Genomic DNA, 72,089 nt, shown 5'->3' with positions numbered 1-72,089 from the left:
CCAATCCCTCCTATATTCACTAGCTTAATACAACAACAAATCATTTCATTCTTTTAGGTGCCAGGAATTTGAGAAGTGCTTAGGTGACTGTTTCTGGCTCTAGATTTCTCTGTATTTGTAGTCACATGAACTGGGGTATCTTGGGGGTCCCAGAAGTCTCTGTCTCCATGCAGTCTCAGTTTCCTCTAGGTGGTTTCTATTAAACGGTGAATCTAGGCTTCCTTACAGCACGGCAGCCTCTTGGAGATTACATTCTTCAAGAAAGAATATTCCTGTTAATAAGAGAAAAGATTCATTACCTGCTGTGACTCATACTCAGTGTTACTTCCACCCCTTCTATTATTTATAAGCAAGACACAAGTGAACTCAGATTTAGAAAAACAAGAGCAATACCCATTTCTCAATAGGAACAGTATAGATCATATTGTAAAAAAGTACACATAATGAAAGATGTTGTTGTGGCCATCTTTGGAATGTATAAACTGCTATACATTCTATATGAGCTCAAATACTAATGAGCTCAAAGCACAAAACTCAGCACGCTGAATTTAAAACTTCTTGTGGGTGTCCTTTAAAGTTAAATCAGTCTCTCATCTGCTTTCATAAAGGATATGTAACTTTTTCTATATAGTTCTTAAAAATCTGCTAATAGCTAGGCTCAAAATTTTCCCTTGGCAGTGCCTAGCAAAGGAATGTTATAGTAAAGAAAGAACTCTTTAATGCCATTTCTAAGGTCTGGGGTCCTCTTGTGACATTGCAACTATCGTTGGCTACTGGATCTCTGTTTAACTTTCTATAAAATGGAAGTACTCTTTCTCCTGAGTACCCCACAGCTTTATTTTGAAAAGCAAATGAGGTCATTAAGATGAAAATAATAGAAATGAGAAAATGCCACATAAAAATAAGGCATTGATATTGTTCTTTTAATGAATTTTAATGTTTCACAGCCCATAGGTCATAAAGCTCTTCCTAACATCTTACCTAAATGTATTCATCTGTCATAGCTCTATGTAACCAACCAACTTGAAATTGGTTGTGTTTATTTCCCTTTGGTGAAATGGTGACAGAAGCACATATAGAGGTTTAGGTATGTAACCACTATAATTTCCTCAGTATTGCTGCCATATATTTTGATTTGTATTCTGTGCATCACCTAAGCCTTTTGCTTAGCTAGCAAACAGTTCTGAACTTCTAGCATTACCACTCGAGAATTCCTAAATCATTTTCTTGGTCATTGCATCGTGTTGCTACCACTTATTATAGACTCTCTGTTTTGGTTCATTGTCTCTCAACTTATTATTTTACATTTGTCTATATTAAACTGCTTTCTCCATTTATTGGCCAAGTCACCATGAGGTACCAATCCATCTGAATCATGACATTGTGTTTTTCTGTATATATGTATATACTACATAAAACTAATAAAAATCAATGTACCTTAGAGAAGGTTATTAATATTTTATTGGTCAAACTTCAGGGTCAGACAAACAACTCAAAACAGGTCAAGTCAATGTTCAACATACAGACCAATGAGCAGAACTTCCAGGAGGAAAGGAAGCCAATATTTTTCAGTGGAAAACTTTAATGAAAACCAGTTCACTCTATAAACTTCTACCATATTCTTTAGTGGCCTAAGCCTCCTCCTAATTTTACAACTATCCTTTTATCTTTGTTTAAATATCCATGTTATTGTAACCTTTAAAATATTTTCCTGTGAATTCTGAGACTTCCGGGAAGATGGCGACCGAGAAAAGCAGGTCTTAAGAGCCCCGCTAACAACCAATCTCCATTACCACAAAATCAGCACCTTTCATAGCCAGAAAATACCATCAGCAGAGAAACAAAAAAATCACCAGGCTCCAGAGAGAAAGTGGACTGAGAACAGAGCTCAGAGCCACAGAGGAGATAACCGGCCCCATGCCCGAGGACGCGGCAGCAGTGCCATACTGCCGCAGCAGCGGCAAATTCACCTTGACGGCTATTGCAAGCCGAGGTGAGCCGCTGCGGAACAGCCAGGCGGAATTTCTTGCCGCAGGTAAAATCTAAAGCTCCCAGTGGCTGAGCTCAGCACACGCCGCAGGGATTCAGAGTGGAAATCAAAACCAAGAAGAAATACGCCAGCCTCACGGCTGAGGGTGTGGCAGCAGCGCCATATTGCCACCAGCGGCAGCAGCAGAGAATTCAACGAATCCAGTACAGCTACAGCTGCGTACTCAAGAACAGTGAGTCAAATTGCGGGCCACAGAGGAGAAATCCCAGTACTGTACTCCCTGGGACTTGACCCAGGGGGGGAGGGGCGGTGGCAGAGATATCACACCATAGGAGAACGTGCAACCTGGCACTCCCCACAGTCTAAAGCAGCCTCTATCAACTCTCTGGGTCGGAGACTCTGTGATAAAACCCAGTAAAGGAGTAGTGGGGTCTGAGATACTACAGACTCGAGATCCAGAACACCTTAAGTGAAGTCATAGTGACCCAAGGGAAGAACCCAGAGAAGGCACAAACATCCGAAATCATGGGAAAGAGAAATAATACTGGAGCAATGAATGCCCACAACCCCACAACATCAGAACCCGATAAAACAGAAAATCAGAGATTTCTAGAAGATCAAATCAGGAAAATAACTGTAGAAATAATAGAGGTGCTTTGAAAAGAACTCAGAGAGAGCCAAAAAGAGATAAAGGATGCAATTAATGAAGTAAAGGCCTCAATTCAAAGCACAAACAACCGATTAGACCACATGGAGAATAGAATCTCGCTCTTAGAAGATGATCATTCCAAAAATGAACGCATAGTTTCTAATCTAGGAAAAAATATCTGACAGCAGGAATCTGATATTGAAGAAATATGGGCCCATTTTAAGAGAGCTAACCTAAGAATAATTGGAATAGAGGAGGGAATAGAAAGTGAAACCAAAGGGATCAACAATCTCTTCAAGGAAGTAATAGAAGAAAATTTTCCAAACATAGAGCAAGAGGTCGATACACAGGTCCAGAAAACTTATAGAACTCCCGTTAGACAGGATCGGAGAAGAGGATCCCCATGCCACATAATTGTCAAAATGACCAATGTGGAAGCCAAGCAGAGAATCTTAAAGGCAACAAAAACAAAGGGCCAAGTGACATTCAGAGGCAAGCCAATTAGAATCACTCCAGACTTCCCAAACCAAGTCATGAGAGCCAGAAGGGCTTGGAGTAACATATTCCAAACTCTGAAAGAAAACAAGTTCCAGCCAAAAATTTCCTACTCAGCAAAACTTTCTATCAAATTAGATGGAGAAATAAGAAGCTTCCATGACAAACAGAAACTTAAAGAATTTATGTCTTCAAAACCAGCACTAGAGAAAATACTCAAAGAGATGAACTACAAAGAAGAAATAGGCAACACACACCAGAACCAGAGAAACAAGAATTTCCATCCAACAGACAACTAAGATTGGTTATCTGTGGAGATTCATTACTTATGTTAGTCTTTTACCTATCTCTAAATGGTATTGTTTGCCTTTATTGTTGTTAATTTTTAGGATTTCTAGTTGGAATATTAATATACCTTCAGATATAGCATTTGGAAATATTTTATCCCATTCTATTAGTAAATGTTAACTCTGTTTACATTGTCTTTGGATATACAATATTTTTTTTTATTTTTAGGGAGTTTGTATACTCTTCTGTTGCCTGTGCCATTGAAATCATATCCAAGAAATCACTGCCAATTTCAGTGTTGTGAGGTTTTATGACCCAGATTTTCTCCTAAAAGTTTATAGTCTTAAGATTTATATTTAGGTCTTTTATCTATTTTGAGTTAATATTTGTATATGGGATTAGGTAAGGGTCCAACTTTATTCTTTTCCATGTAATTATTATGTTTCAACAATATTTAGTTAAAATATTATTATTTCTACCACCAAATGTTCGTGGAAACCTTGTCAAAAATAACTTGACAATATAGGGAAGAATTTAGCTCTAGGCTTTTATTTAACTCCAATGGTTTATATATCTGCCTTTAGAATAGTACTACACTGTTTCAATTATTGTAGCTTTATATGGTTTGAAATCAGAAAATATATATCTTCTAGCTTTGTTCTTTTTCAAGATAGTTTTGGGTATCTAGAGTCCATATTCCATATTAGGATAGAGTTTTTTTCTGAAAAATAAATATATAAATATATGATAGTTTCACCTAAAAAATAGAAAAAAATAGTCTCTGGTAAGAAAGTAAAAAGAAATATTGAAATGTTATCTTTAAGTCATCAAAAGCTTGGTATCAGACAAATGAAACTGTTATGTGAGATTATCATTTTTACTTTTGGATAAATTGCTATAATACTAGATGTCAACCACTAAGCCAAGCATGGGAGGGAGGGATGGGGAGAGAATGGGGTGGGGATCGGCGGGGGCTGACTGGGCAATGTGTGCATATATGTCTACAAAAGTTTGTATCCCACTATGATGTATGAATACAGTGCACCAATTAAAAAAAAGAAAAAAAATAAAACATATTATTCTAAAAAAAAAATTTTCCTGTAAAAGAATATGATGATCTCAAAACTAGATTGCTTATGTCAGAAAAATAATCAGTTTGGATTACTGTTAAGAAGGTTGTTTAAACTTAGACAAAATTTTTAATGAAAAATGAGCTTAAATAACTTCCAGCTTAGCTGGGCATGGTGATGCACACTTGTAATCCCAGCACTTGGGAGGCTAAGACAGGAGGATCGCATGGGTTCAAAGCCAGCCTCATCTACTTAGTGAGGCTCTCAGCAACTTAGTGAAATGCTGTTTCCAAATAAAGTATAAAATAGGTCTGGGAGTGTAGCCTGGAGGTAGAAAAGCCCCTGGGTTCCACTCCCAGCACCACACACACACATACAAAAAAAACTTCTAGCTTAATTTATACAAAATATGTTTGGGACTTACTATGTATCAGGCAGCTGGCTGGATTATAAAGTAAACTTCAGGGATGTGCTTTCAAAGAGCATTGATTAGCGAAAGGACAAACTTAGAAACACATCATTTCAGCTCAGTTCTATGTGAAATATCCTTATAGAGAGCTGTATGTGTACAAAGCATGGGGTGATGAATTCTGTCTAGGAAGTTTAGGAAAGGTTGAAAAGAAAAAGAAATTGTGTTTTGGAGACAGGATTGAGTATTTCAAGTACTAAGCTTTTTTTTTTTAAATTTGGCCTTGAAACATTGTGGAATATGGATATATAAGGAAGGTACAGTCTCTGTTCTAGTACTCCTCACTTGCTGCCATGTCTGGAAGTGATAGGAACACCAACGGGTCTCCTGGGGAATTAGACAGATAATCATGGATACTGTCTAAAGCTTTCTGAGGAGAGTGAGACACTAACTGAAGGATTGGGCAGAAGAAATCTGCAGGAGAACGTGAGTCACTGTTCTAAAGAGCAATGTATTAATTAAATAGGAAAAGAGCTGGTCAGTGTTCTTTTGAAAGATGTACAGGCCTGGAAGGTAGAAGTGTGTGTGTGTGTGTGTGTGTGTGTGTGTGTGTGTGTGTTTGTGTGTGTATTGCTGTGTATAGGGAAATAGATAAAAAACCCACCTCTCTGGTGGTACTTGGACAGGATACAGAAAGCATGAGTACATTATTAGTGATATATTTATTTTGATAAAATCTACATATCATTGAATAGACTATTGTGATATCTGATGGGCTCTTTTTGAAAACCCAAGGGGCATGATAAATCTGTTTTCTCCAACTGATAGCTATCCAGAGCAAGGAAATTATTAAAGTGACACAAATGTCCCTTTCCTGAGCAGGCTGGCCATGATATAAGCTGGTCAGTCATAAGCAAAGAAGGATTTCAAGAGGAGTCATGAAGCAGCAAGAGATCAATACAGTCTCATTTGGTAATTTGTTTTTCCCTTCATTTAGAATAGCTGTTCTGTGTGGTTTGTTCACTTAATAACATAGCTTCTTCTTGTTCTCTAATTATTTAATATATGAAAGTCTTATTTACCCAACCGGCCGTACTTGGTCTGAATGCAGGGATTTGACTGTAGTCTTAGCTCTTCTTTCCTCATCTACCAGTGCCCAGTGGAGAGATTAGCAGGAATTTTTTAGGTGTTCAGTGAATACATACTTGTTGATGGTGTGAAGGACCATGGAGTCAGTCTCAGAAATAGTAGTTCTTCAGCTTACGCCATCTTTTCTATAAAATACTAGATTTAAACTTGTTGATTTCTAAGGCCTTTTTTACTCATATGGATCTAACATTTTTTTTCTTTTTTTTTTTTTTAGGTTACTGGGGATGGAACCCAGGGGCATTCTACCTCTGAGCTATACCCCCAGGGTGTAGGGATGGAATCCAGGGACATTAGACCTCCTAGCTACACCCCCTGCCGTATTTTTTATTCTTTATTTTGAAAAAGGGTCTCACTAAGTTGCGGAGGGCCTCACTAAGTACCTGAGGCTGTCCGCAAACCACGATCCTCCTGTCTCAGCCTCCTGGATGCTGGGATTATAAGCGTGCGCCACCATGCCTGGCTGTTCTTTCTTTTTAAACAGGGTCTCACTGAGTTGCAAAGGGCCTCACTATGTAGCTGAGGCTGTCCTAGAATTGCAATCCTCCTGTTTCAGCCTCCCAAATGCTGGGATTACAAGTGTGCGCTATCATGCCTGGCTTAACATTAAGATTTTAATGTTTGTACTTTACTCAATGGATTAAACCTACCTTAATATCTGTAATCAGACCTTAATATTACACAGATATCTGTCAGCTTTCTTCTGAAGTAAGCATATTACTCCTTTCATTCAGGTACCTATGAAGTCATTTAAACAGATTCACAATATGTACATATTCTGTGTCAGGTATTTTAAAAGATGCTGGAGAGTTCTTGGTGAGCAACATATACTTGCTTAAAGTCAACAGGTAATTAACAGAAAAGCAAAGAGGGAAAAAGGAAAGGGGAGAAGGAAGGAAGGAGTGAAGTAAATTTAACAGTTGCCACAGAGTGAGATGAACATTATGCTAGAAAGAAGTAAACAATTATGAAGGCACATATCTGACTACCTAACTGTCTTGTGGGCTTCTCGAAGTCTTACTTGCTAGTGATACTTGGTCTGAGATTACTGAAAGGTTGAGTATGGGTCAGTGAACTTAAGTAGGGAAGCAGAAGGACATTGTGTCAAAAGTTCCTAAAGCAGGAGTGTGTATGACTCACTGAAGGAATTTCAGGTAAGCCTGGAGTCAGCTTTTGTAGGAGAGATGAAGTAAGACATGAGATACCGACATGGGCCCAAAGTCAGACCTTTGAAGAACATTAGAACTTTTGTTAAGAAGTGTGGAAGTCCCTGGCGGGTAGGGGATGACATGGTAGATTAGCATTTCAAAAAAGTCCTGAACACTTCCATAGTACTTTTCATTTTTTATGTTCTAGCCATTGAAATTCAACATGCATTTTCTGACATAATCTAAGATAATATACATATGACATAAGCATAAATCATGCTTTGTACTTTATTATAGGTAACAGATAGTTTTGATTCTTTGACACATCTCAATGGCTTCCAACAGAGACAAACCATAACTGTTTTAAGTAGGATCAATGCAAATTTAAGCAAATTATTACCACTAATTATTTTGTAATTCACTTGTCAAAACCCTCAATAGCATATTTGCTTTTGATAACATTGTGATCAATTAAAATGTTTAGTGCTGAATTAATATGTGGGCATAGTGAAGTTCATATTGTAAAGAACAACACAGACTTTGGATTTGGATGTGCACTAGCTCCCTGTTAATAGTGATGACTTGAGTAATCCTTTAAGCTTTCTAAGATCCAGACTGCCTTATCAAAATAAGGACAATAAATTAGAGTTTTTGTTAAGATTAAAATTACTTCTAGAAATGTACCTAGCAATTGATCTAACCCATGGTGAGGATTTAATAAATATTTGTTCACTTACTCCTCTCCAAGGGCTCTGTTCAAGTAGGAAATAGAAAACATTTTGGGTGGGGGGTTCTTTTTCTTTTTAGATTTAAAAGCTTAGTAAGAACTACCACATATCAAACATGGTGCTCGGTCTTAAGAATATGAACATGAATTAGAATCTGCCATAAAACAGCCTCCTGGGAAAGAAAGATGTATTATAAAAAGTAAGATAAACTTTTCCCCCACCAGACTCCAACCTTCCCTTGTAGGACAAAGAATTGCCTCACTTTTGGGTTTTATGTCTGGGGGGATTTTGATCATGTCTCAGGTTAATCAGATAGGTAGGCAGTTTTAAAGGAGTCATAAAAGTGCCCAATGAGAACGTTTTTGCCGTTTCAGGCCTTTTATTCAGGATCTCCACTTTAATCCAAATAAAGTTACTTCTACTAATTCACATAGGACACTTTAGGGTAGTTTTTAATTCTGTATAAAAAAGAAAGTAAGTAGAAATATCATGTAGAACTTGAAAAGCTTCAGTCAACACATATGTATGTTGAGAAGCTATAATATTAGTAATAACATTATGAAAACTATGCATATATGGAAACAAACACCTAAATAACCTTTTTATGTTTGATGATCCAGGACTAAGAAGTGAAAATGCAAAGCCTAATCTTTCCTGGTGATTACTGAATATTTTATATATTCCAGGCTCAGTGCTAAGCTGCTTATTTGTATTACTTGTTTAATACACACATCTATCCTAGAAGGCAAACTATTAAGATAATTTTAATTTTACAGAAGAAACTGAGCTACAAAGAGATAGTATAACTTTCTCAAAGACATGACAGTAATATATATATATGTATATATATACTCAAATTACATTTATTATATATATACTCAAATTGTACCTCACATTATCCTTGATTTAATCTAATTAGGCAGATGCTATTATGATGTTCATTTTATAGATGAGGAAAAATGAAGGACAAAGCTGGGTGTGGTAGCTCACACTTGTAATCACAGTACTTGGGAGGCTGAGATAGGATTCTGGCAGGTTCAGGGTCAGCCTCAGCTACTTAGTGAAGCCCTCTGCAACTTAGTGGAGGTCCTGTTTCAAACTACAGGACAAAAAATAGGGCTGAGGGTATATCTCAGAGGTAGAATTTTCCTAGGTTCAATCCTCAGTACTGCTAAAAAAAAAAAGAGGGAGGGACAGAGCAAGTAAATAAGAGAGTGTGCATTTGTATGTACACACACACACACACACACACACACACACACACATTGAGTGAAATTCTGACTTAGGCAATTTGCTTCTGGAGTCCACACTCATTACCTCTGTGCTACCTTGACTCTATGTGCAATACTTGATGCCACATGCAGCTCAGTGTATCAGATGCCATCTGCTAGATATTCTGGGTATCAAGAAAACAAAGAGAAATATATGCCAACTGTGACCTCTGAGAATACATGATCTAATTTAGAGTGTGTGTGACAAACCCACCAAAAGGCTATTATGGTACTCTCTGGCAATGGTCATTGTAGTGTTTATTTTCCCAGATCTTGAGGGTGAGGAGTGGAGGATAATCAGATTGGAAGATATAAATAAAGCAGAGCAATCCCATAATTTACTGTTTGTTATCTAATGCCAAGCTTGAGAATTGGCAGTTCCAGTTTTATTTGACCTTTAAGATGATGATAATGATTTGATGTTGGGGTTGAACCTGGGGCCTTGTTCATGCTAAGCATGGGATCTGCAATTGGCTATAACTCCAATTCAGGATTGCTAAAAAATGAATTAGTTGCTAGGATATAAAAATCAGATTTCACTTAAATGTCCAGACTTTTGGTTTCATTTGTAATACCAGAATCTGATAATACTAGACCCATATTACTCCCCTGAGATTAGCAACTTTAAATAGGGCATATTCCCCTTTACTAGCTATAGTATCCAGAAGACCTACTTCAGTCATGTGTGTAACATGCTGGCAACTGTAGGTACATTAGCTTGCATATGACTTTTTCTAAGAGTTCTAAGGTTCCCCGGAGGCTCATAGATTAAATGGTTCCCTAACTGATACCTATAATTCTTTCGAGCATAGGAAAAGGTAGACCTAACAGGCTAAGAGGAAGGTATGGTTGTTCAGGGAAATACTTAGTAAAGGAGGGTAACCCTCTAGAAATATGAATGAGATTAAAAAGTGCCACAATGCAAAGCAGAAACTAATAAATAAGGTTGAAAATGATGGATAACAGCTTATTTTTATTAAGTTTGGAGTTCATCAGCCATTTTGCTAAGAATGTCACACATTTGATCCTTTTTGATCCTCGAGTAAATAAACTCTTAGGATGATATTATTATGTTCATTTTACAAAAGAAACTTGAGGTGTTGAGAAGGTAAGCAATTGGCCAACAACACTAGATAGTAAAATGTTCAAACTAGGGTCAGAGTCCTGGATAGTCCAACTGTAGCAGCCCAGCCAGCTCTTAAGGATGAGGCTGTCTATCTCGTGTGGTAAATATAGGGGCGATAATACAAGAGCATTTCTCAAGTGAGTGTAATATTCTGTAACATAAAATATAAACTCTGGTGCATGAATTAGAAGTTAGGTGGGTTTTAACACTTTGACTTTGTGATCTTGAAAACAATGATTAATCTCTCTTTTCTTCAGTCTTATGATCTTTAAAAATAATACTTTTAATGTTGTTTTGAGGAATAAATTACATAATACATCATCTTACTTTAAAGTTCTTTATATAGGGTTAAATTCACCTTCTATTATAAGAGTATAACAGCATAGCTCACACATATTCAATATTTTCTGAATGTTAATCACTATTCTAATTTTTGAGTACTAGTACTTTGAGCACTCTAATCAATGAGTACTTTCATGTAATCCATTCAGGAAGATATTATTATCATCATTTTATAGAGGAGGAAAATGAGGGGCAGAGCCAGTAAATACAAGTATAACACTAAGGGATAAATATGAGAGTCATTCTCTGGCAGTTTGACTCTTAATCACTATGCTATAATAAGTATTTATTATTTTAGTGTTATTATAAGGAACCCTAAATTTGGAGTAGAAATCTTTTCATCCAACATTTATTAAGCACTTACTAAATAAGTATGATCATGCTTAGGATCATAAAAGTAAAACTGATATGATTACTGCCTTCAGGCTGATAGGCTAGTGGGTAAATGTGACTTGCAAAGAGCCATTATAATACCATGATAGTGTATTACAACAGATGAGAAAACACCAACCATTGTTTGGAGATGTTCAATATGATCTTCACAGGATATAACATGAGCAAATTTCAAGAATATGAGCATTCTGATCTCACAGATAAATGAGGGAAAGAGCATTAAAGAAAAATACAGAAGAGATAATGCATAAAGGTATTCACTTATTCTTTCAACAAGTATTTGTGGAGCTACTTCTATATACCAGGCACATTCTGAGTGCTAGATAAATCATGCTCAACAAGATAGGAGCTTTCTCTAAACCCATCTAGTAGGAAATTGCATATTAAGGAAAGGACATGTAGTGTAAGCTAATCAGACCATGGGGCATTTGAGAGTGAGTAGTGATAGAAACTGAATCTAAAAAAGTAGGCAGGATTCTGGTCATGAAAAGCAGGCAGATAGAATGAGCCCTCAACTCTGGGTACAAACCAAATCTCCCCTTCCACACATCTTCTGCTTGGAAGCTCAAGGATAGTGCTATGGTTTGGAACTGGACTGTTCTCCAAAGTCTCCTGTGTTCAGAGATGGGGCTTTGGGAACTGATTGTATAATATGGGCTTAGACATCAGCAAATGGATCCACTGATGACCGAATAGACTACTAATAGGTAGGTAGGACCTGGGTAGAGAAAGTACATCACTAGGGGCATGCCCTGGAAGGGAAGGGTTTATTTTCTCTCTGGCCCCCCTTTTCTCATTTCCTTCCTCTCCCTTTCCTTCACAGCTGCCATGAGCTGAGAAGCAATTCTCTGCCATGCCCTTCCACCGTGATAGTCTGTCACACTTCAGGGCCAAAGAATGGACCTGATCATTGACAAAAATCCCTGAAACTGTTAACTAAAATAAACCTTTCCTTCTTTAAGTTCCTGGGGTCAGGTATTTTTATTATAGCAGCAAAAAGCTGACTAACTCAGATATTATTAATTAGTAATAAAGGGGCCTTTCTACAGAGTAGCTAGAGTTTGGTTGACTTTTACCATACTTTTTGCTATTCCTCATTCCTATTGCTATGTTTCTTCTTAAATCAGTCTCTCTCTCTCTCTCTCTCTCTCTCTCTCTCTCTCTCTCCCTCCCTCCCTCCCTCCCTCCCTCCCTCCCTCCCTCTCTCTCTCTCTCTCCCTCCCTCCCTCCCTCCCTCCCTGCCTCCTCTCTCCCTCCCTCCTCTCTCTCTTTCTTTTTTGGTGGTACTGGGGTTCCTGGAAAACCCTTCTACCTCCAGGCTACACTCCCAGACCTATTTTATATTTTTATTTGAAAACAGGGTCTCTTAAGCCAGCAAAGCTGGCTTTGAACCTGAGTGATCCTCCTGTCTCCACCTCCCAAGCGTGGGGATTACAAGTGTGTGCCACCACGCCCGGCCTTCTTAAATCTCTTTATAATCCTACAGTTCCAGGAAGTACATGAGCAAAGTGTGATCTGAAATAGGAGCTTCATGTTGATAGCATATATTAAAAACTGCAGTTTATTGTTATTATCAATTTATTATTATTATTCCTTCTTAGAGGTATAAAGTAATAAAGACAATAGGGAAAATAGAGGTTCTGTTTAAGTATAGAAGTATTAAGTATAGAAGAACTGGAAAAAAGGACTGCTAAATGAAGGACTATGGATAACACCAACTTGCCATTTCAGCTACAGATCTAAGATAGAAATTTGACAACTACCTAAGTGGATAGATTGTACAACCAAAGAAAAACTATAGATTTTCTATATGTAAATATTAAAGTATAGAAAATTTTAAATAAAATATTTAGACTTATACCTGGGCGTGGTGGTGCATGCTTGTAATCCCCGCGCTTGGGAGGCAGAGAAAGGAGGATGGCGCAGATTTTAGAGACCTTTCTCTTAAATTTCTGGTTTAAGAGACCCTGTTTCCAAATTTAAAAAAAAATAAAATAGGTCTGGGAGTGTAGCCCGGAGGTAGAAGGGTTCCATCCCCAGTACGACCAAAAATATATATTTAGACTTATAAAAAGTTGCCAAAATAAATGAAAGATCGTATCATCCTGAAGACCCAAAGATGAAACCTTTAATATAAATTTATTATAGAAATTATAAGCCTTTGAAAAAATACCCGAGAACATTTAAGAAAGCCACTTACAAACTCTCTTCTATGCAGCTCTTTTATTTTGCAAACAGACTTTAGTGTTTCAGGAAAGATTTCTTAAGCATGAAGGTGAAAATACACTTACAGTATCAAAAAAGTTATTGCATCAAATAAGAGAGAAATTTATATTATTGGTGTAAAGCTCATTATCCCCTGTGATGTTGATATTGTCCTTGAGGTGAATGTGTATGAGATGAGCAGTCTCATATAAGGGTAGAAATAGAACTAATGCCTGGTAATGAAGCCCAAAAAAGAATACTCAGGAAATATACCTGAATTAGCTTGAATGGTGAGATAATGTGACATTTTTGCAATTTAATGAAAAGTATGATTGCTATTGATCATTCCAGTTTGCTTGTTTTGGGAAGATAATAATCTCCCCAAGAAATGTTAACACTCTTGAAAATATGTGATATATTCTACTCACTATAACAAATTTAAGCTGTTTCAATGTTTTTTTAGCCACCATCAAATAAGGTAAAATATGTTTAGTGATAGTTATACTATGGAGAGAAAAATGAAGGCAAGAAAAATATTAGAAAGAGTGGCTTTTATGAAAGTAATTTCTAAAATATTCAAATATTCAAGGGTTCAACATGTGAAGACAAATACTAGGATGCAAGTATCTCAAAATACTATTGATTAGTGTTGTAAATATAGTCATTTTATTTCAGCATGCATGTTGAATACAATATTCAAACTATTTTACTTAATATCTGAGTTCATGAGTAAAAAGTATAATAAATAAAATACAGAAAGCAACAAGGATAAAAACGAATTGTTTCATAGACAGCATCTTGCCTAATGTTTCAGTGATTCTAATCTTAGGCTTTCACCAAGTTATGTTCACAGACACTGAGAACACTATAATATGCCTTTCATATTATATCGCCAATATACATAATTAAATTATTATTTTCAGTTACTGCATAAGTCCATTGATTAACTATTTCATAATTCAATCAATCTTTGCTTGATTCTTTTTCAGATTTTTATATCAGAAAAATCAATTGCCACAAATATGCTTATGCATATATCATTTAGCAGCTATATTACTATTCTCTAGGACAAATTCTTAAGTGAAATAGTCACTTCAGAGGGTATTTACAGGGTTTTTTGGTGGTACTGGGGTTCCTGGAAACTCTTCAACCTCCAGGCTACACTTCTAGACCTATTTTTATATATTTTTAAAATTTGGAAACAGGGTCTCTTAAGCCAGCGTGGCTGGCTTCGAACCTGCAGGATCCTCCTGTCTCCGCCTCCCAAGCACAGGGGATTACAAGCGTGCACCACCACACCCAGTTTATTTACAGGTTTTGTTATTTAAAAATAATTATTTCATAGCTAGGTGTGGTGGTGCACATTTATAATCCCAGCATTCTGGAGGCTGAGACAGGAGGATTCTGTTTCTCGGACAGCCTCAGCTACTTAGTGAGGCCCTTTGCAACTCAGTGAGACCCTGTTTCAAAATATAGAATCAAAAATAGGGCAGGGGATGTAGCTTGGAGGTAATGCCCCTGGGTTCCATCTCCAGTACTGAAAAAAATTAAAAATATTCTTAAAGATCTCATATAACATAAATATAAATACATATAAAATAATTTTGTTAATAATATATATGTATTTGTTAAACTGATGGTCCTCCTGGCTGACATGATTGTCCTCTTCTGATATCGTACCACCTTTATGAGGCAGAAGCCGTCTTGATAATTGCCTTTTGTGACAGCACATACTGGTTTCATCAACAATCATTTTATAATAGACTTCATCAAGTCTGTTTCTTTGTTTCTCATATAACATCTTCAGTATGACAGTACTATCACTGGAATTGTGCATTATGCCATTATAACACCTTGACTTGCTGAATAGTAAAACATTGCTTTTGGTTCAGACAATTAAAATTTCCTCTGTGTCTAACTAAATCAGGTTCAGTAAGAAAATCACTCTAGAGTATACTTCGTCTGACTACAGGTTTTTAATGGACAGTCTTGTGGAGTCTATGCAGTATGTTTTATGTCAGAACATCAAAAAAGGCTAATTAAAAATTAATACTTTAATTACAACTCCCAATCCCTTTAAAATGATGAGCTTGGATTTGTTTTAGAAAGAGCTAATTCTTGTTAAAATGCTTTGTGAACGGAGGTAGTGGGGCATATAGTGGGACACAGGCTTTGATATCAGAGGATTTGGATTCATATTAAAGGATTGGAAAATGGTTACTTGCAAGCTAATAATGTTGCAGTTTCTTTTGGAAATAGAAAATGTAGTACCTACTTAATAGAAATTTTATGATAATTAGATTAGAATGTATATGATTTACCTAGCATAAAATAGCCTTTCAAAGGCCCCCACTCCCTTTCTTTTTGTGCATTACTGTGGATTGAGCCCAGTGGCACTTTACCACTGAGCTATGCGCCATACTCTTCTTTTTGAGTCAAGGTGTCACTAAGTTGCCCATTCTGGCCTCCAACTTGCAATCTCCCTGCCTCAGCATCCCAGTTATGCTCTACTGTGTCTTTCCAAAGTTTCTTCTTTTAAGTGGACAGACATTCTTTAGCTGCTACTGCACTAGAAAGATTATCAAATAGATGGAGAAGAATGGCATATTTTATGGAAACTTATATTCATCCAGTCATTTCTCTTGGATAAAAGTGATGATTATTAGTGGATGAAACCAATTTGTTCTCTCCTAGAAGATAATGACCAACACACTTGCTCTCTCCAAAGGTTAATGAAATAGCAGAAAAGGCCCATGGTGTTCACCAGAAGCACTGTCAACTTAACTAGGTGCTTCTATTTGAGTAGTGATAATGTGATAATGTTTTGAACTTCAGACCCTTGTTGATGCCCTCAGACTACTCATCAGCCAAATTGGGCTCAAGGCAGCTCTAAAGCCTGGTAGAAAGCTTCCAGAAGATGCCGAGGTGTCAGGTGATAGCCATATAAACTGAAACACCTCTGCCCAGTGGGATGTGTGAGTGAAGAGATTAATGTTTCAGGACAACATCAGAGGCTAAGAGGACTTCTAAATGACTTGCCAAAAGAGACTGACAGATAAATCCATTTATTTTTCCTTGTCCCCTTCCAATGTCTCAGATTGAGAAGGAGAAAACTTGTCTTATCAATTGTTAGATGACTATATAAATTCATTCTCCAGCCCAATCTATCAATTATTTATTGATGTCGTGAGACATCAGTTTCTTAAAGCTTATCAAGTATCTAGATAGGAAAAAGAAAAGTTTATTGGTCCTTAAATATGAAGAGAAAACTTTAGACTTAAAAGTCACATTTCATTCAATGTCTACAAATATACTATAAGGTTAGATTTATTAAGTTAACACTGACAGCCTTTGGAAACTTTATTACACTTGAAAATACTTTGAGTCCTTTCAATTCGCTAAAGTTCTCAAATATGTAGCATGATTGCTGAAATGTGTCAAATAGTAAGCTAAATAAATTTTGGAAAGACAATTTAAAACAAAAATTATGAAAATCCTTGTAATATTATGTATAAAAAATAAGCTGGGCTTGGTGGCACATGGTTGTAATCCCAGAATTCGGGAGACTGAGACAGGAGGATCAAGGTTTGCAGTCAGCCTCAACTACTTAGTGAGACCCTTTGCAACTCAGTGAGACCCTGTTTCAAAATAAAGAATTAAAAATAGGGCTGGGGGTGTTGCTAGGAGGAAGAATGCCCCTGGGTTGCATTTCCAGTACTGCAATATATATATTCATCTATGGGTTATAATATATATACATATATATATTCAAATACCTATTAGTATGATGTGCAATAAAATCTCTGAATTAGAAAGATGGCTTAGACCTGACCTAGTTTTTAAAATTTTCTATTACTAAATGATATACCCTTTGCAATTCTAAAACCTAAAAGCTTAAAATGTTTTACTTTTCTTTGTTCAGAAAAACTCTTAAGAATACTAAATATTATGAAGTGGATTTGTTTCTGTGAATGAGTATGTTAAGGAAATTTTTGTATAGTTCTCAACAGGCTTTCTGGGTCCATGTACAGCAACACTTGCCACATCTAAGAAAGGTTGGCATTTTCTGAAATTTGAAAGGATGTAAATAATTAAATCCTTGAAATGAAACAATAGCAAGGGAGCTATCAGTTAACATAGATATCAGAGTCTTTCATAATAGGAATAAGTCCAACTTTTGGCAGTTATTTAGGCTGTTAAGCACTTTGCCTAATTTATCATCTTGTTTATGATTGCATTAATTTAATGGGGGTCTGACATCTTGTCCAGATTTTTAGAATATTTATGATCCATTTTTATTTTTTATTTTTTTTGACTTTAGAAGAAAGTTTATAGGATCATACAGCACTTGTTATAATGTGTCTTAACTGCTTAGTGTTCATGTAGATTTTCTTTTTTTTAATTTATTTTTTATTGGTGCAATGTATTCATACATCATAGTGGTATAAAGAAAATACTTTTGTAGACATACATGCACATCTCGCCCAGTTAGCCCCTACCATTTTTATAAGTTGAAAATTCCACTAATTATGTAACAGAATCTATTTGTGTCTATTTTGTCTCGGCTAAAAGGAAGATGTTTAGCATAGTTTGCTTAGCTGTTCCATTATTGAACCCATGTTTCTGAATCTCAGTATTTAATCCAATTGTCAAAATTCAGCTTTGACTATAAATCACTGCCATCGGGATTCCCTTTAAAAGTGCCTATGAATATTGTTGTTCATCTTTCCTTCTTGTCTTTGACTATGGCTCTTACATCATTTGCTAAGCCTTAGGAAAATAGCAGCTTCCTCAGGTGTTTCCAGAGGAAAAGGTTTAATATTGGGAATTAGAGGCTTACACTGCTGTTGAAGGCTAGGGTAGATTTCTAAAAAAAAAATTACCATCTGCTGATGCCCATATTCATAGATGCAGTTGCCAGAGAAAATAATGCTCTCCTGCTCTACTGCCATCAAAATCTCTTGCAGGTGCCTGTCACTGGCACGATCTAGCTGAAACACTGCTGGCAATGAAGTCTGGGAAATGTAGTTTCCAGACTTTATATCCCAATAGTAGAGGGAAGACTTTCAGAGGGATGGGAATGATTCTTTGAATCAACAAACAAGATTTGGTTCAAAAGTATATCCATAATACGTTTTTTTTACTCTCAAAGACATCAAGTTTAATAATTCCATTCCCTAAATGCAACCATTTCATAATAATTTTGTTCAGTCATTCAAAATGTATTTTTGGAAAGAACTGAAGAAGTTCATGCTTATCAAACTGTTCTGCATCAGATATGTGGCCTAGAACTATAAAAAAATGATTCCATAGCAAAAATTAGTTTGCAAACATGCTAAATTTGGTGTTCACTTAGGTTTAATGTAGTTTGTGAAATTTGTTAAACAACAAATATTAAGGTAACATGTTCTTTTTTAAACTTTGAGACATTTATTTACTTTTCCATATCACCACTAAAAATTATGTCTTGACTATATGTAGATTGTTTGAATTTCCCTTCCTTCTATTAAATTCCATTTTCAATTATTAATAGTTGCTGGGTGTGGTGGTGCACGCTTGTAATTCCAGCATTTGGGAGGCTAAGACTGGAGGATTGTGGTTCGTGGACAGCCTCAGCTACTTAGTGAGGCCCTCCATAACTTGGTGAGACCCTGTTTCAAAATTTAAAAAAAATTATAAAAAACAGGGCAGGGGGTGTAGCTTGGAGGTCGAATGCCCCTGGGTTTCATCCCCAAACCTGCAAAAAAATTTATTAATAGTTATCCTAATAACCTTGTCAGTGCCACCATAATTATAGATATAGATATAGATATAGCTCGGATTATATAATATATTCATGTGTTTACCTTTTATTTGTTCTCTCTCTCTCTCTCTCTCTCTCTCTCTCTCTCTCTCTCTCTGTGTGTGTGTGTGTGTGTGTGTGTGTGTGTGTGTGTGTGTGATATACTGGTAATTGAAGCCAGGGGAATACTACCTCTGAGCTATACTCTCAGCCCTATTTTATTTTTTATCTTGAAATAAGATCTCGATAAGTTCTTGACGCTGGCCTCAAATATATGATCCTCCTATTTGAGCCTCCCAAGTATTGAGATTACAGGTATACACCACAACACTTAGCTCTTTAATTTATTCTTTAGTCATCTCTATTTTTAGGCAATCATTTTGGTACCATTTTACTTCTACTTGAAGTTTACTGTTTAGAGATAACAGTTCTAAAAGTAATAAACTCTGAGAAAAACTGTCTTTTGATCAATTATAGGAATGTTCTTATCCATTATGTTATCAAGTATTGCCTCACCACAATTTTCATCATTCAAAGTTTTAACAGTTTCTGATTCATACTTGTCTGGTGTTTTTATGCTCTTTTTCTGTTGTTACACTTCAGTCCTATAAATTAGTCTGTCTTCAAATACATCTGCAATAGCAGATAGTAAAAGGCAAAGGAGCAATTTTGAGTACGTTTTATGTCTTATAAATATATCAAGCAAATTTATATTCTTTTTTATGGTACTGGGGTTCCTGGAAGCCCTTCTATCTCCGAACTACACTCCTATTTTGTATTTTTATTTGGAAACAGGGTCTCTTAAGCCAACACAGCTGGCTTCGAACCTGCACTATCCTCCTGTCTCCACCTCCCAAGCGCGGGGATTACAGGTATGTGCCACCACGCCCGGCACCAAATTTATATTCTATATCAGATAATACCCAAATCTCTCAACTTTGTGGTCCTGATTTTGTACTTTGTTATTTGTCTTAGTTCATGATATTTTGGGGGGCTTGTATATTCAGTGATTGTATTTGTTTTGATCTCATGTTTCTTTGAATTTTGCATTTATGTTTTAACGTGCATTATTCTAGTGAGAATTTGAATTTGCTTCTGTCAGGAACCCAGGGACACTATCACCCTAGGATTTCAAAATCTTCTTGTTTTATCTTGGAAATTTTGGGCCATACAGATGGTACAGATTTAGCCCCCAGCCCACTTTCATACAGGCAAGTATCAGGCATTTGGGGGCTTTATTTTTAGCTTTCTGTTGTATGCAAAGTCATGACTAAGTGAGACAGACATCTGTACCAGTTTTTACTACAACTATACCTACATCTAGAAGCTTTGTTCTGAATCTACATTTTTGTGGATCTTGGGCTTTATTTGCCATTTGGACATATGTATCCATTAAACTCAGGCATTAAGTCACTATCCCAGAAAATATGTTATGTTAGACTTAAAGTCTATATTTTATGAAGTTGATATTTTCTTTTATACTTTTAATATAAATTTTATTCTACTACTACATTTGTACTTTATTATACTTTCTTATGTAATCTAATTCTATTTTAATATCATTAAAATGTAAGCTTCATGTATTTGAATCAATATCCCCACCTTTCTTGACTTCATAACTACAGTAAGATGCCCCTAATTTTCTCTTATTTTTTAACATATGAATGCCCTTTATTGAGTTTATGTAAGCCATCTTTATCCTATTTATACTTTTGCTTCTTGATTTATTGTCTTCACTTCTCAGCCTATAATGTAGATTCTCCTTTCTTATTCACATTTGTAGTCATATGTGTGACTACACTTTTGATTTGCTGTGACCAAAATACCTGACAAAATCAACCTAAGAGGAGGAAAAGTTTATTTTGTCTCACAGGTTTCAAAGGTCTCAGTCCATAGTCAGCTGATCCCATTGCTCTGGGCCTGAGGTAAAGTGGGACATCATGACAAAAGAATGTGGCAGAGGAAAGCTGCTCAGCTCATGGAAGCTGGGAAACAAAGAGACAGACTGACAGACAGGAGGGGTCCATAGATAAATATGTTTCCTAATGCCACCCCCTCAGTGACCTATCTCCCCTGGCCATGCATTACCTATCATTTTTACCACCTCCCAGTAAATCCATTCCAATTATTAATATGTCAAAATAGATTAATTCACTGATGAGGTCAGAGCCCTCATAATCTGATCTCTTCACATTCGAACATTGCTGTATTGACTAACACATGAGCTTTTGGTGGGAAATTCCATATCTGAAACATAACATCATAATATCCATCCCAATGGCAATTTCACAATAGGTGCTCAGCGTCCTCTAGGATCCCTTCTGCAATTTCTGTGTGCCTGTTCCAGCTACTCTGTGTGTTGCTTCTAACATCTGCACAATGTCTATGACTCTCTTTGGAGAAATAAGCTTTGGCCACCAGAACTGTTTTACTCACAAACACAGAGAGCTAGAACAATTTAGGGATGTATGTAGCCATCCTTAGTGGGCTTCAGCCAAAGACTAGTCAATGAGACAATATTGGAAGAGCAACTTAATATTCAGGCTGAAGCTGGGAGTCTGCTTCTCCCATACCCTCACTGCTCTTTTCTGAAAGCCTGGGAGTGTTTTCTTGGCAAAAAAAAATCACTTGAGTAGGATTCCTTATTTCAGAGTCTGCCTCAGGTATGCCAACTTAAGACTGCTCAATAAATATTTATTGAATGAATAAATAAATATCTCAATGCCATCAAACTTTCTTGTCAGACTGTTGTGCTAGCATATAGTTGATGTCTTCTTTCAAAGACTTTTCCCCTTGGATTTTTATTAAAGTCTCAAAATAATTCATTTTATAGTATATTTTATGTAGCAAATGCTTTCCTTCTTATCAAGTGTTATACTGGAGTACAGAATATTCTTTTGTGCTATGTTGTGGAGTTTTGTTGGCTGGTTCACCTTTCATTGGGTGAATCACAAGCAGTCCAGGAAATCAGTTGCCACTTTCTAAGGCTGACTGATTACTGTTGGTTGCCCTCCATGTTCACCTGGTTGCCATTTAAATTTACCTTTCTGGTGGTCTAAACTGGCAAGTAATTGTATGTTCACTGCTCCTGCATAAATTTTTTAATGCCAACAATTTTTATTTAATGTTGATACTAAAAATAGAAAGGACCTTTTGCTGCCTGGGTAGTATTATTTGTGGTCTATGTGGGTATGAAGGGCTGATTTATTTCTTGATAATATAATGGAATCGATGATTCATCATCTACTTCAAGTTATATTCTTCTCTCTCCTTAAAAACAGTTTTGGCTCATCAAATTTAGTGTTCAACTTATTGTAAACTTGTTACTCTGTTCTCTGTGTCCCTCTATTTCAATCACACGTCCTCAGAGCTTGTTGGATTCTCTGTTTGGATAAAATATTATTATTTCCTCCATTTAAAGCCTTTGTTAGATCTATATTTCTTTATAGGGGAAAGTCTATTTCTTGTTATGTTTACAGGCTTTTAAAAATTCCTTCCCAACCTGTTTTTTCAGCCTCATTTTCTTCTCCTTAACATTTATTCTAATTTCATCTTGTGTTAAACTTTTACTTTTTTCCAATTATGCTTTGCTCTTTTCACCTCTATTTCTTTATACATGCTGTGCACTGTGCCTAAAAATGACTCCATAGCTGTGTTATATAGAATAACCCTGGCCATAGTCCAAGTTTCTGTTAAAATACCTCTCCAGTAACACTTAACCCAACCTGTTCTTTCTATCCACATCACACAGTGCTCACATCTTTCTGCTAACTCTTATAGTACCCTCTGCTTATACTACTCTCACATACTAGTGAATGCTATGCTTGTTTCTCAGGTTCCACTCTAGGACTAAAAGCTGCTGAGAAGGCTTCCACCGACAATTCTTAGCTCTTAGCCCTAATTGCAGATTTCCTTTGTCTGCAAAGAGATGCCTCACTCAAATGTATGCCCCTTTTCAGGAGCAGACTGTACCTAATGACTTATCACGATGGGGATTATGGAGACCTGGTCTCTTGTCCTAGTTTGGGACTACTCTGAAGGCCCATCATAGCTTCAGACTCCCTATGGGATCAGCTAAGAAAATTATTGAAACTATATGACAAACCATGGCTTCTAAACCCATCTTCTTCCCTTCCTCCATAGGCATTGATTTATAGAGCATCCCATAATATGCATCCTACATAATTAACTTCATAGGATCACATTCCATAAAAATTATCCCATAATAAAATAAATTTTTATTTTTATTTTCCTCCCTCATTTCCCCCACTTAACTGAGAAACTGGGAACTTTAGAATGGTATCATGACCCTCATCTTTATTTCCTAAATATTTGGCATAGACCCTGACACAGTAGTTCAATAAATATTTCTCAAATTAATGGGTTGATGGATATTATTTCATTCTGTCTAGGTGGGTAAGAAAATAAATTTTATCCATTTTTCCAATCACTTCTATGAGCTTATATGCTATTATTAACTTGTAAATTTTTCTTAGCCTCAATATTAGTTTTTGGCAGTGTCCAAATAACATCGCACCATTCTCCTTTCCCATTGAATATAATTAATTCAATGCCAAAATTTATTTATATAAGATTAAAATAGTCTACCTAGGACTAAAATTTCAAAATCTGTACAAACAAAAGAGTCAATCTTCTCTCCAGAATAAAATCTGAAGGTGATTAAGTGATTTTTCTTCTGCAGTTGGTTTTATTAATTTTTAAAGAAAAGCTATTCATATAAAATAATGATACAGATAAATTACTTCGAAAGGCTTGCTCTTTACATAACTTACAAATCTCCATTAGATCTTTCTGAAGAGTTGCACACAGGCTTATTGTATACTTGAAAAGTCCCTTATATTTATAGACTAAGTATATTCTCAATATTGCTAGTTATTATCCTTGTGGTACAAAATTATTGAGGCATTTGATTTCTGAAAAACTTGTTTATGGATCACAAAAGTGTAGGAGCTGGCATTCAATACTGGGTCAAGGCTACACTTAGCATTTAACTTCATTTAGGGATAAAATGTTTGAAGGGTAAAATTTATTTCTTAACCCACTCCTGTTCCCTGTCACCAGTCTGGCTAATAACTGTAAAAATATTAACTGATACGTGCTTACAACATAATCTTAAGCAGAGATATTTTATTTAAAATTTATTAATGGAAAAGACCATCTTTGGAAGGCTTAAACAGGAAGATCACAGTTGGAGGTACGCAGGTGCACGAGTGGTAACTTATTGAGACCCTGTTTCAAAATAAAAAATAAAAAGAACTGTGGGTGTAGCTCACTGATAGGGTACCCCTGGCTGTAATTATAAGTAGCTCAGAAAATAAATAAAAAAGAAAAGTTTATCCTTTAGTTTCAGCTCTTCTAAATTGTCTTCCATGCCACTCAGCTGGACCACAGCAATGAAGTGTTCACGGTATTACTCAGGCTATGTCTTCTCTTTTCATCCTTTACCCCCTTCCTTCTATTACAACACAAAATGACAAACAAAAGGATTCTTAATGCAACATTTTGTTGTTTTGAAACCCTATTTAGGATGTGCTTTCCAATATAATAACTCAGAAAACACTAACACTATGCTAGATATGATTGACTAGAATTCTCCATTTATTCCCCTTTTGCTTAGTGCTAGCCTATGCTGCAAAGGCTGGAAACTAAAATCTACAATTCTCAGACTCCTTTGCAGCAAGAATTCTCAATATGAATTAGCCCCCTTCTATTAGATTCACTCATAAGAAATTTAGAAGGAAGACTCCAGGCAGAAACCAAATTCCAAAAGTTGTTTCTGCTGGCCTGCGGAAGTCCTTAAGCCAAAGGAGATCTAGAAAAGGCTGCAACATAAAAATCAGGGTTTCAGAATACAGTAACCAACTTTGCAATATCCAGAAGTGGCTTGCTAATTTTTGTATCACGTCTTTAGTAGCATGTCTTTAAAACTCAAGGGTTTCAGTAATGGCCTGTGATTTCTCCTCCTCCAGGGCTTCCGATGATTTCTATAAAACCTAAATCCCTGATTTAACTCTCCTTTTTCCCTAAAATTACTAGAATGATTTGTGTTTCCAGCTAGGAATTCTGACTTATACAAAAGCAAATTATAAATACTTCATGACAGCAGTTTTTCCCCCCTGTTGTTTTTGAAGCATAGAGGGCAGGTAAATCTTACACCAGTGAGTTGTTTACACTGAATAACTGCAAGAGCCTAGTTATAAATTACCAATATCACTAGAGATGGTATTAAATAGAGCCTTTCTCTAAATCATGAGCTAAAAAGTGCTTTTATTATCTAGCTTTTAGTGCTAAAGCCTGTTCTAAGAAGAATTTTCTCTGATTTTCATCTTCATTTCCTCCTTTGACATTTTTTTTGTGTGTGTGAGTGGAGAAGCTAGCTTAAGGATCAAAGAGCGGAGGCCAGAAGATTGGCTTTACATCTATAGCTCAGCTCCTAACCATTTGTGTGATTTAAGGCCAGTCTATTCCTCATTTTGAGACTACTTTTGCATCTAAGGAATAAGGACACTGATAATCTTGGAACTTGAGGCACAGAATCCTACATATCATCATTGGTCACTCTTCATGTGCTCATTGGATGAGTTGGCCTATGAATCCTTGTCACCTGGAGTTCTCTGAGCATTTGAGTGATGGATTTTTGCCTCCTTTTTATGTAGTCACACATACTTGGGTAAATCACTGCTTCCATATGACTTTCTGAAGCACTAGATTTTAGTCCTGTTCTTTCATGATTTGGATATAAGAGAGATGAAAGTGTGTCTCACAGCTTCTATGAACAAAACCATAAAGAGGTATTTTAAGAGTCTTTGCCTGTTATTCAAATACCAGTTGTAGTCTCAAACACCAGAACTATTCAGTAGCTCCACTGTGTTTACAAAAAGAAAGCATCAGGTAATTCAAATTAATTATTGACAAAATCATGACTTTTGTCAAAAATTGTCTAAATATATATGTTTTAACTTGTACTAAAGAAAGAATCATCAGTATTCCATGAGGTATTGAGGAAAAATGGCCTTAGAACTAGAATAGCTAATCTAGAGTAAACTCTTGAATAGGCTTAATAATGTAATGGTTAATGATATGATCTTTGAAATCAGTTTGCTTCAGTTGGAATGTCAGTACCACAATTTACTAACAGTGAACTTGGATCAGTTACTTAACATCTCTTTTATACTTTTAGTAGTAAATTACAGTTATACATTATAGTGAAGTTCAATGTGATACAAACATACATGTATATAGCTCTTTTTGTATTTTCTTATACTTAATACCTCATTCCCCTTCTTCCCTCCCCGTACATGTTAAAAAATTAATAGTTACATCTTCATGTATTTGAATTGTTTCCTTCCTTAACCATCTATTCCCATCCTCAACCCTTTCCCATTCCTTTTCCACTATTCTACTATTCTCTCTCTCTCTCTGTATTATCTAAAGTCTCTCTTTAGTTCCTACATATAAGAGGAAAAAGAAAACCCATGACTTTCTGAGACAGGCTGATCTCCCTTAGCATAACATTCTCCAGTTCCATCTACTTATTTTTTAAAAATGATATAATTTTGTTCATTTTGATTAAGTAAAATTCTATCATGTGCATATGCAACATTTTATTTATCTATTTAGCTATTGATGTATATCTGTGTTGGTTCCATAATTTAGCTATTATGAATTATGTTACTATAAACATGAGTATACAAATATTCTGTTTTATTCTGGCTTTAATTCTTTCATAAAGATATGGAAGAGTGGTATGGCTGGGTCATATGGTAGTTCTATTTCATACTGGTCTCTATAGTGGTTGTACTAATTTGCAACCCCTCCAACAGTGTATAAGTGTTCCTATTTCCCCACATCGTGTCCAGAATTTGTTATTATTTGTTTTCTTGATGATTGCCATTCTAACTTGAAAACTGAATGTAGTTTTGATTTGAATTCCTTAATTGCTAATATTGTTGGACATTTTATTAATGTTTTTTAAAGTTAGTTTTATCATGAGGATAAAAATGGTACCCATATCATAAAGTGTTTTTTAGGATTTGGGAAACAGTTATTTGTCAGAAACTTAGAAAGTATGTGGCACACAATAAGTGTAAAGAAGTATTAAATTAAGATACTGTTTTGTTAATAAAATTTGCCTTCCATCTTTCCATGCTACACTCTTCAGTGAGCCTCTTAGTCAACATTCTTACTAATGTAATCCAAAAGACTGACCACACAACTTAAAGGAGGGATGATTTATTTGCTCACAGATTTCTTGAAGATTTTGGGTTCAGTTCATATGAGGCCAGGGTTTAAAGACCTCAGGTCATGGCAGTGGGAAGTGGAGAGCATGCGAAGCTCTGCTCTCATAGCATGGATGGTAGAAGCAAAGAGAAAGGAGGGGGAGAAAGAACCTTATATAATCTCCAAGGCCACACACCCCCATGGACCCCTCTTTGTCAACCATTTCTGCTTCCAACATTACTGTGTAGTTTCTGTGAGAGCTAAAGGGATATTCTAAATCTAAACCACCACAGTGGCTAAGAGCAAGTCCTTTGTAGTTTATTTCATTCAACCGTTTCTTGGTATTGTTAAAGTCTTCTCTGCTAGAAATCTTCTGGTTATTTTTCCACATTTATTCCTGTTGTGTACATATTTTGTTCCTCTTGGCATTTTTTCTAGGTCAATTGTGTCAGTTTTCTATAGTATATCTGCTAAATTTAAGGTAATATTTATTTCTAGTATTACTTAATTTGATGCTAAATGGAATACTTTAATAACTTCATAAAAATATGTTTCATTTATGAAATAATCCTATGTGTCAATTTCTTTTTCAATACAGGTTCTACCTTAGTTGAACAAATTAATCTTCTAGTAATATGCAGCCTATCTGTCCTTGACCTTATAATCAATGTAGCCCAGACTGAGAAAAAATTAGGCAATTTCTCCAAATACCTGGTGGGAGGGCAGTAGTTAAGGCACACAGTGGGCTTCAGCAAGATTGAGGTGGAAGATAGGGGATTGGGGTAGGGATTGAAGAAAGTCACTAACCCTAGGCATTATTAACATCATGGGGTCAGTTTTGGAATCTAATCTATTATATACTTTTATTGGTGCATTTGTTGTCTCACATCATAATGTAGTTCACAATGATCAGGACATACATGCACAAAGCATTTGGTGAGCTCTCCTTAGCATCTTCCTCGCACTCTCTCCTTCCCCATACCTGATATTGAGGTTGAAATAGATAATTTCACATATTACTATAATGTCAGTAGAAATGTTTCTTTTATTAATTCTCCTCTCCCACACCAACCTTACCTAGATCCCCTTTATTGTTCCACTTGGGGTTTTCCTATATCTAAAGTCCTTTATGCATGCCAGTTACTCTCTAGCTTCCACTTATGAGCAAAAACATCTGATCCTTCACTTTTTGTGACTGGCTAATCTCACTTAACATAATGTTCTTTAGGCTCATCTTTTTTTTCCTTGCAAATGACATCAATGTATTATTCTTTATTGCTGAGTAGAATTCTATTTTGTGTATTTCCCATATTTTGTAATCTAGTCATCTATTGGTTCCATGATTTGGCTTGTGAATTGTGCTTGTCTACATATCTGCTTGGGTATCTCAGATTTCTAGAGCATGGATGGGCATATTGCTCAGGGCCTGCCTGGTTTTATGATATGTCTTTACAAAACTTATTTCCCACAATTGGGTTCTTATTCAACATAGTCCTGCCTTTTCTTAGTAAATTTCCATAGGTGCAATTCTGCTTCTCAATATATGCTACTCTCATATTCAAGCTTATGCCATAGCCCATCCTCCCATATTACACTACCCATTTGATTTCAGTATCTCTCCAAAATTGCAGTGGATCCTGATCCAGTGAGTACTGTTGAAGATTGTACTATAATCTTAGTTCAGCTAACACTTACTTATTCTTTGGATCAAACTATAATTACCCATTTCTTTCTATTCCAATATTATTTTCAGGCATTTCCCCAAATGACAACTAATTTTCTTCCTCCAGTTCAATATTTTGTCTCTGCCAGAACATTTTCTGCCTGTATAAGTATCCCAGAGTGTTCATATAAAACTTTCATAGGTACTGTATCCTTTGTATCTTCTGTATAGCCTTTTGATTTATTTAAAGAAATAGGGCTAGATTGGATAAACCTGAACACTCTGGTTCTCTAAAGCTTGTCTCATGGCTTCTAGAGAATTTTATTTGAATATAATATTTGCACAATTCTTATTTATCCACACCTATGTAAGACAGAATTTTCTATTGGAATGAGTAGAATGAAAATGGAAATGAATTCATATAATTTTATGTATAACATCTTGTCCTATTTTCAGAGGATCAATTTAAAATGTAGTTATTATAGTAACCTCAAAATCTCAATCATTTTTGTCTATTAAACTATTATTAGGTAGTATATGATATTTTGAAGTAATTCATAATAATTTCTTTAAATAGTTATCCCTCACAATGCTCCTATAATATAGAGAATTATTATCATAATATCTTCCCTCTGCTTTCTTGTGGGAGAAGTAAAAAATCAGGCAGTTTATAACTTTTCAAATGTTACTAAGTGAGTCAGTGGCAAAAGGGGATTTAAAATCCCAGTGTCTATGTCCCTCACTGACTATTATTTGTATTCCACTCAGATAACTTTACCATTATCCTATTTTATTGTTTTTTATTGGTGCACTGTATTTATACATCATAATGGTATAAAGAAAATACTTTTGTAGACATACATGCACACATCACCCAGTTATCCCCTACCTGATCCCCACCCGGTTCCCTCCCCATCCCTCCTTCCCATGCTTGGCTTAGTGGTTGACATCTAGTTTTATAGCAATTTATCCAATATTAACGATGGTAATCTCACATAATAGCTTCATTTGTCTGATACCAAGCTTTTGATGACTAAAAGATAACAGTTCAATATTTCTTTTTGCTTTCTTTATTACCAAAGAATATTTTTTCTTTTTTTTAGGTGAAGCTATCATACATTTATTTATTTATATTTCAGAAAAAATCTATCCTGATATGGAATATGGACTCTAGATACCCAAAACAATCTCAAAGAAGAACAAAGTTAGAAGATGTATATTTTCTGATTTCAAACCATATAAAGCTACAATAATTGAAAGAGTGTAGTACTGTTATAAAGGCAGATATATAAACCATTGGAGTTAAATAAAAGCCTAGAGATAAATTCTTCCATAGATTGTCAAGTTACTTTTGACAAGGTTTCCACGAACATTTGGTGGAGGAAATAATAATCTTTTAACTAAATATTCTTGAAAAATAATAATTACATGAAAAAGAAAAAAATTGGACCCTTACCTAACACCATATACAAATATTAACTCAAAATAGATAAAAGACCTAAATATAAATCTTAAGACTATAAACTTTTAGAAGAAAATCTGGGTCATACAACCTCACAACATTGAAATTGGCAGTGATTTCTTGGATATAATTTCAATGGCACAGGCAACAAAAGGGTAAACTAACTCCCTAAAAAATAAAAAATATTGTATATCCAAAGACAATGTAAACAGAGTTAAAAGTTACTGATAGAATGGGATAAAATATTTCCAAATGCTATATCTGAAGGTATATTAATATTCCAACTAGAAATCCTAAAAATTAGCAACAATAAAAGCAAACAATTTAGAGATAGGTAAAAGACTGACATAAATAATGAGTCTCCACAGATGACCAATCTTAGTTGTCTGTTGGATAGAAAATCTTGTTTCTCTGGTTCTAGTGTGTGTTACCTATTTCTTCTTTGTAGTTAATCTCTTTGAGTATTCTCTCTAGCACTGGTTTTGAAGACATAAATTCCTTCAGTTTCTTATTTCCCCATCTAATTTGATAGAAAGTTTTGCTGAGTAGGAAATTTTTGGCTGGAAGTTGTTTTCTTTCAGAGTTTGGAATATGTTACTCCAAGCCCTTCTGGCTCTCATGACTTGGTTTGGGAAGTCTGGAGTGATTCTAATTGGCTTGCCTCTGAATGTCACTTGGCCCTTTGTTTTTGTTGCCTTTAAGATTCTCTGCTTGGCTTCCACATTGGTCATTTTGACAATTATGTGGCGTGGGGATCCTCTTCTCCGATCCTGTCTAAAGGGAGTTCTATAAGTTTCCTGGACCTGTGTATTGACCTCTTGCTCTATGTTTGGTTAATTTTCTGCTATTACTTCCTTGAAGAGATTGTTGATCCCTTTGGTTTCACCTTCTTTTCCCTCCTCTATTCCAATTATTCTTAGCTTAGCTCTCTTAAAATGGGCCCATATTTCTTCAATGTCAGATTCTTGCTGTCAGATTTTTTTTCTAAATTAGAAACTATGTGTTCATTTTTTGAATGATCATCTTCTAAGAGCGAGATTCTATTCTCCATGTGATCTAATCGGTTGTTTGTACTTTGAATTGAGGCCTTACTTCATTACGTGCATCCTTTATCTCTTTTTGGCTCTCTCTGAATTCTTTTCGAAACACCTCTATTATTTCTACAGTTATTTTCCTGATTTGATCTTCTAGAAATCTCTGAATTTCTGTTTTATCACGTTCTGATGTTGTGGGCATTCATTGCTTCATTGCTATTCCTCTTTCCCATGATTTCAGAAGTTTGTGCCTTCTCTGGGTTCTTCCCTTGGGTCACTACGACTTCACTTATGGTGCTCTGGATCTCGAGTCTGTGGTACTCGGTCCCCACTACTCCTTTACTTGGTTGTATCACAGAGTCTCAGACCCTGGGAGTCAATCGAGGCTGCTCTAGACCATGGGGGGGTGCCAGGTTGGGCGTTCTCCTATGGTGTGATATCTCTGCCACCACCACTCCCCCACTGGTTCAAGTCCCTGGGAGTAGAGTACTGGGATTTCTCCTCTGGGGCCTGCAATTTGACTCACTGTTGTTGAGTGCGCAGATGGAGCTGTAGTGGACTCAGTGAATTCGCTGCTGCTGCCACCGGTGGCAATATAGTGCCACTGCTATGCCCTTGACTGTGAGACTGGCGTATTTCTTTTCTGTTATTGAGCTCCGCTCTGTTTCCCTGCAGGGGTGCTGAGACCAGCTTTAGATGCTCCCTGCGCTGAGAAATCTGCCAAATTCCTCCCGGCTGATCCACAGCGGCTCACCTTGGCTCACTGTCCACCACTCCTCTCTGGAGCCTGGTGGGCTGTTGAGTGCGTTGGTCTGGTGCTGTTTGGTAAGGCGCTGTTGCTGCATCCTCGGGTGTGAGGCCGGCTTATCTCCTCTCTGGTTCTGAGCTCCATTATGAGTTCCCCTCCTCTCTGGAGGCTTGTGCTGCAAGGGAAAATGGCGCCCACCGCTTCGTGCTGTGGCTCTCTGGCTGCAGCACTGTGGTCTGATTTCTTTCTGGTGTCTCTTTTTTCCAGCCCTCTTTTTCTCTGTCCCTTGTAATTACATCTTTTGTTTCTCTGCTGATGGTGTTTTCTGGCTATGGAAGGTGCTGATTTTGTGGTAATAGAGATTGGTTGTTAGCAGGGCTCATAAGCCCCGCTTTTCTCCATTGTCATCTTCCCGGAAGTCCTATTTTATTGTTTAGTATGTGTATTTATTGTTTAGTATGTCATTTCTTACTTCAACAAAATCTAACTTGTTCAGTGTTATATTTTTCTTCTCCCATACTAATTATTTATTTTTGTTTACATAATTTTATCATGGGCATTAGGTAAAAATTTGTTTAATAGCAGAAGAATAGGTTATTTCTTCATACCTTTTTAAGTCTTTAGCTGATTTTACCTAGTAGAAGTTGATGAATGATCAGAGGATAGTGGCCCATGCCTATAATCCCAGTACTTGGGAGGCTGAGACAGGAGGATCACAGGTTTGAGACCAGCCTCAGTGATTTAGCCAGACTCTCAGCAACCTAGCAAGACCCTGTTTCAAATAAAAAAAGATAAAGAAGGGCTGATGTGTAGCTCAGAGGCTCAGATTGAGCCTTTAGTTCAATCACCAGAATCTCCCCCCAAAGTAGATTTAAGAATAGATATTTTTTATTAAGTTAAATTTTTAGATTAACCAAAATAAGTGATCATATCTTTACTCTTCATAATTATATACATTTATTTTTGTAAGTGTAAAGGAATATTTTTGATGGTGTGATTTGTACATGCCATACATTTTTTGAAGCCAGGGATTGTGGCCTCCAATAAGGGAGGGGGTATAATACAATAAGTAAAAATCTTTGGATTCAGTAGCTGCCTTTGTCCCACAGGAGCTATATGTGATCTTAGGCAGTGGTTTATCATCTTAATCCTTGTATTTCTCTTCTGCAAAATGGGCATAATGAGAGAATTAAAATAATTCTATGTCCAAATATGAAGGCCTCACTATCAATCTCACTAACATGTTTTGGGAGATGAGGGGATGGGGTGGAATCCAGAGAGAAACACACCAAGTACTATGTGAATGTATATTCATATCACATTGAACCTCACTACAATTTGTAGTTTTAACATACCCATAAATTTCTATTAAAATAGCAATCATATTTACTTCATAGAATTAAATAAAGATAAAATTAAGAAACATGTTTAAAGTACTCAACTGCCATATTGATAGCAATTTGAGACTCTATCAGTCTCATCTTCCAATTATAGATCCTTACTGACAGTACGGGGCTCATTACTTATGATGGGTGTCCAACAAATATGGTTCTTAGTAAAAACATTTGCATAAAAAGAAATAGAAGGCTTTATTACACAGAGAGAATTCGGAGAAATATAAGTAAGTCATATTATAATGTATATGTTATATCCAGTTAGCTAAACAGAAAACACACTAGAAATTGAATAGAAGAAATTTAATATACAGAATTGGATATATACGTGTTGAAGGGCTAGAACAACAACAACAACAACAAATACCACATGACACAAATATAACTATAGGAAGCACCTAACATCTCTAAGCCTAAAAATATAAAAGAGAAGCAGTTTGGGTAGCTAGACCGTAGGAGTTTAGAAAAGGAGCTACCTGAATTGGCCCTCCGACTGTGGTTACTGCCCAGCTGCTGCTGGTATCTTGGTATTTCAGGGAATGAACCATATAATAGCTGAAACTCAGACATATAGAAACATCTGGATATTTTAGGTATTTTTGAGTATGCACAATAAGGCTTGTTCTGGGAATTTGAAAAAGAAATGAAACTGCAATGAACTGGTGATCCTGAGGTGTGAAACAAAAACATAGTCACCTCTTTTTCCTTGCTTTCCAACCTCTTCCACATGTCCTCTATTAGTCCAAGCTAATTGGAAGCCAACTGTCAAAGGAGTATGGGGAATACAAATTTCCAATAGAAAATATAATTCTCCTTATAGGATATACAAGGGAGTGAAGATGAAAGAGATAAGTAACTGGTACAAATAAGTATAACAAAATAGTAACCAAAAAAATTCCACTTATGGTTCAGCTTACATTTTTGAAGTCCATCCAAATCCATCAGTGTATTACAAATATGCTGTATCCTTAGTATGAATAGTGGCTTTAATAATAACAGGAAATGGATTGTTATAGAGTTCTTACTCTGACCCCCAGAAAACCACATCCATTTTCTAGTGGCTACTTTCCCTTCCTCTTCATGAAGTGTGCTCCAGTATTACTCTGCACCTGAATGAGCAGATTGGTTTTTCTTTGTGAAGCATGTGCTTCATAAAACCCAGTAAAAAGTAGAACAGCTGCTGATGGGTGTCTCGAAACTCCCATAGAGATTGCTGAACAAGCAAGACTCCATGTGAGCAGGAAAGTTCTTAGATTTCTAGGACTCTTGTTTATTTACTGAATCATAATAATGTTGAGGCATTTAAATACTTCCTTTGAGAACTGTGTAATAAGAGCTGATGCTGTTTACCTGATGTCTACTCTATGGATTGATTTAGTGCTATTTTTAGGCAGGTAGAATGGATGGAATAAAAAATTATTTCTAATATGTGAATTCAACTAATAATTCTTTCAGTAATATATTTATTACAGAGAATGTACACTTGAATTGCAATAAAAGTTAAGCCTGAAATAATTTAGCATATTCCAATTTTTTGCTATTTTTCTAAATTGACAAAACAAATATTGGAATTGAATAAATATGTTTTCAATTTTTCAGCAACTGTGCATATATTTAAAGACACTTATGGAGTTATTCATATTATTTCTGTAGGGAAAAGCTAATATTTTATCACTTAGTTTTGATGGACAAGATGATAATAAAAGAACTAGATAAATCTTACACTTAAATAGATTGGCAGGTATCTGAATTACTGTATTATAAATGCATTAGATAATGGGCCATATCAATATTTGTGTGAGGGGAACAAATTTATATATTGCATAGTATTCATATCTTCTAGTTTGTTAAATATAAACATACTCAGCAGGTATAAGAAGAATGATATATTCAATTCTTAATGTTAAAAACCTGAGACAAATAGCTAACGCTGGATGTCAACCTACTATCTAAAGCAACCTTGATAATCTGAAATAGTAAGATTTAATCAACATGAATTTTGGTGGAATAAATATAAAAGAAAAAGAGTTGTAGGAGATAAGATTTAATAGTGGGAAATTTGCACAAAAATGACTATGGGAACAAAATGTTTCAATGACGCAATGTGTCTGCTAGTAAAATCAGTTCCTCTTAGGCTACATTGTGTTGATATCCGAATCTAGGGAGAAAGAGTTCCACAACTTTTCATGTGTGAAGTATCAGGTAAGAAATATTCTCCCTTTCTGGTGATCAGCCATATTGTCGCTAATCCATTTATACCTAGTTTTTTTCTGTGCCTTCAAGAGGTGCTATTCTGAGTTGTCTTTATGGCCATAGAGATTATCTAATTGTTGTCAATGAGTGTTCCTTACTCCCCACATCTTAAAGAGAGGGTAATATTTAAGAAGGCTAGAGTAATACTACAAAAGTAAGGAACAGTGATGAATAACATATTTTGGTCTTGTTTTGCTTTCCCTCCACCAACAGTCTTGTTCATGGATTATGGACATACAGTGTGTCAGAGGATGCCAGACAATTGGTGTTGCACCCATTATGATATTCCTAAGAATTTCTTAAAACACCTAATGCCTCATATTTTTAAGAACATATGCAGTAAAGTCACATCTAGTTTTCTTTCCCTTTTTCTTTTTTTTCTTTTTTTGTCTTTTCTTTTTTTTCTTTTAACAATTTTTTATTGAACATAAATAGTATACATTTAAACTATATTTGGTGCCCTCTCCCCTCTGACCCGTTTTCCCTTCCCACCTCCCACCAATGGCTATCCAGGTTAACCATGTCATATTCATAATTTTACACATATTCAGATGTAGACCCTCATTAATCAAGATCAGCCTTCCTCCTCTCCTATATTTCCATTCAAACTTTGCTGATATTTCCCCTCCATTATCTGGAGTCCCACTGGTATCCTCTATGTTTCCTAGTTTGGGAATATTAGAGGAAACATATGTACCTTCTCCTTCTGTGCTTGGCTGATCTCACTTAACATAATGTTCTCCAGGGCTTTCCATCTTCTTGCAAATGATATAATTTTATTCTTCTTTATGGCTGAATAGAATTCCATTGTGTGCATTTCCCAAAGTTTTGCTATCCACTCATCTGTTGATGGAGATCTGGGTTGGTTCCATATTTTGGCTATTTCAAATTGTGCTGCTATGAACATAGGTATGCATATGTTGCTGTATTTCTCTGAATTCAACCCCTTTGGAAAGATACCCAGGAGTGGTATAGCTGGATCATATGGTGGATCTATTCCCACCTTTCTTAGGAATCTCCACACAGATCTCCATAGTGGTTGAACTAGTTTGCATCCCCACCAACAGTGTAAGAGAGTTCCTCTTTCCCCACATCCTCGCCAGCATTTGTTGTTGTTTGATTTCTTTATGCTTGCCACTCTGACTGGGGTTAGATGGAATCTCAGTGTAGTTTTGATTTGTATCTCCCTGATGGCCAGTGATGAAGAACATCTTTTCATGTATCTATTGGCCCTTTGTATCTCTTCTTTTGTGAATCTTCTTGAGGAATCAACTCAAGATGGATCAAAGACTTAGAAATTAGACCTGAGTCTGTGAAGTTAGTAGAGGAGAGCATAGGTTCAACACTACAACATATTGGCACAGGCAGTAACTTTCTCAACAAAACCTCCAAAGCTCAGGAAATTAAACCAAGAATAAACAAGTGGGATAACATCAAACTAAAAAGTTTTTTCTCATCAAAGGAAACTATCAATAACCTAAAGAGGAAGCCTACAGAATGGGAAAGGATCTTTACCAGCCACCATTCTGATAGGGGGCTAATATCCAGAATATACAAAGAGCTCAAAAGACTCTACACTAGCAAAACCCAATCAAGAAATGGGCAAATGAACTAAATAGACACTTCTTTCCCTTTTTCAACAATAATAGTAGCAATAATTATAATTTTCTAGTATTTACAATATGCCAAGTACTATGCTAAGTATTTTATTTGCTTTATTTTTATTTATCACAAGGACTCATTATGAAGATTAGTGGACCAAGGCTTAGAGAGAAGAGAAATATGCTTAAGTCTAGTCTACCTAACTAGTCAGTGGTGGAGTTAAAACTTAAATTTAGTCCATCTCACTTAAGGAAAACACCCCTGACAGCCGGGCGTGGTGGCGCACGCTTGTAATCCCCGTGCTTGGGAGGCGGAGACAGGAAGATTGCGCAGGTTTGAAGCCAGCCGCGCTGGCGTAAGAGACCCTGTTTCCCAATAAAAATATAAAATAGGTCTGGGAGTGTAGCCCAGAGGTAGAAGGGCTTCCAGGAACCCCAGTACCACCAAAAAAACAAAACAAAACAAAAAACAAAACAAAAAAAAAAACACCCCTGACTATAGTTGGGGAAAACTGGTGCACTACATTTGGTGAGGCCTGTATCCTAAGATAGATGTGGCCTAACTTTGTGATAATACACTTCACTTCTCTGGATCTTTTCTTTCTCGGTTGTAAATCAGGTGGCTGGCTGAAATGATCAATATGGTATCTTGTGGATCTAATGTTCTAAATCTAAAGTTTGTTGAGAATCTGAATGTCTGTTTTCTTTAATTATAGAAGTGAGAAACAGACAAAAACCTGTCTTTTGAAAATAATTCTGTGGGAAAATCTTAGCAACAACTTCCTATTTTCAAGGCAAGAAGTAACAAGAACAGATTACTTGATATGATTTTGAAGAATATCAAGCATTAAATGCAGAAATTAGAGTTATTTTTCTGTTAGGTGGAACTCAAAATTACTTTAAGAGGTTTGATTTTTTAAAAATCTCATAGATAGGTTAGACAATGTCAAATAAAATTGTGTTTAGTTTCTCAGAATTTTGACTAGAGGTGAAAAGCTGAAAAAAGTGATAAGTGCTTACACATTCTATAAAGAGCTGCTAGCGAAAAACATGTCATAAACCTTCATAGTGTGTAAAAAGTTAGAGACCAGGAAGCAGCTCAAGGGGAGTTTTATGGTATTCTAGTGTTTTGGGTGCTGGTTATATGAATATGTTAACTCCAAGCAAATTCAGTGAGCTATATATTTTGAGTTGAATTAAGTTTTCATATTCATGTTGTATGCCAGTAAAATTTTTACTAAAATGTGTTGAAAAGGTTAAGCTACTAGCAACTTCAATTGGCTCCAGGATAAATAAGAGAAGATTAAGTAGTTAAAATTGTTACTGAGGGGTCGCGGGCGGGGCACGCCAGATGGGGCCCGGGTCGCGGGACTCTGGGCCCCGGCCGAACTGCGCATAGCACACCAGACCCCTGGAGAAACCAGGCCCAGTAAGAAGCTGGGTTCTGGGCGGGGGTCGCGGGCTGGGCACGCCAGATGGGGCCCGGGTCGCGGGACTCTGGGCCCCAGGCAGAACTGCGAGTAGCACGCCAGACCCCCGGAGAAACCAGGCCCAGTAAGACGCTGGGTTCTGGGCGGGGGTCGCGGGACTCTGGGCCCCAGGCCGAACTGCGCATAGCACGCCAGACCCCTGGAGAAACCAGGCCCAGTAAGACGCTGGGTTCTGGGCGGGGGTCGCGGGCTGGGCACGCCAGATGGGGCCCGGGTCGCGGGACTCTGGGCCCCAGGCAGAACTGCGAGTAGCACGCCAGACCCCTGGAGAAACCAGGCCCAGTAAGACGCTGGGTTCTGGGCGGGGGTCGCGGGCTGGGCACGCCAGAGGGGGCCCGGGTCGCGGGACTCTGGGCCCCAGGCCGAACTGCGCATAGCACGCCAGACCCCTGGAGAAACCAGGCCCAGTAAGATGCTGGGTTCTGGGCGGGGGTCGAGCACAGGGCACGCCAGCTGGGGCCCGGATCGCGGGACTCTGGGTCCCGGCCGAACTGCGAGTAGCACGTCAGACCCCTGGAGAAACCGGGCCCAGAACAGAAAAAGATAAAGAAAAACATCGGAGAGGTGGTAAGAAAGCCGTCATGGATGCCAGGACACTGGAGATGCAGAAAAAACTTATCTAAATGCACTGGAACTTATGGAAAAATTCGCCGTGAAAGAGGACTGCTATTTCTCTATATTGTTAAGAATCTCAGACATCACATATAAGGAGAGAGTTTAGCGGAGACCAAGGAGAAATGCGGTGTTGAAAGAGTTCTTCGCTATGGTGGTGGAGACTTGTATTCAGGAGAAGCAGAAACTGGATCTTACCAACTTTATTTTTTTGGAGAAATTACACCAAATGTCGAATGCTACCATCACGCATGCTTCGGAACACTGGACAACATTCAGAGTGGAAAAAGAGCCTGAGAAGGATTTGAAACGGTGGAGGCAGTGGCAATGCCAGTGGCCAATATTCGGGGGAGGCAGAGATCTGATACATTACAACTGGAACCTTTGAAATAATAACCACAGAGACAGTGATCGGAACCTGCTGAGGGGTTAGGCGGGCGCCGGGGCCAGTGGCCGACATCGGAGCTTGCTGTGAGGCAAGGCCACTACTGAGGCCTCCGTGGCCGGGATTGGAACCTGCAGAGGGGTTAGACCGATGCTGGGGCCAGCGAGGCCGGCATTGGAGCCTGCCATGATGCAAGGCTTGTGCTAGGGCCTCCGAGGTCGGGTCCGGAACTTGCTGAGGGGTTAGGCCGGTGCTAGGGTCAGCGAGGCCGGCATCGGAGCCTGCCGTGAGGCAAGGCCAGTGTTGGGGCCCCCGAGGACGGGACCGGAGCATGCTGAGGGGTTAGGCCGGTGCTGGGGCCAGCGAGGCTGGCATCAGAGCCTGCCATGAGGCAAGGCCGGTACTTGGGCCTCCGAGGCCAGGATAAGAGCCTGCCGAGGGGTTAGGCCGGTGCTGGGGCCACCAAGGCCGGCATCGGAGCCTGCCTTGAGGCAAGGCCGGTACTGGGGCCTCTGAGGCCAGGATAAGAGCCTGCCGAGGGGTTAGGCTGGTGCTGGGGCTAGCGAGGCCGGCATCGGAGCCTGCCATGAGGCAAGGCCGCTACTGGGACCTCCGAGGCCGGGATAAGAGCCTGCCAAGGGGTTAGGCCGGTGCTGGGGCCAGCGAGGCCGGCATCGGAGCCTGCCGAGGGGTTAGGCCGGTGCTGGGGCCAGCGAGGCCGGCATCGGAGTCTGCTGTGAGGCAAGGCCGGTACTGGGGCCTCCGAGGCCAGGATAAGAGCCTGCTGAGGGGTTAGGCCGGTGCTGGGGCCAGCGAGGCCGGCATCGGAGCCTGCCTTGAGGCAAGGCCGGTACTGGGGCCTCGAGGCCAGGATAAGAGCTTGCCGAGGGGTTAGGCCGGTGCTGGGGCCAACGAGGCCGGCAGTGGAGCCTGCAGTGAGGCATGACCAGTGCTGGGGCCTCCGAGGCCAGGATCGGAGCCTGCCGTGAGGCAAGGCCGGTACTGGGGCCTCCGAGGCCAGGATAAGAGCCTGCTGAGGGGTTAGGCTGGTGCTGGGGCCAGCGAGGCCAGCATCGGAGCCTGCCGTGAGGCAAGGCCGGTACTGGGGCCTCCGAGGCCAGGATAAGAGCCTGCCGAGGGGTTAGGCCGGTGCTGGGGCCAGAGAGGCTGGCATCGGAGCCTGCCTTGAGGCATGACCAGTGCTGGGGCCTCCGAGGCCGGGATCGGAGCCTGCCGAGGGGTTAGGCCGGTGCTGGGGCCAGTGAGGCCGGCATCGGACCCTGCCTTGAGGCAAGGCCGGTACTGGGGCTTCAGAGGCCGGGATCGGAGCCTGCCGAGGGGTTAGGCCGCTGCTGGGGCCAGAGAGGCTGGCATCGGAGCCTGCCGTGAGGCAAGGCCGGTACTGGGGCCTCCAGGCCAGGATAAGAGCTTGCCGAGGGGTTAGGCTGGTGCTGGGGCCAACGAGGCCGGCAGCGGAGCCTGCCGTGAGGCATGACCAGTGCTGGGGCCTCCGAGGCCGGGATCGGAGCATGCCGAGGGGTTAGGCCGGTGCTGGGGCCAGCGAGGCCGGCATCGGAGCCTGCCGTGAGGCAAAGCCGGTACTGGAGCCTCCGAGGCCAGGATAAGAGCCTGCTGAGGGGTTAGGCCGCTGCTGGGGCCAGTGAGACCGGCATCGGAGCCTGCCGTGAGGCAAGGCCGGTACTGGGGCCTCCGAGGCCAGGATAAGAGCCTGCCGAGGGGTTAGGCCGGTGCTGGGGCCAGAGAGGCTGGCATCGGAGCCTGCCTTGAGGCATGACCAGTGCTGGGGCTTCCGAGGCCGGGATCGGAGCCTGCCGAGGGGTTAGGCCGGTGCTGGGGCCAGCGAGGCCGGCATCGGAGCCTGCCTTGAGGCAAGGCCGGTACTGGCGCCTCGAGGCCAGGATAAGAGCCTGCCGAGGGGTTAGGCTGGTGCTGGGGCCAGCGAGGCCGGCATCGGAGCCTGCCGTGAGGCAAGGCCGGTACTGGGGCCTCCAAGGCCAGGATAAGAGCTTGCCGAGGGGTTAGGCCGGTGCTGGGGCCAACAAGGCCGGCATCGGAGCCTGCCGTGAGGCATGACCAGTGCTGGGGCCTCCGAGGCCGGGATCAGAGCATGCCGAGGGGTTAGGCCGGTGCTGGGGCCAGCGAGGCCGGCATCGGAGCCTGCCGTGAGGCAAGGCCGGTACTGGGGCCTCCGAGGCCAGGATAAGAGCCTGCTGAGGGGTTAGGCCGGTGCTGGGGCCAGCGAGGCCGGCATCGGAGCCTGCCTTGAGGCATGACCAGTGCTGGGGCCTCTGAGGCCAGGATCGGAGCCTGCCGAGGGGTTAGGCCGGTGCTGGGGCCAGCGAGGCCGGCATCGGAGCCTGCCTTGAGGCAAGGCCGGTACTGGGGCCTCAGAGGCCGGGATCGGAGCCTGACGAGGGGTTAGGCCGCTGCTGGGGCCAGTGAGGCCGGCATCGGAGCCTGCCGTGAGGCAAGGCCGGTACTGGGGCCTCCGAGGCCAGGATAAGAGCCTGCCGAGGGGTTAGGCCGGTGCTGGAGCCAGCGAGGCCGGCATCGGAGCCTGCCTTGAGGCAAGGCCGGTACTGGGGCCTCTGAGGCCAGGATAAGAGCCTGCCGAGGGGTTAGGCCGCTGCTGGGGCCAGCGAGGCCGGCATCGGAGCCTGCCGTGAGGCAAGGCCGGTACTGGGGCCTCCGAGGCCAGGATAAGAGCCTGCTGAGGGGTTAGGCCGGTGCTGGGGCCAGCGAGGCCGGCATCGGAGCCTGCCTTGAGGCATGACCAGTGCTGGGGCCTCCGAGGCCGGGATCGGAGCCTGCCAAGGGGTTAGGCCGGTGCTGGGGCCAGCGAGGCCGGCATCGGAGCCTGCCGTGAGGCAAGGTCGGTACTGGGGCCTCAGAGGCCAGGATAAGAGCCTGCCGAGGGGTTAGGCCAGTGCTGGGGCCAGTGAGGCCGGCATCGGAGCCTGCCTTGAGGCAAGGCCGGTACTCTTGCCTCTAGGCCAGGATAAGAGCCTGCCGAGGGGTTAGGCCGGTGCTGGGGCCAGCGAGGCTGGCAGCGGAGCCTGCCGTGAGGCATGACCAGTGCTGGGGCCTCCGAGGCCGGGATCAGAGCATGCCGAGGGGTTAGGCCGGTGCTGGGGCCAGAGAGGCCGGCATCGGAGCCTGCCGTGAGGCAAGGCTGGTACTGGGGCCTCCGAGGCCAGGATATGAGCCTGCCTAGGGGTTAGGCCGGTGCTGGGGCCAGCGAGGCCATCATCGGAGCCTGCCTTGAGGCATGACCTGTGCTGGGGCCTCCGAGGCCGGGATCGGAGCCTGCCTTGGGATTAGGCGGTGCTGGGGCCAGCTAGGCCGGCATCGGAGCCTGCCTTGAGGCAAGGCCGGTACTGGGGCCTCTGAGGCCAGGATAAGAGCCTGCCAAGGGGTTAAGCCGGTGCTGGGGCCAGTGAGGCCGTCATCGGAGCCTGCTGTGAGACATTACCAGTGTTGGGGCCTCCAAGGTCGGGACCAAAGCCAGCTTAGGGGTTTGACCGGTTCAGGGGCCAGCGAGACCAGAACTGGGTCCTCCCATGAGGCAAGGCCGCTGCTTGAGCCAGCGAGGTCTGGATCAGTCCACTGAGTAGCCAGGCCACTACTGGGACCATCAAGAGTGGGATTGGTACTTGCAACGCAGCATGCACAGAGAAATATCGCAGAAAATATAAATCAGACGCTTCTCTTAATCAGCAATAACTAGGAGGAAAAGGGCAACAGGAAGAGGTTGAGCTATAGAAAGGGCCCTATAGTGAAGCAACTAATGTGACCAATCAGAGGGTATGTAATACTGGAGGACGGAGCCTCTTTAAAACGCAGGAGGTACATAAACAAATGTATCAAAGTAAATCACCAAAGAAGTGTGGGACGGAGGGGGGGGGAGGGAATGGGACGGGGGCTGGAGGAGGGCTAATTGGATGATGTGTGCTTGTATATCCTCTCAAGTCTTGTACTCCAATGTGATTGATATATGACTACAATGCACCAATTTAAAAAATAAATTAATTAAAAAAAATAAATAAAAAAAAATTGTTACTGAATAAATTATTAAGGTAGAGAGCTATCAACCAAATAAGAAATGCATAAAACTTTTTGATGACTGTCCCCTTTAGTATATTTGAGCCTTCTGTCCTCTGCATTCTGCATATTTTTTTATCATACTAATCAAATGACTGAAAATCGCACCAAGATCATTTTGGTTTGAGTTGCTGGCAGAAAAACCCAATTAGAAAAGTTGAAATGGCAAAATTACTTTACATTCATATATTCCAGACTCTGAATATCCATTCTTCAGAGATCCTGTATTCTAAAATAAAACCACTGGGAAAGGCAATACAGAAAAATAAATATTAAATGATAGAATATGAGGCATTATAAAGGGAGATAATTAAGGCCCAAGATATTTTTCAAATAAATACTTATTCTGCTTTGCCACGGAATAACCTTTTCAATGCTTGGTAGTGTGTGTATGTGTGTGTGTGTGTGTGTGTGTGTGTGTGTGTCTGTCTGTCTGTCTGTCTGTCTACTTCCTGAGGTTGTACTCAAACCTGTGATCCTTCTGTCTCAGCCTCCCAAGCATTGTGGTTACAGGCATGCACCACTTCGTCCAGCTTGGTAGATTTTTTAATAGCCAGAAAGCCAAATTTCTGTTAAATACTTATGTACAAACTAATATATTTGTTTATAAATAGTTGAGTAAAAAGGCAATAAATAATGATAACTCAAATTTATGGCAAATATTATGTACAGTAACTCATTCACTAAACAAGTTTTCTATTAGGGACTATGTTTCACTCACTTGGGACAGTGCCATGAGCATAATGAGAGAAATAGCCTATTTCTTCATGAAACGTTAGATTTGGCAAATGAAAAGGACATATAGAAATTGTTTCCCAAATAATTATTTCATTATGAGCTTGATCAATGTTGTAAAGCAATCATAAAGAAGTCAAATTACAATAAATATTGGTGAGGATGTGGATAAATAGGAATTCTTCTATACTATTGGTGAGATTGCAAACTAGTTCAGGTTCAGCTGCTATGGAGATCAGTGTAGAGATTCCTTAGAAAACTGGGAATGTGTCCACTATATAATCCAGCTATACCGCTATACCACTACTGAGTATCTTTTGAAAGGGGTTGAAACCAGAGAACTACAGAAATATATGCATACCCATGTTTATAGTAGCATAATTCACAATAGCCAAATTATGGACCAACCTAGGTGTCCAATGAATGGATTGCAAAATTATGGGAAATGCACACAAGAATTCTACTCAGCAATAAAGAAGAATAAAATTATGTTATACGCAAGAAGACAGAAGTACCTGGAGAACATTATGTTAAGTGAGATTAGCCAGTCACAGAAAGTGAGGGGTCATATATTTTCTCTAATATGTGTAGGATAGGGAGTAATTGGAATATAAGAGGGACCACAGATAATGGAGAAGACTCACTGGAGCCAGGGAGGAGATCTAAGGGTAGGGGAGGAAAAAACCTAAGGTTCATTAATGGAAATACTGCCATCAACTATATGTTTACATGTAAATATACCAATGCTAATCTGGGTACCTTGTATTGGGAGGGAGGGAAATGAAAAAGTGGGGAGGCCACCAAGTGCTGTGTGCATTTTCATCATTGACAACATGATTTACATTAGGATGTGGGACTATAATGTACCAATAAAAGCACACACACAAAAATGATCTTTCAAAACTACTGAAGCATTTGTATATTGAACATTGGATATTATAAACCTTAGTGATTTTTTAAATAAAATTACAAATAAAAATGACACACGACTAAACTCTACTTAAAGTTATACTCATTGTCCTTTAATCACTTGTATTATACCAGAGGGATGTTAATATTAGCTATTAATATAGCATATCTATTATTGTACATCTGACATTTTGACAAAAACTTTCTCTTATGAAAATACATTTTTGTTTATCTTGATTGCCTTATGAAAGTTGTGTTGTCATAGCTGCATGATATTTATTTGGATCATTTATTCTTAATTGACAGGGAGGTTGTGAATCAGTAAGAATCAATAGTTTTGCTAATTAATTGATTTAATATTTAACTGAATCAGTGTTGAAGTTAGTTTTGAATAATGACCTATTCTGATTTGGGGTTTTCTGTTTAAATATAATGCATTATTGAAAAATTCTTGCACACAATTGGAGAAGTTTTATATTGTTTTCCTTTCAATGTTAGGAAAAACCCTAACATTGTATTTTCCAAATAGTTCAGAAACACATTGCCTAAGAGATTTGTATAATACACTTATAGATTTTTCAGAAATACAGATAAGGGATTAATAATTGTTAAAAATGGAGCCAAATATCCAAATTAAAAACTCATTCTTAGAGTGTCTTCAGATGATTTATTCTGAATGTATTCATGTCAAACAAAAGATTACTAATCAATATTTAAGTTCACCCAAAAACATCTCTTTATTTTACTTGCCTGAATGTGATCATTCTTGCTATTAAAACCATGTATCTTTACAAGAAGTAAAATATTGTTAGATAATTACAAACAAATTTATGAGGACATAATTAAGCATTCATTGCCATTTTTCTATTTACTGTCTCAAATTCTCTTCTGAAGAGCATTTGACAGCTCCAAAATTCATGATATAATCAGTATATTTAAATTTGCCTCACTTCAATTAGTATATGATAATCTGTTAATTCTCTTTTGGTAACCCTTTTGATTTTTCTTTATTATTCAACATGACTGTATTCTTTTGGAAATTGGTGCTTATTATCTATCTTAGGTCATAAAACTTCATTGTAGAATAAAGCATGCAAATAAAAATGATTTCCTATGATTCAACTGATTTTCAGATTTCCCTCCTAATATAGTCCTATCTATTCAGACCTGAGATTTCCCAAGTCTCAAATGCCAGTATCTTTAGGTGAACAGGAATGAATCAATTCAGTGATAATGAAGCACCTTTATCCCCAAGTCATTTCCTTCACCATGCTGCCTCTTTTTCTTGCCAAGGCATTTATTTAATAAATTTTATTTTTTAATTTTTATTGGTGCACTCTAGTCATACATTTTAATGGAGTACAAGATATAGTGTTTTTTTTAAGTGTAGAGGACTGAACCCAGAGACATTCTACCTCCAACCTACACCCCTAGACATGTTTTACTTTTTACTTGGAAATAGGCTTTCACCAAATTGTTAAGGGGTTCACCAAGTTGTTTCACTAAGTTGCTGAGGCTGACTTTGAACCTGCAATCATCCTGTCTCAGCTTTCCAAGTACTGGGGCCAAGATATATTATATATATATACACACACACACACATACATATACATACACATACATACACACACATATATACATATATATACATACATATATACATATATATACATATTTATACATATATATACATATATATGTATATATATGTATATATATATGTATATATATATATATTTTTTTTTTTTTGGTGGTACTGGGGTGGAACTCAGAGGCTTTCTACCTCTGGACTATATTCCCAGACCTATTTTATACTTATTTGGAAACAAGTTCTCACTAAGCTGCTGAGAGCCTCACTAAGTAGCTGAGGCTGGTGTCGAACCTGTGCCATCCTCCTGTCTCGGCCTCCCAAGCACAGGGATTACAAGTGTGCGCCACCACGCCCGGCAGGGCCAAGATATTTTTAAGCCCTCAGTACTTCAAAGACAACTCAGGAAATATAAACTTGGTAGTATGTCTTTGGCTCCCTCATCTTTCTAAGGCTAATTTTAGGGGTCGCCTATGAAGTCACTTGAAGGCTTTACCTCATCACTGCCATAGTTTTCAGTGCCTTTCACAGTTATCCTGGTATCTGATCCAAGAGGTTTGTCACCAGGGATTCATATGAGGAACTTTCTTTTTTTTTAAGATTTAAAGAAGTTTATTAGAAAGAGAAATACAGCCCCATGCCAAAATGGCATGGGAGGTGACTCGAAATGAAGATACCCATGAGAAACGTTCAAGGCACCAAAATTTCATGTTTCTGAGAAACCTCTGGGAACTGAGACAGGGAAGATTATTATTACTTATTATGTTTCACATTTTGTCATCTGGGCATGAACGCAGTCTTCCTTCTGGCACCAGTGTCACTCAGAATCCTTTATAAAAGCAAGTTAAAACCACTTTCTGCACCTCTGGATCTGTCATAAGATCTAGCATGTCACTATATGATTTAGATTGGAAACCAGCATTTAAAAAAATACAATCTGACCTCCTTCATCTAAATTCCTTTACTAACCCCTATGATGAACATCTTGCCATACAATACAGCCCAAAAATTTAGCCAAAATGTGCCATGCAATAAACTCAATTAATTCTTGGAAGCTTCACTCACTGTTTTCTAACATGTATTTCAACACTAGTGTGATAATGATCCCAAGAGTTTCTTTAACTACCATGCCCTTTTATCATATCAGTTCCTATTCAAAACCACATTGTGCTTTGCAGTTTCCCCAGAGCCAAATCTAGAAGTTTAGAGCTTCAGTAGGTCATATTTTTCTTCTGATACTTCTATTTCTTAAAATATTTTCCCATTTTGAAATAATTACAAACTTACACAAAAGTTGTGAATAAGGCATAAATAACATTTTTTGAAATTTTGAGAGTAACTGATGATATGATGTCATTACCCTCAAATACTTTAATATCTGTTTTCTACAAACAAGAACATTGTCCTATACAGCCACAAAATAAACATCAGAATCAGAAAATTAACCACAATATCTTACTGCTACCTAATCCTCAAACCCAGTTAATTTTATTCAGCTGGACCAATAATGAATTTCATAGGAAAAGGAGCCAGATCAGGATCATGTGGATCATTTACTATCATATTTCTTTCATAATTTTTCTGTTTGGAATGACTTTCTTGATCTTGATTAAAAGAAAACAAAATCCAGCATATTATTTAAAATTTTTATTAAAAGTTGGTAGATATAACATAGCCAAGACAATAACAAAATAAAAATGTAAGAAATCCCCAGACCAGCAATACTTATATGTTCTTAGAAGACTTACTGATCTCCTGGTCCAGTCTAGAATAATGGAAGTAGATTTTATTTTGTTTGTTTGTTTTTGGCAGGTCTGGGGTGGAATTCAGGGGCATTCGACCTCTGAGCTACACCTCCTACCCTATTTTTTATTATTTATTTTGAAACAGGATCTCACTGAGTTGCAAAGGGCCTCACTAAGTAGCTGAGGCTGTCCACGAAACGTGATCCTCCTGTCTCAGCCTCCCGAATGCTGGTATTACAAGCGTGCACCAACACACCTGGCTAAGATTATTTTTAAAGGAGTCATTTCTATTGAAAGCTCATGAAGGTTATATTTCTATGTCAAAATATTTTCTCCAGGCCCTGCCAAGTGCAGCTCCTCCAAATTCATACATTGCTCCCAATCATCCTAGCTTTTATCTTGCTTTTATAAAAGGAAAAGAGTGATCTTTTAAATAAGACCTTCTTCCACAAAATACCAGAAGTACAGATGTCCTCTTAATATCACATTATCAATAGATGAAGTAAGCACCCACGTTTTGCGGAAATATGAGAAATGCAAAGTAATCCAAGTAAGTTATAAAATCTTAGTCACAAGAGGAGATAACAACATTCCAAGATAAGAGGGCTTAGTATTCCCCATATTAGATTTTCACTGAAAAACAAAAGACTTGAGGCAAAAATTAAGGTTAAAAGCTATGAATTTATGTATGGAAAAATTTATATGATCTTTAAAATCATATTCATTCACTTAGCATTTTCAATGGCATTTGGTAAATAAATTGTATTACTGTACGCTCATGAATCTCATCTCTGGTTGCACATTGGAATCCGTATTTTCAGAAAGGAGGAAATTCAAGAGAAATGCACATTAAACATGAAATGTTGAGGCAAAATTACATGTTAGCTAGAATGATTAAAAATAAAGACTATACTAAGCAAAGACATGAAAAAAAGGTAATCCTTGGGTTCCAGTACTTTGGAAAATAATTTGCAATCACCTAAGTCATAGTAAATTTGAAACTGTGCATACCTACCCAGTGACCCAATGATTCCATTCATAGACATATTCCTTACAAACTTTTGTACATATAAAAGAGATATATTCTTAATATTACTATTTATAATGCCAGAAAGACTGCAAATAATATAAATATCAAAGATTAAATAATTTGTGGTACATTTATACAATGGATATTATTAAGCATTGAAAAAACTAAAGTTATTGATACCCATTGAATTCATCTCAATAACATACCAACCTACTAAAGTGAAAAAAGTTCTCAGCATAATACACTAGAATAATCCCATTAATTTTACTTTCAAAGCAAACAAAATATCACTTATCTTCCTAGTTTGTTTATGTTTAGTTTACAACTGTGTTATATTATAAAACTAAAAAAGAAATAAAAACAAAGATATGTTTAATGCAGGGTTCAGAATATTGAGTAGCTCTGATAAGGAGATGAAGGTTGGGATTGTTCAGGAACAGAAAAAAACTCCAAAGTAACATCTGTTTCTTAAGCAGAGTGGTGTTGGGTACATGGGGATTTTCTGCTTATTATCCCCTAAACTATTCATTTTATTGCACTGTTTTGTATACATAATATGTTTTAAAATAGTAATATGCTAACAATAGAGCAAAATTAAAATGAAGATGAGTGGGAATGAGACCATAATGGAAGTGAGATTTCTTCAAGGGCAGAAGTACCGACAGCCTGAGTCACATAAAGGGAAACTGATGAAGTTTGGGAGCGAGAACTAAGGATTTAAATAAGGTATCTGAATACTAGTAGTAAAAATGTCATTTTGAACAAACTTAATAATATAGTAGTGATTGTCATGGTCTGTTACTCACTTTCTGTTTTCTCTATTCTTTTTTTGTACTTTGATGCTTTTTATATTTATTGGTGCATTATAATTATACAACATTACATATTTGTACATGCACTTAACATATTTTAATCAATTTCATTCTTTGATACCCATCCCTTTCCTCTCCTTGCCCCTTATCCTCTTCTTCTACTCTACTAGTCTCCCTTCTAATTGTTTTTGTTGCATTATAATTATACATAAAGGTGGGAGTCATTGTGATATATTTATATGTGCACATAGCATAAGTTGGTCTCCCATTTATATAAACCCTTAAATTGATGCATAGAATAATAGAAAGCAATTAAACAAAAAATATAAAACTCAACGAGTTCACACCACCCAGAGCAAGCAGGCGACCATGAACAGTACTCCACAAGCACTTCTTGCCTCTTCTGATCTACTGTCTTCTGCCTCAAGATAATCATCATCCTGACTGATGATTATTATCAGTTATGATATCGTGGAATAGTTTTGCCCTTTTGGACTTTACATAATTGTAATAACAAACTCTGTATTATTATGGATCTAACATTCTCCAAACACTGTGTTGAATTTCTGATGTTTTGTTATGCATTACATTATGTCATTAAATTTCATTGGTTTGTAATATCCTCTTGTCCTCTTCTATAGAAACTCTATATTTTGTAGTTGCACAACATTTAGGTTGTTTCTAGATGGAGATTGTTATGTAGGAACTTGCCATTAACTGTCCTGTACACAAACTTTTGTACACATTTCAGTTTGAAAGAGTTGTGTTCCACTTGCATGGACACTGACAAAGTGTCAGTTTTATAAAATAGTTGTTTTCATTTACAATCCTGGCAAGAGTTCATGAAAGTCCTTTTTGACCCATATCCTAACAATGTTTTATATTTTTAGCTTTTTAAAAAATTGTCATTCTATTGGACATATAACAGTATTTCACTGTGTTTTTAAATTTTCCTATTTCTGATAACTAGTGTGCCAGAACACCTTTGCAGACTTGTTGTATCTTTACATATCCATTTTTGTGCCTGTTTCATATTTTGCTATGGGGTGGTATATATTTTTCTTGCTGATTTATGGACTTAAGAAATTTGGCAGTACTTTTAATGGAATGTTAGAGAGCTAAAGTATGAAACTCAGCATGACAGAAAAAGAGACAGAAGAGGTAAAATGATGACTTTATTTTAGGGTGCTTTGTGTTATCTTTGAAAGAGTGGCAATCCACCAGCATAAAATAAAATTATTTCTGTAATAAAAAAATCCAAGTTATTTTCTAGACTCACCTGCTGCTCTAGCCTTCCATGGAATTACCATGCATTTTCAAACTCTTCTCTTGCAAATGAAAGCAACTCACCTTCAGTCATGCTGTCATTTGTGGTTGCTCTATTGTGTGGATATTTACTATCTGTTAGCTTCTGCAAAGTAAAAATGTCACAGGATAGGAAAGAGAAGAAAGGAGAGCCATTTAGCACTTTCTACTGTGTGCATTTGCTGATTTGAGAAATCACAGTCACCATGACATGACAGATTTTTAGCCGTATTCAAATTGCCTTTCTACAGTGCAGTTCTTCTGCAGAATAGAAACATTCCTGTGTGAATGTGATTAGAAAAACGTGAGGAACCATCTTTCTTCCTTGGATAAATATTAGTTTGTTCATGATATAAGAAGAATCTGAGTTTTAATTTATCTCTATTAGAAGAACATTTCTTTTTACATCATTAAGTACTGTTTAATCAAATAGACATTCTGTCGGTCTTTGCACTCTACAAGGATGAATTGTATTCCTTTACTTAACTACATATTCTTCATGAGTCTTAACTTGTTTGCTCGTGCCACATCTATGGAAACCTTACAGAATTTTAAAATATGTACTTCATGGCCAAAATGTTTGTGTTTATCAGGACTAAAATTCAACATGGCATCCATCTCTCATCTATTTCCTTCATCAACTTGTTTTTTCTCTGATTTCTTTAATAAGAAATTACTCTGATATGAATGTTTATACCTGGGATATATAATAAGCAGCCTCTGCTCCTGTAATGAATCAGAGAAAGAAAGCAAGGGGACAATGAAAATTGAAATATGCATAAAAATGATATCCTATATTTAAATATGGCTTATCAAAATATTCTTCTTCTGAATATATGACTTTCTAAGGCTAATTTTTCCCTTTGCAGAAGAACATTTTAGGCAAAGTGTGGAAATGGGCACCTGTATTAAAATTACTGAAACTCATTCTCTTTAGAATTTTAACAATATATTGTCATTAAAATATTTATAAAATTAAATAAAAAATAAGTTCCTTGGGGCTTATACCCAAACTATTTTATCAAAATCACTAGAAATGGAGCTTGGGAATCTGTATTTATTAGGTCACACTCGAATTTGAATACTGTTTATTTTTTGGATGTTTATTTTTCTTTTTATTGGAACATTGTAATCATACATCATGATGAAGTTCAAAGCAATAAAGACATACATGCACACATCAGTTGGTGAGATTCCATGTCTCTCACCCAACTCCCTCCCCTTCCCTGCTCATGATGTTTAGATTGGCATTCATCATTTTGTATATGTACCTGATGTCAGTTGAAGTGTTTCCTTCATCAGATCTCCTTCCTCTCACCCACATCCCTCCCTTAGACCTCCTCCATCACTCCACTAAGGTTTTTCTTTTGTTTGGAGTCCCTTTATATCCCAATTATTCCCTAGATTTCACATGTGAGGGAAAACATATGAGCCTTCATTATTTGTGACGGACTGATTTCACTTGGCATAATTTTCTCCAGTTCCATCCATTTTCCTGCATATGATATAATTTTGTTTTTTTATGGCTGAGTAGGATTTCATTGTGTATATCACATAAACCTATCTTTTTTTTTCTTAGTATATTCTTTTTTATTTTTTATTTTCTATTGGTGCACTGTATTCATACATCATAATGGGGTAAAAAAATACTTTTGTAGACATACATGCACACATCACCCAGTCAGCCCCTACCCGATCCCCACCCCGTTCCCTCCCCATCCCTCCTTCCCATGCTTGGCTTAGTGGTTGACATCTAGTATAATAGCAATTTATCCAAAATTAAAAATGATAATCTCACATAACAGCTTCATTTGTCTGATACCAAGCTTTTGATGACTTAAAGATAACATTTCAATATTTCTTTTTGCTTTCTTTCTTACCAGAGAATGCCTTTATAACAGTACTATACTGTTTCAATTATTGTAGCTTTATATGGTTTGAAATCAGAAAATATACATCTTCTAGCTTTGTTCTTTTTCTAGATCATTTTGGGTATCTAGAGTCCATATTCCATATTACCATATTAGGATAGGTTTTTTCTGAAAAATAAATAAATAAATGTATGATAGTTTCACCTAAAAAAAAGAAAAAATATTCTCTGGTAAACCTATCTTAATAAAATAGTTTGTAAACTATTTATTTTTGAGAATAGGAAGAAGTCTAGCAGTTTTTAAGTATTGTCTCTCAGTTACTATATTCTTTCAGAAATGATGATGGAGGTTCAAAAAACTAATGAGTTAAAAAATGAAAAATGCAAATAGTTATTTTGTATTAATTCAAACAAGGTAATGTGATAATTGATAATGTGATAAATGTGATGTGATGATAATGATAGAAATTTTAATGACAGTTTTAGTAGATGTCCACTAATGAGATATCTTTTTCTATACACTTTCTTCAGAGCAATGCCATTTCCTTGGAAGGATTTTATTTCTTATAGAATTCTAGTAGATTATAAATTCTTCTGAAGTTCCTTTGAGTGGAGTGGACATGTTGACTATTAATCATGATGATTTTTGACATAACCTTAGAGAAGGGAAAAGAATGTTTGAAGGGTGGGAAATGGTTTCATCTATTTAGGGAGATAGATAGATTTGACTCGAGCTGTCATTTATATGAATATGTGCTAGAAAGGGCCCGAGTTTGATGCTAGTCGAAAGCGCCTGACAAGAGTAATTACCCATCACCAGTCCTCTTGGACATTGCATGCATTTTGCTCTTGTGGGTGGAGTAAGTTGAGGGAAAATAGTGTGTCAGCAATTGAAAGTGGTTATTTTTGACTAACACAGAAAAAGGAAACTGAAGAACCTAAAATTGATGCAATGTAGGACTTTTTAAGTGAATATTCAACAATCAAATTTTTGTAAATTTTGAAACTATTAATTGCCAGAAAATTATGCTAGGAATGGGCCCACTCTGAGAAAAAATAAAAATGTAAATACAAAGAAGGACATTATAAGCAGTGTGGTATCGCAATAAAATATATGTGTATGTGTGTGTGTGTGTGTGTGTGTGTATGTATATACACACATTTACATACATGCATATCCACACACAAGCTAATCACAGAAAATGTGCCTAACTTTCCAGGAGGGAGTACATTAATAAGGAATTGATTTGTAAGAGGTTTTGAAATGTCTAACTTTGTTAGGTGGACAAAGGGAGTGAAAATATTTTATACAAAGAAAATAGTATGCTCAGAAACACCAAGATGTTAAGTTGGTTGGCATATTAGAAAATCTTAAAAGAGGTTCAGTGTTCTTGGAGGGAGAAATATGAGAGATAGTCAAATATAGTGTGGAGCCTCTGGCTTGGGCCTAAAAAAAGAAACAAAATTTGGTTTGAAGAGCATTAAGAAAGGAGGGCTAGCAGCCAATCACAGTCAGTCTTGTCTTCCCTTCCATTTGCTTTTCCAATATATTTTTCTTATGAGTCAAAACTTATTGTTGTCTTCTAATAAAATATAATGACAATTTGAAGGCATTAATACAATAGGAATAGGTGTAATATACTTGAGACCCATAGGAAGCATCAGTATAGAGTATTCAATGATTTTTTTAAAAATTTTATTTATATGTGGAACATATTGAAAATGGTATACATTTAGACTGTACTTGGTGCCCTCTTCTCCCCCTCATTTCTCCTTACCCCCTCCTAACAATAATGAGTGTCCAGGTTAACCATGCTATTTTCATACTTTTACACATATTTGATGTAGCTCCTCCATTAATCAACCTCAGCCTTCTTCCTCTCCTATACTTTTATTCTAGCTTTGCTGAGATTTCCCCTCCATTATCTGCAGTCCCTCTGTTATCCCCAATACTCCCTAGTTTGGGCATATTAGAGAAAACATAAGTCCCTTCTTTCTCTGTGCTTGGTTGATCTCACTTACAATAATGTTCTCCAGATCTTTTCATCTTCTTGTGAATGACATAATTTTGTTCTTTTTTATAGCTGAATAGAATTCCATTGTGTGTACTTCCCACAGTTTTGCAATCCATTCATCTGTTGATGGTGATCTGAGTTGGTTCCATATTTTGGCTATTACAAATTGTGCTGCTATGAACATAGGTATGCATATGTTGCTGTAGTTCTCTGAATTCAACCCCTTTGGAAAGATAACCAGGAGTGGTATAGCTGGATCATATGGTGGATCTATTCCCACCTTTCTTAGGAATCTCCACACAGATCTCCATAGTGGCTGAACTAGTTTGCACTCCCACCAACAGTGTAAAAGAGTTCCTCTTTCCCCACATCCTCGCCAGCATTTGTTGTTGTTTGATTTATTTATGTTTGCCACTCTGATTGGGGTTAGATGGACTCTTAGCATAGTTTGGATTTGCATCTCCCTGATTCCTAGTGATGTAGAACATCTTTTCATGTATCTATTGACCATTTGGATCTCTTCTTTTGTGAAATGTCTATTCATTTCCATTGTCCATTTCTTGATTGGGTTATTTGTTTAGCTAGTGTAGAGTCTTTTGAGTTTTTGTATATTCTGTGAAGTTATTAGAGGAGGGCATAGGCTCAACACTCCAACATATAGGCACAGGCAGTAACTTTCTCAACAAAACATCCAAAGCACAGGAAATTAAGGAATTAGCAAGTGGGATGGCATCAAACTAAAAAGTTTCTTCTTATCAAAGGAAACCACCAAGAACCTAAGGAGGAAGCCTACAGAATGGGAGAAGATCTTTACAAGCCACCACTCTGATAGAGGGCTAATATCCAGAATATTCAGTGCTTTTTTATTCAAATTCTTTTCTGACATATGGAGAAAGAAAATAAAGCAATAAGTAAAAATCATTTGAGAAGGCAGTTGGGAAAAAAGAGAAAATTCTGCTCTGATCCTGCTTTAGCAAGTGATACACCTATATAGATTAATCACTTAGAGAAAGAAGGATGGGATCAAGTGACAGAAGCAAACTTCAGAGTTCTAAATTCTCCACTTCACAGAATAAAAGTCTTGAATAATGAGTTTCATGATATGCATCATGCCCATACTCTTTATTTTTTTAACCCTGCTACAGGATACCAGAAAGAAGACAGGATGTGAAAGCTCATGGGTCGAGGGCATACCAAGAAAGTTTGCTTCTGGCATGAACTTTTCCTCACTAAAACTAAAGTAGCACTGTCTAGGATAATTTGAGAAAGCTTATGACTAGAGATGTTTTGTGTTAGAAGTTACACAATTTCAAGACAAGTTATAATGTTTCAAATCAGCTATTAGGCACCTATGTTTTTATTCATGTGTAGAAGTAAAACACTGTTGAAATATACACTTGATTCATAACACTCCTCACTGAGCTTTTACAAGGATTATATGAAATAATACATTTAGAGGCTTTAGTACAATGCCTAGCACAAAACAAGTGTTCCATATGGAGTAGTATATATCATTTTCTTCACTCCACCATTACTTTATACTATTTTTAAGTGTTAAGATTACAATTAAGATATACTATTAAATGTATATATAATATTGATACAAAACTCATAATTAAAATATTGCAATGATATTAACTTATGAAATATAATAATGAGATTGAATAATCTATACATTATTCTGGAGTTGAATTTAATTAAATTATTTAAACATCCTCTAAGATAAAATAATGATATAGTGGCAGGGAGCAATATCTAAATTCTGTGGCTGGCAATTTTTGAGGGGGAAGCATATTAATAAATCTGAAACAAAGCTGATACAAATAAGCAAATGTTATGTGGAAGTGGAAAAAAGATAAATTTTTATCCCTCTTATGTTTTTTCAGTACTGGGAATTGAACTCAGCGGCATTATGCCGCTGAGCTATACCCCAGCTCTTTTTATTTTTATTTTATAACAGGGTCTCAATGAATTGCAGAGGGCATAACTAAGTTGCTAAGAGTGTCCTCAAGCCTGTGATCTTTCTGTTTCAGACTCCCAAGTACTGGGATTACAGGTTTTTACCACTAAGCCGGGCTGAAAAGGAGAATTTTATAGATAGTGTGGAGGAAGAATTCATAGGGTTTGATGACAAAAAAAAATTAATATAAGCTTTGAGAAAAGAAACAGTCAAGATGAATCCTACCTTGCTATTTTTTTATAGTATTGGGGATGGAACCAGTAGCATTCTACCTCTGAGCTATACCTCCATCCCTATTTTGATTCTTTATTTTGAAACGGGGTCTCACTGAGTTGCAAAGGGCCTTACTAAGTAGCTGAGATTGTCCATGAACTGCAATCCTCTTGTCTCAGCCTCCCAAATGCTGGGATTACAAACATGCACCACCACGCCTGGCCTATCTTACTAGTCTAACAAAGAATGAAAACCACTTTGATGTCTCTTGAAAATAGCGATCTTAGTAGACAGATTGTTACTGGAAGGAAAACTCTGATACTGGATATAGATATCAGAAACAAATGTCAGGACTGGTTGTGTAGACTTGGGAGTCATTTTCCAGAGATGGCATTCCATGATGCTGTATGTTTAGTGTTTTATTTTAAAGAACATGGAAATATGAATAATTTATTAACTTAAAACTTTATTTTTTTAAATTTATACTTCTAGATTGGATGTTTTATTTTTTAATTTTTAATTTTTTAAATTGGTACATTATAATCATATATCACATTGGAATATAAGACTTGAGAGAATATACAAGCACACATCATCCACTTAGCCCTCATCCAGCCCCCATCCTATTCCCTCCCCCTCCCTCGATCCCATGCTTGTTTGGTGATTAACTTTGATACATTGGTTTATGTACCTCCTGCATTTTAAAGAGGCTCCATCCTCCCCTATTCCATACCCTCTGATTGGTTACCTTAGTTGCTTCACTATAGGGCCCTTTCTATAGCTCGACCTCTTCCTGTTGCCCCTTTCCTCCTAGTTATTGCTGATTAGGGGAAGCATCTTATTTTTTTCTGCAATATTTCTCTGTGCATGCCACGTTGCAAGTACCGATCCCACTCTTGACGGCCCCAGCAGTGGCCTGGCTACCTGGTGGACTGATCCAGACCTTGCTGGCTCAAGCAGCGGCCTTGCCTCATGGGAGGCCCCGATTCTGGTCTCGCTGGCCCAAAACACCAGCCTAACCCCTCAGCTGGCTCCGATCACAGCCTCGGAGGCCCCAGTATCAGCCTTGCCTCCTGTCAGGCTATGATGCCGGCCATTGGCCCTGGCACCAGCCTAACCCCTCGGCAGGCTCCGATCCCGGCCACGAGGCCCCAGCATCAGCCTAGCCTCATGGCAGGCCCTGATCCTGGCCTCGCTGGCCCCAGCACCGGCCTAACCCCTCGGCAGGCTCCGATCACAGCCTCGGAGGCTCCAGTAGCGGCCTTGCCTCCTGTCAGGCTCCGATGCCGGCCGTTGGCCCCCACATCGGCCTAACCCCTCGGCAGGCTCCGATCCCAGCCTTGGAGGCCCCAGCACCAGCCTTGCCTCACGGCAGGCTCCGATGACAGTCTCGCTGGCCCCAGCACCGGCCTAATCCCTCAGCAGGCTCCAATCCCGGCTTTGGAAGCCCCAGCACCGGCCTTGCCTCACAGTGAGCTCCAATCCCAGCTTTGCTGGCCCCAGCACCGGCCTAACCCCTCGGCAGGCTCCGATCCCAGCCTCGGAGGCCCCAGCACTGGCCTTGCCTCACAGCAGGCTCTAATGACGGCCTCGCTGGCCCCAGCACAAATCTAACCCCTTGGCAGGATCCGATCCTGGCCTCGGAGGCCTCAGTAGCAGCCTTGCCTCATGGAAGGCTCCAATGCCTGCCATTGGCCCCGGCACCGGCCTAACTCCTCAGCAGGCTCTTATCTCAACCTCGGAGGCCCCAGCACTGGCCTTGCCTCACAGTAGACTCTGATGCTAGCCACTGGCCCCAGCATCAGCCTAACCCCTTGGCAGACTCCGATCCCAGCCTCAGAGGCCCTAGTAGTGGCCTTGCCTCATGGCAGGCTCCGATGCCGGCCATTGGCCTGGGCACCGGCCTAACCCCTTGGCAGGCTCTTATCCTGGCCTCGGAGGCCCAAGCACTGGCCTTGTCTCATGGCAGACTTCGATGCCAGCCTCGCTGGCCCCTGCACCAGCCTAACCCCTCGGCAGGCTCCGATCCTGGCCTCAGAGGCCTCAGTTGTGGCCTTGCCTCACAGAAGGTTCTGATGCTGGCCACTGGCCCCGGCACCGGCCTACCCCCTCGGCAGGCTCCAATCCAGGCCTCGGAGGCCCCAGCACCGGCCTTTCCTCACGGTGAGCTCTTATCCCAGCTACGCTGGCCCTGGCACCGGCCTAACCCCTCGGCAGGCTCTGATCCTGGCCTTGAAGGCCCCAGCACCGACCTTGCCTCACGGCAGGCTCCAATCCCAGCCTTACTGGCCCCAGCATCGGCCTAACTCCTCGGCAGGCTCCGATCTCAGCCTCGGAGGTCCCAGTAGTGGCTTTGCTTCACGGCAGGCTCCAATGTCAGCCATTGGCCCCGGCACCGGCCTAACCCCTCGGCAGGCTCCAGTCACTGCCTCGAAGCTCCAGCACTGGCCTTGCCTCATGGCAGCTCCGATCCTGGCCTTGCTGGCCCTGGCACCGGCCTAACCCCTCGGCAGGCTCTGATCCTGGCCTTGAAGGCCCCAGCACCGGCCTTGCCTCACGGGTGGCTCCGATCCCAGCCTCACTGGCCCCAGCACTGGCCTAACCCCTCGCCAGGCTCTGATCCCGGCCTCAGAGGCTCTAGCACCAGTCTTGCTTCACGGCAGGCTCCAAACCCAGCTTTGCTGTGTCCGTCGCCGGCCTCACCCCTTGGCAGGCTCTAATCCGAGCACCGTCTTCGCCCAATCAATTGTCCCACGTTCTCAAGGGTGCATGGCGGTAGCATTCTGCCTCTGGGGTTATTATTTCAAAGGTTCCAGGTGTAATGCATCAGGTCTCTGCCTCCCCTGAGTACTGGCCACTGCCATTGCCACTGCCTCCACCATTTCAAATCTTTCCCAAGCGCTTTTTCCACTCTGAATGTTGTCTAGTGTTCCTAAGCATGCGTGACGGTAGCATTCGACATTTGGTGTAATTTCTTCAAAAAAAAATAAGGTTGGTAGGATCCGATTTCTGCTTCTCCTGAATATCAGTTTCCACCGCCGTCGCGGAGACCGCTTTCAATACCGCCTTTCTCCTTACAGGTGATTTCCAAGATTCTTAACAATATAGAGAAATAGCAGTCCTCCTTCACGGGGAATTTTTCCATAAGTTCCAGTGCATTTGGATAATTTTTGTCTGCATTTCCAGTATACTGGCATCCACAATGGCCTTCTTAACCCCTCTTTGATATTTTTCTTTTTTCTTTTTCTTTTCCTTTTTTTTCTCAATAAGAGAAGAGAGTATGTGTGGTTTGAGGAGGTAGTGGGATCAGGCACTCAGTAGCACTGTGACCCGGTCGGTTTCCCCATGGGTCCAGTGTGCTCCATACTACTCTGCGTGGGGCCCAGAGTCCCACAACCCAGCCCCTGCTGGCGTGCCCCACGGACCCCTGCCCGGGACCCAGGGTACTGGGCCCGGTTTCTCCAGGGGTCTGGCGTGTTACACGCTGTCCGGCCCGGGGCCCAGAGTCCTGCGACCCAGGCCCCGGCTGGCGTGCCCCGCGCGACCCCCGCCTGGGACCCAGGGTACTAGTCCCGGTTTCTCCAGGGGTCTGGCATGCTACGTGTGGTCCAGCCCAGGGCCCAGAGTCCCGCTAAAAACTTTAGAAAAATCACATATAAAACTTTAGAAAAATCACATATAGAATAAGTGTTAATGGTGAATCAATGTAACTAAACCATGACATGTGGTGATGGAATATTTAGATGAGAAGAAACAAACTCAGCAACTTTTATAGCTGACCAAGAAAACCCAAATATATTAGATAATGCTAGTACTATATATATATATATATATATATATATATATATATATATTAGATAATGCTAATACAATCTTTTTCAAAAGATGTTCATACTTGAGAATTCATTCATTACAATGACAATTCTTAACATATCTTGTCTTAGGGAATAGTTGATACTAAGGAAGAAAAATCCATTTAAAGAAATTCAAGGTAAAATTGAAGATACTATATAGGTACAAAGATTCTCCAGGAATCTGATTGCTAGACTGTAGTATATCTTTGCAAGTTAAAATCTCATTTTAAAATTGTTTTTAGCTTCAAGTTTCAATAAAGGCAAATGCACCAAAATCTTCTTCATAAGGAATGCATTTAAAACTAAATAAATATTAATGCAGACAGTACTATAGCAACACTGTTAGAGCCATACCATTGGCAACTGTGAAATTTCTCATCTCCTGATTAAGTATGCACAGTATTTTAGATGTCATCCATAACAACCATATTATTTAGTAAAATTTTCCATTAATGCTTTGAAAATTATAGTCATCTTGAATTCTCACACTTAAGACCTTTCAAGGACAGACTGTGTTTAGTCACAGTGTTATGCTAATTGATATTAACGTTGGTGCTTATTTGAGGTCTTCATCATTTAGAGATGAAATGTGTAGGGTAAACCTACACTCAGATGTGTTGGCCTGATGTCTAAAGGACAGCAAAACCTACCATTTTCCTTGTTATTTAAATATCTTTAATTTTTGTCTCTGATGGCTTCCCCTGTCACCTCATGAGTAAGTAGGGCTAATACTGGCTGCAGCAAAATCACACTCCCCATTTATCATGCTAATTGCTGTTTAATGAGGAGAGGCCTGAGGCTGGAAGACTTGTCTACCTAGAGTCCTATTGGAGTAGAGTTTATTATGGTAATTAATACAGCCTGCAATAATTAAATTGCTCTACTCGATAGATACTAGATTTATCATAAAGATTCACTATAGCAAAACTTTTGAGGGTATTCAAACTACAGTTTTGAATATCAAGTTCTCTGGTGTTTCCTTTAGAGGAAATTGTAGTTTGGATTATTTTTAGGTATTTTTAGTATTTTTAGGTATTTCTCCTCAGAGTAGAACTGGCTAGGTTATCTGTGGAGACCAGCTCAAAATGAAAACATGAGACCTCTTATTCAAAATGCATAAGTCAGATGTCAGAAAGATGCTAAGACATAAAGTTCTTTTCTTTCATATATCTTCTTTGCTCATATTCATGCTGCATTGTCCCACTGAACTTGGCTTATAAAACACAAACTCAAAGTTTTTAAGCATTTTAAGATGGCAGAAGCATGAGATTCATCTCAATGTAAGTGTACAGGTTGCTTGCACTTCTCTGAATATGCTCCAGCCACAGAGAGGAGAAGTGTAAAAGGCACACCTTTTTTAGAGTCAAAGCTAATGCCAGGTATTATAATGTAATAAAGTATGAAGGAAGCCTAGTCAAATTTGAGACAGCAGACATCTGGAGCTGAGGCTAGGGCAAACCTTAGGAGAGCAATCAGAACAATGAAAATGAACCAGTAATGAAGACAAGGAACTCCTGTCTCTGTCAGGATGCTGCCTATATATTTCCTGGGAAAGCAGAAAGTAATTCCAAGATGTAGTCCCATCAAAGCCCTTAGGAGTGAACAAAAGAGCTAAAATAGAGAACAACTGAGCAATTTAGTCTTACTTATGCTTAAAGGTAGCTACTATATCACTCAATCATACTTACATACTACAATTAAATAGTAACAATTTTTTTTAGGTTTTCTATTTTTTCTTTTTTATTGGTTCATTGTAGTCATACATCTCAATGGGGTAAAAATGGTAAAGGCATGCATTAACACATCACTCAATTAGCACTTCCCTAATTCCCACCTTATTTTCTTCCCCTTCTTTCCTTCTCATGTTTGGCTTAGTGATTGACTTTGATGTTTGTGAATGTACATCATGTACATTAATTAGGGAAATTCCCTCTTCCCCCTCTTCCATCTTCCTCAGTTGGGTCACCTTACTTGCTCATCTATGGTTTCTCCTTCTTTGTCTAGAGTTCCTCCTATGACCCTTTTGCCTTTATTTTTCCTCTTCTTCCAAGTTTTTGATATATTTCAGGATGCATATAAATGAAAATGACACAAAATGTATTGAAGAAGTTTGAGTGTTTTGTATTGTGGCTAAATTGGGTTTCTTTTTCTTTGCTTACTTTGATGACTAATCTGTCTCTTTGCTAATCATCAGGAGAATTCAATAAGACCTAGTACATTATCCCACTCATAAACAGTGGTCAGTAAATGTTTATGGAAATAATTACATATAATTTACTCTTTAGAATGACTGACTAGTAGGCCTCTTAGTAATATGTTCTCAGGTACTGAACATTTCTTGAAATCAGAGTACTAAATGTGCTGCACCTCCACAATGAAGAGGAGGTTGGATATAGTCCAAACATGGAACACCGGTAATAAATAAGCAAACAACAGCTCAACTGAGAGACTATTCTGCTCTAATTTCCTAGTGTGGGTTGTGATTTCATTGGGGGAGTAATATCTTTTTGTCACAACATCCTTTATAATAATAACTTAATAACACAGAATCCCTTGTGAATGCCCTACTCCTTATAGTTTAATATAGAACATCACTTGAATTTAAGTTAGTTCTTTGTTAAGTACTAAAATGTGAGACTACAAAGACAAGCACTATTTAGAATAATGATGGATAAAGATATTTACTTACTCAACACATATATATCAAGTACCTGACAGTGTTAGGCCTTGGGAATATAACAGTTAATGATATTTCATCATGGAATTTGTAGACTGTAGACTTCTAGCATAATGCTCAATATTGTTAATTTTAGTCAAGTCTATAGGCCTATGCCTTAAGAAGAATCATGCATTTGAATATAGAATTGAACTGAAATTTGGGCTCAGAGCAAATAAAGTATTCTTGGCCAATTTCCAGCAGTTAATTGTTTTAAGTGAATTCTCCATTAGTTAAAAGGAAGGGGAGATAATAAGAAGGAAAATTTGATAAATTTCTAAGCTGGACTAAGTTTGGTAAGTATAAAAAATGAAGCATAGTTAATAAAGCACAAGACAGAAAATTTCCTCTTAACTCATAGTTATTATACATCATCATTAGAGAAGAGACTTGCTGCTCTCAGGGCTAGATTAATAGCCTGGGCATACATCTCTTTGACCTCAGCAGAAGTAAAAAGCACCAGGAAAAAGAAGCAGAAAATGGAGTCAAAAGAAGTACTATCTACTATTTCATCTGGGCAGGGAAATTAAAAAGAGGAAGCACTTAAATTGTAGAGGAGAATGTGAAAGGGAAGGATGTTGCTCTTTTCTTCCCCTTGACAGTCCTACCCTTTGAGAACCAGCTGGCAGTTCCTGGGTCACTGGGCTTAGTCATTCCTCTTTTCAATTACAGGAGCATCCTATTAAAAGGGAGATGGAGTGGGGAGAACAATTTCAGGGAGAGAGAAGCAAAAGAGAAGGAGTGTAGTTATCACATGGAGAAAAAGGCACATCTGTCAGGAAATAGGAAGTGAATTTCAAGGTAACATTTTCCTGCTCCTATTATTTTTATTTTAAACATTGTGAAAGGATACAGTGTTTTAAGAGGTTTAAAAATAATGGAGTGGGCTTTGGAATATATAGAAGTTATATGGAGAATTTACATTCTGTTGTAGGACATATAAATTGGGATATTTGAGAATATGTGAATAAATATCTGAGGTGTTGGTTTAAAAGAATAAATGTGAGCTAGGTGTGGTGGTGCATGCTTGTAATCCCAGCACTCTGGAGGCTGAGACAGGAGGTTCAAGGTTCGTGGCTAGCCTCAGCTACCTAGTGAGAACCTCTGCAACTTAGGGAGCTTGGAGGTAGAATGCCCCTGGGTTCCATCCTCAGTACCACACAAAAAAAATAAATAAACATGATAGTGCTGCTGTCAGAGAGAAAAAAAAGCAAGGACTTTTCATATGGTTTTCCCAGTATCTCATCCACTATTGATGGTTTTTATATATGTACAAGAAATATAAATGCATCAAAATTATTATCATATTCATGTAGCCATGAGAGATTAAACACTATGATTCAATAATTTGTCAGAAGACATTTCCAAGTCCATAGTTTCGTTGTTTTATTAAAATGCATGTTAAAAATGAAGGTTGGCATTGGCCCTGTTGTTGTCAGGTATGAAACTAATTATTGGAAACAAAAAATGTTTTCAAATGTATTCAGGAAGTGCAAGAAATAATAAAAATAAATACCTAGGTTTTGTCTCTGGTTCCTGGTATCAGATTAGAACCTTTAAAATTTCCTAAGTCACAGAGATACTAGGGAGCATCTTTTGTTCTAATATTGCTTTTTCCCCAGTTTCTGACACAGCTTCTAAATCCTTTATGAACAACAAGAGCATCGTTTGCTCTAATGAGGTCACTCTTGGTGGACTCCTCCATAGCTTCTAGATGGAGGCTGATCTAATAAAGCCAAGGCATTATTAAAGGGCTGGAACTTTCAGCCTTACCTACAAATTCTGTCAATAGCAATGTTTGAATCAATTGGGCCTAAGTAATGATATTTCCATAAAAAAAAAAAAACCTCTAGAGTGCAGTTCAGAAAGGTTCTTCATTGGTGACACATGGAGATGCTGAGAAGTTGGGGCTCCCTCCATGCCCCATGTAATGGGTCTCTTCCATTTGGCTGCTCTTGAATTGGATTCTTTATATTAAACCAATAATAGTTAAGTGTCTTTCTGAGTCTTATGAGTCATTCTAGCAATTATTGAGCCTGAGGAGTGGTTCACCAACAACCCTCATTTATAGTTGGTTGATCAGAATCATGGGTGATAACGTTAGGCTTCTGATTGGCATTTGAAGTGGATGCAGTCTTGTGGTACTGAGCCTTAAAAATATGGGGTCTGCACTAACTCCAAGTCGTAAGTGGCAGAATTGAACTGAATTGTAGGACATCCAGTTGCCGTCAGGAGTGTTGGAGAATTGGTTGTTGTTAATGGAAAATCTCCACACGTTGTGTGTCAGAGTATTGTGGGTAAAAACAATTCAGATGGCTAGTTTAGATGTTTATTTTCTTGTAATAAAACACACATCATTATCAGATCCTAATAATAATTTCAACATGGAGAGAGAACTGTTTTTAGTAATTTGCCAGGTTTTTAACTGTGAATAAAACAGAAGTAAAAATTAACTGAGTTTGTTTGCCCTGGATCAGTAGGTTCTCTTTTTATTTGTAAGAAAGCATTGAAGACAAAACAATTAACAAATATAGAAAAAATATTTAATGTCATAATATAACAAAAAACTACTTGAATTTACATATAATACATTTTTAACATAGTCTCTTTGGAGATTCTCCTTTTTTATTTCACTGCCAATATCATAAATTCATTATCTTTATGCATAAACTATTTTTCAATGTCTCCTAGAATGGGTTTTAAGTTTCATTGATCAAGGTCAGAGAAATATTTTGGTTTGGTCATGGTCTACTTTGAATGAATTTTAGTTGGTCAGTTCACCTCTTTCAAATTTCCATTTCTTTACTTAATAGAGCCAGAAATAAGCCTAGTCATATCATTACAGTTTTTTTTTTTAAAAGAAAAACTCAAAAGCAATTTGAAAATGTGATCTCAATTACTTGATAGAACTAAAGTTACTAATAAAGCAAACTGTAAGTTTCTTTTTTTCTTTCTTCATATAAAAAAAGTGTTCCCAAAGAGCTGTGCTTATTTTTTAAATTGAGTTATATTATAGACTACAAAAATTTGAAATGTGATTCATTTAAGCAGATGACTGTTAATTCTAACTTCTTATGAATCAGAAATTAAAAATAGCACTTTTACTTATCTCAAACTGTGTGTGTGTGTGTGTGTGTGTGTGTGTGTGTGTGTGTGTTAGCCTCTGTGTAAATGGGCCAGATCAAAATAGAATTGTTAATGACCTTATCCTTGAAAAGTTTGACTCTCATCTCCACATATATTTCAAAATAAAAATAAAATTAAGTGATATGAAACTGATTTCTCTGTTGATGGTGATAACTACTCTGATGCTTTAACTGAAATCTAGTCTATAATATTATTTTTTGTGTGTGTGTGTGGTACTGGGAGTGGAACCCAGGGACATTCTACCTCTGAGTTAACATGCCCAACCTTATTTTTTGTTCTTTTATTTTGAAACAGGGTCTCACTGAGTTGCAGAGGGCCTCACTAAGTAGCTGAGGCTGGCCACCAAGCCTCCCAAATGCTGGGTATTAACAAGGGTTCCCCACCATGCCTGGCTAGTCTATATTTTTTAAATAAATCTTTTATAGTTTATTGTTTTTCTGATACCCTAAGTACATGGTATTCTGTGCATGTAGGCACCCATATCAAAAGTGCTCAATTGTAATAAAATTAACCAGATAGCTGCCTTGACTTTTGGAGCAAAGCTCCAGTGTACATCTTCCAAGCGACTTTCTTGGTGTTTGTTTTTAACCTAATTTATCCTTTTAGTCACAGTGGGAAGGAGAAAATTTCAGTGAAATATATGCTCAGTTTCTTGTGCAGTCCCTAATGAAATTTTTACTTGAAAAGGTTTAGTCTTTTGGAAAATTTTAGCATTAAAAAGAAATATTTGACTCCACTTATTTTTAAAACCAAAATAAGATACTTACAATGAAAAATTCCAAGCCATAGAGTTGAAGAACATCCCAATAATAATCTTTAAAGATAAAGTGCTTTGTTTTCTCTTTAATTATTTTTTGGATAATCTCATAGAGTCTAGGATGGGGAGTATATGATGAATTTTTCCATCCAATCTATTATAGCGGTACATTTATACCTAGTGTTTTTTAGGCTTCTAGTTATCTTTTTAGAGGTTTACATAGCATTTCCAGCTGACATGGTAGTGAGTAGAAGCTAAAGGACTAACTCAATGCACAGAAACATGACTGCATTTATTTGATTTACTCCTCTTGGTAGTTGTTTTCTCTTTTACCTTATATTTTTTTGTTTTCCAAGGCAACTGAGGGTCAATTTTGAAGACAACCTGTGCTAGTTTTTCAGTCTAAGTTTCTTAAAAAAACTTGTCCTTTACACTGGAGCTACAGAAACAAAGGACAGAAAAAATGATGGTGCTTGCACTCAACATTCAAAGCCAAAGACCAGGACAAATCCTGATATTCAAGAACATTTGAGGGATATAAATAAGTCATAGCTGAAAGTAGGAGCACAGAATATGGGGCACTCGAGGAATGGGACACAGAAGCAGTAACTGTAAGGGCAGGGAGAAAGTTAGAAAAGTTACAGAATCCATGTAGAAATGAAGTGAAGAAGCAGGAAGACAAGGGACTTGAGCACCACAGGGGAAAACCAAGAGTAAAGGTGAACTTGTAAGAATGTAAGCTATGAGACAATAGAGGAAGTAGTGACTCAGTTACAGAAAGGAAGGGTGGGAAGGAGGGAGAGAGTTGGGGTTAAGTTTAGCGATTTGTTACCTAGGGTTACTCTTAGAGCAATTAGCACTGTTGCAACATAACAACCCTGGCACACATTTATTCATGTTTATTTCCATGTTATTTCATTTATAGGACAAATGGGTTCAGATACAGGAGATTAAGGTAATAGTTGAGCAAGTCTCGTTTAATAAAGCAAAGAATTCTGGCTGTCACTTTTCTCATTTGTATAATGAGTTTGAAAGAGACTGAGACTCAGGCATATGTTTTTGTGAAAAAGAAAGCTGACAATTTCAAATATAGTTTATATTTAATGTGATATTTAAAAAATGATTCAAAGACTCCACAATATTAAAATATGCACAGAATAAGCTGGGTGTGGTGGCACACACTTTAATTCTAGTACCTGGGAGGCTGAGATAGGAGGATTGCAGGTTCACAGCCAGTTGCAGCTACTTAATGAGGCCCACCAGAGCATAGTGACACCCTGTTTCAAAATAAAGAATAAAGAATAGGGCTAACGGTATAGCTCAGAAGTAAAATGCCTCTGGTTTAATCCCTAGTACCATAAAATAATAAAATAAAATATACACAGAATAAGAAAGGTATGCACCATAAAATTCAGAGATATGAGACCACAGACAAGGAAAAGATGCATATACCCAGAAAATGTAAAGCAGTATTCATTAAGGGGAGCACTAAATTCAGCTCTGAGCTTCCTAGTAGCAAAGAGCAAAGCATGGTGAGTTTATACAGTTTTCACTGCTAGAAAAAGAGAAATATACAGCCAGGCATGGGTGGTGGCTCATACTTGTAATCCCAGTACTTGGAAGGTTGAGACAGGATTGTGGTTGGTGGACAGCCTCAGCTACTTAGTTGAGGCCTCTGCAACTTAGACCTTGTTTCAAAATAAAGAATAAAGAAAATCGGGCTGTGGGTGTAGCTCGGAGATGAATGCCCCTGGGCTCCATCCCTAGTATGAGAGATGGGGGAGAAGGGAGGGAGGGAGGGAGAGAGAGAGAGAGAGGGAGAGAGGGTGGGAGAGAGAGAATAGAAAGGGAAAAATATACAAATTTTCTTTCACTTACTTTTAGGAAGAATTTATGTACAGCAGGGGTTAGCAAATTACAGCCCATAGGCTAATGTAATCCATCTCCTGTTCTTGTAAATAAAGTTTAATTGTAATACAGCCATGCTCATGTGCTTATTGTCTACAGCAACTTTTATTTTTTTTTTTGCTATTGTGGCACAGTAGTTTGGCCCACAAAGCCTAAAATACTTCCTACCTGAACTTTGACAGTAGTAGTTTGTTGGCCTCTGATAGAGACTTTTCTAAGAGGGACACTGAATAAAGTGATATGTATTCTTCCAAACAATGGCTGATGATGTTAGTTCAATTTCTCTCAGAAGATATATATATTCAAGGCAATACCTTATCTTGTGACTTACTGAGGGCTTGTGTGTGTTGTGAAGAGAAGCTCAGTAACAATGATCTCTAGAATTCTTGCTCTGTGGAGACTGACCACAACATTTTAATATTGATTAAAGTTGCCTAATTGTATTGGGATATCTATGCCTATCCCATGGCCTTCTTGGGCTTCATGGACCTGACCCCAATCTTTCAATTGTCACCCCCACCAATTCTCCAAGTGGTTGACAGTGAGTGGTTCCAGTCAACCAGCATATTCCATCCCTCTGACTATATTGTTTGATTTAGGATTTGGGTACAGGACCCAATTCAGGATAAAACTACAAGGAGAGTTATTTTTTTTGGAAGTTACATGAGATCTATACATTTTATGCCAGACAGACCAACAAAAAAAGCATAGTTTTTCTAGAAGTCATGGGCTGACATTGCAATGTCAAAACTAACCTTAGGAATAAGTAGATACTGGGAGAAAAAGAGACTAGTAAAGTAATGGAATATTTTTCAGATCAAGCTCCATCTGAAACTTACTCCATCTCTTATTTATATGCTTATGTTTAAATGTTCTCATTGTGTAACCCACTTTAAATGAGTATATGCTTTTTATACTTTTATATGTGCATCATAGTGAGGTTCAATGTCTATAAAATCATGCACATAGGTTTTGGTGTTTTTCCCTGTAGGTCTTATACATAATAATGAGATTGGAGGTGAAACTTTTATGCATGGACATAGCATGATTTGAAATGTTTCTATGATCAGTTCTTCCTTTTCTTTGCTCCCTCCCCTTTTCTCCTATTCTATTGGTCACTCTCCTCAATTATTTGGAGTCTTTTTTGTTTCCTCTTTTCTCTTTAGTTTCTACATACAAGAGAAGTATTCAACTTTTGAACAGGTATATGCTACTTTTGAATGAGAAATTCCTGATATGTTAATCATCTTCCAGTACAGATAAAAAAAAATGAGGGAATTTGATGAAATAAGGTCTTCAGAATAAAAAACTTGACCAGAACTTTGAGTTAAATCAAAGTCTATTCATAGAAGAAATTTCTGACAAGTACCTAGAAGGTAGAGATATTACAAGCTGTACTCCTGTCCGATATTTTTTTAGGTAAACAGGTGGCAAATGTGACATTCTCTCAGGGAAGATCCATGTAGTTTCCCTTAGAG

The sequence above is a fragment of the Muscardinus avellanarius genome (assembly GCF_963383645.1).
Source record: "Muscardinus avellanarius genome assembly, chromosome: X".
NCBI lineage: Eukaryota > Metazoa > Chordata > Mammalia > Rodentia > Gliridae > Muscardinus > Muscardinus avellanarius.
This window is presented reverse-complemented; position numbering follows the sequence as displayed.